General features: G+C 50.7%; 3 protein-coding genes across 3 annotated transcripts in view; all 3 read right to left on the bottom strand.

Moving 5' to 3' along the window:
- Positions 1-33,114: 33,114 nt before the first annotated feature.
- On the bottom strand, positions 33,115-36,012 carry LOC310889251 (uncharacterized protein). Its single transcript, XM_083816483.1, has 4 exons — positions 35,667-36,012; positions 35,375-35,512; positions 34,677-34,840; positions 33,115-34,104 (listed from the first exon to the last, which is right to left on the bottom strand). Exons 2-4 carry the CDS (start codon positions 35,486-35,488, stop codon positions 33,405-33,407), a joined length of 978 nt encoding a protein of 325 aa, XP_083672609.1. The 5' UTR covers positions 35,489-35,512; positions 35,667-36,012; the 3' UTR covers positions 33,115-33,404.
- A 16,170-nt stretch (positions 36,013-52,182) lies between these two features.
- On the bottom strand, positions 52,183-58,225 carry LOC310889659 (uncharacterized protein). The gene is made up of 6 exons (XM_083817470.1): positions 57,352-58,225; positions 57,060-57,197; positions 56,362-56,525; positions 55,377-55,788; positions 54,672-54,850; positions 52,183-54,321 (listed from the first exon to the last, which is right to left on the bottom strand). The coding sequence occupies exons 2-6, from the start codon at positions 57,171-57,173 to the stop codon at positions 54,213-54,215; spliced, it is 978 nt and encodes a 325-aa protein (XP_083673596.1). The 5' UTR covers positions 57,174-57,197; positions 57,352-58,225; the 3' UTR covers positions 52,183-54,212.
- A 10,551-nt stretch (positions 58,226-68,776) lies between these two features.
- LOC310888988 (uncharacterized protein) overlaps positions 68,777-69,998 on the bottom strand; it is a gene marked incomplete at its 3' end in the record, with an annotated part of 4,013 nt that continues 2,791 nt past the window's right edge. Inside the window, exons 4-6 of the mRNA XM_083815941.1 lie at positions 69,941-69,998; positions 69,236-69,414; positions 68,777-68,885 (exon numbers count right to left, since the gene is read on the bottom strand). The exon at positions 69,941-69,998 is cut by the window's right edge and continues 354 nt beyond it. Coding sequence (XP_083672067.1) covers positions 68,777-68,885; positions 69,236-69,414; positions 69,941-69,998 — 346 coding nt within the window. The remainder of the gene's footprint in view (positions 68,886-69,235; positions 69,415-69,940) is intronic.

Below are 69,998 nucleotides of genomic sequence, written 5' to 3'. Positions count from 1 at the left end.
CGGAAGAGCTGGCCAAGCCGCTTTCCATCATTTATCCGCAGTCCTGGCTATCAGGGGAGGTCCAGTCGACTGGTGGCTAGCAAACGTGATGCCCATCTACAAGAAGCACCGGAAGGTAGACCCGGGAAACTATAAGCCTGTTAGCTTGACCTCAGTGCCAGGGAAGCTCACGGAGTAGATTATCTTGAGGGTCATCATGCAGCACTTGCAGGGCAACCAAGTGATCAGGCCCAGTCAGCATGGGTTTATGAAAGGCAGGTCCTGCTTGACGAACCCGATCTCCCTCTATGACCAAGTGACGCGCTTGGTGGATGAGGGAAAGGCTGTGGATGTGGTCTACCTTGACTTCAGTAAGGCTTTTGATACTGTTTCCCACAGCATTCTCCTCAAGAAACTGGCTGCTTTTGGCTTGGACTGGCATACACTTTGTTGGGTTAGAAACTGGCTGGGTAGCCAGGCCCAAAGAGTTGTGGTGAATGGAGTTAAATCCCGTTGGAGGCCGGTCACTAGTGGAGTCCTCCAGAGCTCAGTACTGGGGCCAGTTTTCTTTAATATCTTTATTGATGATCTGGATGAGGGGATAGAGTGCACCCTCAGTAAGTTTGCAGATGATACCAAGTTAGTTGCGTGTGTTGATCTGCTCAAGGGTAGGAAGGCTCTGCAGGAGGATCTGGATAGGGTGGACCGATGGGCTGAGGCCAACTGTATGAAGTTCAACAAGGCCAAGTGCCGGGTCCTGCACCTGGGGCACAACAACCCCAAGCAGCGCTACAGGCTGGGAGATGAGTGGCTGGAAAGCTGCCTGGCAGAGAAGGACCTGGGAGTACTGCTTGATAGCCGGCTGAACATGAGCCTGCAGTGTGTTCAGGTGGCCAAGAAGGCCAACAGCATTCTGGCTTGTATAACAAACAGTGTGGCCAGCAGAGCTAGGGAAGTGATTGTCCCCCTGTACTCAGCTCTGGTGAGGCCGCACCTCGAGTACTGTGTTCAGTTTTGGGCCCCTTGCTACAAGAAGGACATTGAGGTGCTCGAGCGAGTCCGGAGAAGGGCAACGAAGCTGGTGAGGGGTCTGGAGAACAAGTCTTATGAGGAGCGGCTGAGGGAGCTGGGGTTGTTTAGCCTGGAGAAGAGGAGGCTCAGGGGGCGACCTTATCGCTCTCTATAGGTACCTTAAAGGAGGCTGTAGAGAGGTGGGGGTTGGTCTATTCTCCCACGTGCCTGGTGACAGGACGAGGGGGAATGGGCTCAAGTTGCACCAGGGGAGGTTTAGGTTGGATGTTAGGAAGAACTTCTTTACCGAAAGGGTTGTTAGGCATTGGAATGGGCTGCCCAGGGAAGTGGTTGAGTCACCATCCCTGGAGGTCTTTAAAAGACGTTTAGATGTAGAGCTTAGTGATATGGTTTAGTGGAGGACTTGTTAGTGTTAGGTCAGAGGTTGGACTAGGTGATCTTGGAGGTCTCTTCCAACCTAGATGATTCTGTGATTCTGTGATCAGCATCTGTTTAAATATATCTCCAATCCATGTAGGCATTTAATTCATGGAAGCATTTCTTCTTGTATGTCTCTGATATGTTTTTTTTTTTTTAAGATATTTTCTCTCCCAGGCTTCTGGAACTTGTCCACACTGTTTCCTCATTTTCCACCACTGGATTTACTCCTAGTGTGGCTACTGTCACATTGTGGTGTTGCTGCACCATGAGTAACCAGAAGTTCTCACTGCTGAACTGATTTCTGTAGCTATAAGTGGTACCCTGCATGGTGGTTTTCCAGAGTTCATTAATGAGATTAAATTTACAATTTTCTGGTAAACATGAGTAGTTTTTATTGCAAACACACTTTATCTCTGAACCTATCCTTCCCAGTTGTTATTCATACTTGCAATATTATGTAAGACAAAATGGATTTGGACTGCAATGAATGGACTGCAGCATTTGTCTTGTTTTTTTTGTTGTTTGTTTTTTTTGTTGTTGGTTGTTTGTTTGTTTTTTTTTTTTTTTTTTTTTTTCAGTTTGCCTTTAGACATTTCTCTGCTGTGTGCTTTTTAAACACTTGTGGGACAAAGAAACCCTCACATTCTCTCCCTTCCTCCTTTCCTCCCTCTCTCATTCCCTTCTTCCCCCTCTGTCTTAGAAAACATGCCTACATTAACTACAGTTAAGATATGAATGAATCCCCCAAGAGAGAAATGTATCTTTAAGAACGTAGCTAAAATTTGGAGATACAAGTTACAATGTTGGATGCATGGAGCTATGCCTGGTTCATGGTAATTTTCTTCAGTCACCTTACCATGGCCACTCCAGGTAGAAGACACAGAGATATATTTGTTTAAAAAAAAAAAAAAAAAAGCCAGTGATCCACAACTGATGAACTAAGAGAAACTTCTGAACCTATACTTAAAGAACCTCACAGGGGTGTGTTTTTGTCCCTGAAGCCCAGAAATGTGCTTTATGAGCTGATCATCTTTTCTGAAACCAGCATAATACAGACCATAGAAACTTTTCTAATATCTCCACTGAGCGCATAAGTTCTTTCGTCTATCCCTACAGGGGAAGAGAGAGGCACGGAGAGGACACGGAAAGCTCGCGTGGTTAATAGGTGGCTCAGAGGCTGGTGCCAGCACAGAAATTTTTGTTTTTTTCACCATGGGGAGCTTTACTTGGCACCTGGCCTGATGGCCCCAGACGGGTCCCTATCTCCAAGGGGAAAACGGATCCTAGGCCAGGAGCTGGCGGGGCTCATAGAGAGCGCTTTAAACTAAGTAAGAAGGGGGACGGGGCTCAAACAAGGCTTGTTGGAGCTGTGCCGGGGGAAACAATGGCTAGGCCGGGGAAGAAGGCGATGGCCCAGCTGAAGTGCATCTACACTAATGCACGCAGCATGGGTAACAAACAGGAGGAGCTGGAAGCCATCGTGCAGCAGGCAGGCTACGACTTGGTTGCCATCACGGAGACGTGGTGGGACCGCTCCCACGACTGGAGTGCTGCAATGCCTGGCTATCGGCTCTTCAGGAGGGACAGGCAGCACAGAAGGGGTGGTGGCGTGGCTCTCTACATTAGAGAATCTTTCGATGTTGTGGAACTCAGGCTGGGAATGATAAGGTTGAATCCCTGTGGGTTAGGATCCGCGGGAAGGCTGGCAAGGCTAGCTTCCTGGTCGGGGTCTGTTATAGACCGCCGAACCAGGATGAGGAGACGGATGAGGAGTTCTACAGGCAGCTGGCAGAAGTTGTGAAATCGTCGGCGCTTGTCCTCGTGGGGGACTTCAACTTCCCGGACATATCCTGGAAACACAACACGGCACAGAGAAAGCAGTCTAGGAGGTTTCTGGAGAGCGTGGGAGATAGCTTCCTGACGCAGCTAGTCAGCGAACCTACCAGGGGTGGTGCCCCGCTAGACCTTCTCTTCACAAACAGAGAAGGACTGGTGGTAGATGTGGTGGTCGGGATCTGTCTTGGGCAGAGTGACCACGAAATGGTAGAGTTCTCTATTCTTGGCGAGGCCAGGAAGGGGACCAGTAAAACTGCTGTATTGGACTTCCGGAGGGCTGACTTTGAGCTGCTCAGGACGCTGGTTGGCCGAGTCCCTTGGGAGGCCGTTCTGAAGGGCAGAGGAGTCCAGGAAGGCTGGGCACTCCTCAAGAAGGAAATCGTGATGGCACAGGAGCGGTCCGTCCCCACGTGTCCAAAGACGAGCCGGCGTGGAAGAAGACCGGCCTGGCTCAACAGAGAGTTGCGGCTTGTGCTTACCAGAAAAAAGAGGGTTTATAATCTTTGGAAAAAAGGGCGGGCCACTGAGGAGGACTACAAGGATGTAGCGAGGCTGTGCAGGGACAAAATTAGAAAGGCCAAAGCTCATCTGGAGCTCAACCTGGCTACTGCCGTTAAAGACAACAAAAAATCCTTTTACAAATATATCAACACGAAACGGAGGACTAAGGAGAATCTCCATCCTTTACTGGATGCGAGGGGAAACCTAGTTACTAAGGATGAGGAAAAGGCTGAGGTGCTTAATGCCGCCTTTGCCTCAGTCTTTAGCGGCAATACCGGTTGTTCTCTGGATACCCAGTGCCTTGAGCTGGTGGAAGGGGATGGGGAGCAGGATGTGGCCCTCGCTATCCATGAGGAAATGGTTGGCGACCTGCTACGGAACTTGGATGTGCGCAAGTCGATGGGGCCGGATGGGATGCACCCGAGGGTACTGAAAGAACTGGCGGAGGAGCTGGCTGAGCCGCTTTCCATCATTTATCGGCAGTCCTGGCTATCGGGGGAGGTCCCAGTTGACTGGCGGCTAGCCAATGTGACGCCCATCTATAAGAAGGGCTGCAGGGCAGACCCAGGGAACTATAGGCCTGTCAGTTTGACCTCAGTGCCAGGAAAGCTCATGGAGCAGATTATCTTGAGGGTCATCACGCGGCACTTGCAGGGCAAGCAGGCGATCAGGCCCAGTCAGCATGGGTTTATGAAAGGCAGGTCCTGCTTGACGAACCCGATCTCCCTCTATGACCAAGTGACGCGCTTGGTGGATGAGGGAAAGGCTGTGGATGTGGTTTACCTTGACCTCAGTAAGGCTTTTGACACAGTTCCCCACAACATTCTCCTCAAGAAACTGGCTGCTCGGGGCTTGGACTGGCGTACGCTTCGCTGGGTTAGAAACTGGCTGGATAGCCGGGCCCAGAGAGTTGTGGTGAATGGAGTCAAATCTGGTTGGAGGCCGGTCACTAGTGGTGTCCCCCAGGGCTCGGTACTGGGGCCAGCCCTCTTTAATATCTTTATTGATGATCTGGATGAGGGCGTCCAGTGCACCCTCAGTAAGTTTGCAGATGACACCAAGCTAAGTGCGTGTGTCGATCTGCTCGAGGGCAGGAAGGCTCTGCAGGAGGATCTGGATAGGCTGGAGCGATGGGCTGAGGTCAACTGTATGAAGTTCAACAAGGCCAAGTGCCGGGTCCTGCACCTGGGGCGCAACAACCCCAAGCAGAGCTACAGGCTGGGAGATGAGTGGCTGGAAAGCTGCCTGGCCGAGAAGGACCTGGGAGTATTGGTTGATAGTCGGCTGAATATGAGCCAGCAGTGTGCCCAGGTGGCCAAGAAGGCCAACAGCATCCTGGCCTGTATAAGAAGCAGTGTGGCCAGCAGGTCTAGGGAAGTGATTGTGCCCCTGTACTCGGCTCTGGTGAGGACGCACCTTGAGTACTGTGTTCAGTTTTGGGCCCCTCGCTACAGGAAGGACATGGACGTGCTCGAGCGAGTCCAGAGAAGGGCGACCAAGCTGGTGAGGGGTCTGGAGAACAAGTCTTATGAGGAGTGGCTGAGGGAGCTGGGCTTGTTCAGCCTGGAGAAGAGGAGGCTCAGGGGCGACCTTATCACTCTCTACAGTTACCTTAAAGGAGGCTGTAGAGAGGTGGGGGTTGGTCTGTTCTCCTACGTGCCTGGTGACAGGACGAGGGGGAATGGGCTCAAGTTGCGACAGGGGAGTTTTAGGTTGGATGTTAGGAAGTACTTCTTTACCGAAAGGGTTATTAAGCATTGGAACGGGCTGCCCAGGGAGGTGGTGGAGTCACCATCCCTGGAGGTCTTTAAAAGACGTTTAGATGTAGAGCTTAGCGATATGGTTTAGTGGAGTATGTAGTGTTAGGTCGAAGGTTGGACTCGATGATCTTGAGGTCTCTTCCAACCTAGAAATCTGTGATACTGTGATACTGTGTGATACTGTGATAAGTTGTCTTTAAGTCTCCCCAGCTTTTCTTTCGGAGTATGGCACAGTAACTGTGGGATCCAGAGCATCCATAGCATCCTTAGGTAAGTTTAGGACTTAGTCATTTGAATTAGGTACCTGCTTGGGTACTGTGCGTAGGCCTTTAAAAAGAGCCTTACTGATGTGGGGGATATTTATTTCAGCTAGTTCCATTCATTCATCACTATCATGATATGGCCTTAAGGGAAACAGATGACAATACACGTTGAGTACTTTGGGTTGTGATTGTCTCTCCATGTGGAGCAGAGAGCAATGAGGCAGTGCTGGCTGCAGTCAGGCCATATTTCACAGAAATAGCTCCCTTGGGTGATGTGAATCAGACATGGCCTTTTGCATAAGCCTTACCAAAACTGTTTTGGCTTTCTGAGCTCATTTTGATTCCAGGCTGTAAAATTTATAAGATTAGAAAAAGCTCCCTTATTTGGTTCCCACTGTTGAGCCAGTACAGTGATACCTTCAGTGGCCAGAACATCACTATGAGTCTCTTCTGTGCTTCAAGGCTGGCATCTTCGCCATCCAGAGCCATCCCAGTACTGGGTGAGAAAATTAATCTCCCACTGTAGGAGATCAGGTTCAAGACAAGCTAAGGAACCTGAAGGTGCACAAGTCCATGGGACCTGATAAGATGGATCCACAGGTCCCGAGGAAACTGGCAGATATAGTTGCTAAGCCACTGTCCATCATACTTGAGAAGTCGTGGCAGTCCAGTGAAGTTCCCACTGGCTGGAAGAGAGGAAACGTAACCACCATTTTCAAAAAGGGAAAAAAGGAAGACTGGGGGAACTACAGGCCAGTCAGTCTCACCTCTGTGCCTGGCAAGATCGTGGAGCAGATCCTCCTGGAAACTCTACTAAGGCACATGGAAGATAAGGAGGTGACTGGTGACAGCCAACATGTCTTCAGTGAGGGCAAATCATGCCTGGCAAATCTGGTGGCCTTCTACAATGGGGTTACAGTATTGGTGGATAGGGGACGAGCAACTAGTGTCATCTACCTGGTCTGGTGCAAAGCATTTGACACTGTCCCCCATTATATCTTTGTCTCTAAATTGGAGAGACATGGATTTGACAGATGGACCACTTGGTGGGTAAGGAATTGGCTAGATGGTCGCACTCAAAGAATTGTGGTCAACAGCTTCATATCCAGGTGGAGATCAGTAATGAGTGGTATTCCTCAGGGATTAGTATTGGGATTGGTGCTGTTCAACATCTTTGTTGGTGACATGGGCAGTGGGACTGAGTGCACAATCAGCAAGTTTGATGATGACACGAAGCTGTGTGGGACAGCAGACAGGCTGGAGGGAAGGGATGCCATCCAGAAGGACCCAGGCAGACCTGAGAGGTGAGTCTTTGTGAACCTCATGGAGTTCAACAAGTCCAAGTGCAAGGTCCTGCATCTGGGCTGGAGCAATCCCCAGCACAAATAAAGGCTGGGAGAAGAATGGATTGAGAGCAGCTCTGCGGAGAAGGACCTGGGGGCGCTGGTTGACATGAAGCTCGACGTGGTCAGCCATGTGCACTTGTAGCTCAGAAAGCCATCCGTATCCTGGGTTGCATCAAAAGCAGCGTGGCCATCAGGGCAAGGGAGGTGATTGTTCCCCTCTGCTCTGATCTCATGAGACCCTGCCAGGAGTGCTGCGTTCAGCTCTGGGGCCTCTACCCAGCACAGGAAGGCCATGGATGTATTAGAACAAGCCCAGAGGAGGTCCACAAGGATGATCAAACGGCTGGAGCACCTCTCCTATGAAGACAGGCTGAGAGATCTGGGATTGTTCAGCCTGGAGAAGAGAAGGCTCCAGGGAGATGTTACATGGCCTTCCAATACCTAAAGGGGCCTACAGGAAAGCTGGAGAGGCACTCTTTGTCAGGGAGTATAGTGACAGGACTAGGGGTAACGCCTTTAAATTAAAAGAGGGTAGAGTTAGGTTAGATATAAGGAAGAAATTCTTTACTCTGAGGGTGGTGAGTGGAAATCCATTTATGGAGTGGAATTTCCATCTATGGAAATTGTACATAGGCAGTAGGAAAAATTGATTCCCCCCTATTCAACAGTTTTAGGACTATGCCTGCTCCAGGTTTGGAATCACCCAGATATTGAGAATTTGGGATGAGCAAAATTAAGGTCTCCGAGGATGGTTACAGGGGTGTCACATATGACAGAATGAAAAATCTGGGTTTGTTTAGTTTAGAAAAAGAGAAATGTAAGGGGGAATCTTATAGGTATATTCAGCTCCTTGTCGATAGTCATGAACAAGATGGAGACAGAGTCTTTCTAGAAATGTTTAGCAAAGAGATGGGAGGCAGCAAAAACAAGCAGTAGCAGGGAAAATTCTGATTAGCTAAAGAAAACACCATTAGCCGTGAGGTGCTTTCACAGTGATGGCTAGCTAAACTTTACCACACCGGTCTCTCGCCCTCCCCCTACTCAAAGGAAAGTGAGGAGAAAATGTGACGAAAAAGGGTTGAGATCAGGACAGTTTAAAAAGGAATAAAGAAAGGAAAAAAAAAAAGAAAAAAAAAAGCAGTAACAAGAATAAACAAAGCAGGTGATGCACAATGCAACTGGTCACCACAAGCCAACTGATGCCCACCTTGTTGCTCAGCAACAGTGGCCTCTCCCGCCAACCCCCCCAGTGTTATTGTCCCACATGGCACCACATGCTATGGGACATCCCTTTGGCCAGTTGGGGTCAGCTGTCCTGGCTGTGTCCCCTCCCAGCTCCCTGTGCACCCCCAGATTCCTCGGATTCACCAGGAGGAAGTCACGCTTGATAAGCCTCTTAAAATTATGTGGTGAAAGGACTGGCTTGGAAGACAAGAAGAGGGCATTGGATATAGACAGGGGGACTAATGGCTGAAGTGCAAGCCTGCAGAAGGAGATTTGAGTACTGAGCTGCACAAATGCTCTGCTGCTACCACACTGCTATTAATATTCAGCAAGTGTGTAATTCAGAGCTTAACCCAGCCTCACAGAAGGAAGTGCAGTCCCAAATGTGTCCTCCTTACAACTAACAGCCTAAACACAAGTGCAACATCAGGGGAAATTCAGAGAAGATGGGACTGGTGTTGTGAAGGACAAGGCAAACTAGAATAAACACAGCATATGGTAAAATAAATACAATAAAATAAAGTACAATAAAATGAAATGAAATGAAATGAAATGAAATAAAATAAATAAAATAAAATAAAATAAAATAAAATAAAATAAAATAAAATAAAATAAAATAAAATAATAAAATAAATAAAATAAAACAGCCACACCCAGAGGTAACGGCCATCTGTGACAGAGCACTGGCACAGGGTGCCCAGAGAGGCTGTGGAGTCTCCCTCCGCGGAGATCCTCAAAAGCGGCCTGCACATGCTCCTAGGCAACCTGCTGTAGATGGCCCTGCTTGAGCAGGGCAGTGGGGTGCTGTTGGACCAGGAGACCTCCAGAGGTCCCGTCCAACCTCAACCATTCTCTGATCTATGATTCAGTGATTCTGTTAAGTTTGAAAACAAAGAATTCACTTGAACATCAAAAGCAGCATGAAGAAAACAGCCCTGCTCTGGAAGAACACTTTGAAGGAGCATATGCAACTAAGCTGGGCCTGACTGGCATGGAGGCTTACTGCAGCCTCCAACTTGTTACGACATGGTTTGCTCAGACTTTGGCAAAACCTCACCGCTTTTTTCCAACGGTCTTTCCCAACGGTGGTTATAACCTGCTCATGAAGAGCCCAGCCATGGTATCCACCAGGAAGAAAACCACGGCCTCCGCACCTCTTGCAGCCTCTCCAGCCACAGTCACCAATGTGGCTACCCAGACACCGGTCTTGGGGAAACATGCGGCCGTCCAGGTCTTGGGTGTGCCCGAATCGTCTGTTGGTGTCCGACGGCAGCAGCGGTGGGTATGCCTGTGGGAGGTGTGCCCAGGTGGAAGAATTGCTCAGCCTGGTGGCGGAGCTTCAGGAGGAGGTGAGTAGCTAAGGAGCGTCAGGGAGTCAGAGAGGGAAATTGACTGGTGGAAGCATACTCTACGCTCCCTGAGACAGACTCACGAGCCTGCCACAACACAAGTAAGGAAGGTTCCTCTAGCCCACCAGTCAGCCGCTACACAGAAGACAAATGTTGCCCCATGTGCTCCTGCCTGCGCCCAGCCCCACGAGGCTAACGCAGCACGCGGTTGTGTTTCCCTTACCTGCAGGGAGTGCGCACTGTGCGCACTCAGATAGAGGAAAGACGTCACAGAATACTGATGGCCCTCAAGCACAAACAGCTTGAGGCTGAAGTGTGGGGCCAATAATATGAAGGCATACTCTGAAGACTAAAGTGAGCCTGTGCGAGGCACCTGCCTTAGCAGAAGCCCACACGCAGGCAGAAATGCCAGGCCATGCCCTGGGCTCGGGGAGCAAGGGCTGCAGCCTTGGCAGCGGTAGCTGTTGGAGAGACCCCACTGGAGAGGGTAGCCCACTGCTGCGCAGCGCCATTTCCTGCAGGAGTGCACTGGAAGGGCCGCCTCAGGTCCTGGCAGCAGTCCTTTAGGAGACTCTCCTCTGGTTTTGCAGAGACCCTTCTGCCAAATGCTGAAGGGATTCCAAAGTACTTCCCACCCCATGAGAATGGAGTGTGACCAGACGCTGAAAGAGAGGATAAAGCAGAATGTCAAAGGCCAAAGCCCTGTGAGGCAGAAGGTACCAGACAGGTGGAAGAAGAGCCACAGCCACTGAGGAGAACACAGACAGCGTAAGGGTGTGCCAGCCCTGCTAAGGCCTGGGAACAGCCCTGGAGGCCCTGAGACCCAGAGCCATTGTCTTGGGTTCCCTGGGCTCTGAGTCCTCCCCTTCCTCATGAGACAGGAAGCAGCTGGGTGTGGTGCTACCCCCAGGGACCTCTGCACCCCCAGGCTGAGGCATGACACAGGTCCCGAGGGGAAGGCTGTGGGTGCAAAGGGCCAAGGGGCCGTGTCTGATGGTGTGCATCTGTGTGGGACATAGCAACACATCCCACAGCTAGGGGCCTGAGTGAGGCCTTGGGACACTTCTGTCCCTTCTTCCCCACACAAGTGGGGGAAGTGAGATGGTTTTGTGCCAGTGAGATGTTTCCCTCGGCTGCAGTGCATGTGGCCATGTCAAAAGGCACTGGAAACATCAAAGGGACAGCTGTTGTCCAGGTGGAGACGTGGTCTTCCTCCTGCAGAATCACCTTTTGCTCCTGGCGCTAAGGTGTGAGCTGCGAGCCCAGCTCTTAGAAACTGCCTCCAAGAGTACTCCCCTAAGCTAAGCCTGCTGTGTCTTTTTAGATTCGAGCCACCAGTTCACGAGAGGTCTGAGAAGGAATTGAAGAAGCTAAAACCTCCAGCCCTAGGTTCCTCTAGCCCACCAGTCAGCCGCTACACAGAAGACAAATGTTGCCCCATGTGCTCCTGCCTGCTCCCAGCCCCACGAGGCTAACGCAGCACGCGGTCGTGTTTCCCTTACCTGCAGGGAGTGCGCACTGTGCGCACTCAGATAGAGGAAAGACGTCACAGAATACTGATGGCCCTCAAGCACAAACAGCTTGAGGCTGAAGTGTGGGGCCAATAATATGAAGGCATACTCTGAAGACTAAAGTGAGCCTGTGCGAGGCACCTGCCTTAGCAGAAGCCCACACGCAGGCAGAAATGCCAGGCCATGCCCTGGGCTCGCGGAGCAAGTGCTGCAGCCTTGGCAGCAGTAGCTGTTGGAGAGACCCCACTGGAGAGGGTAGCCCGCTGAAGAAGCTAAAACCTGCAGCTTATCTACATCCTGAGACCCCTAAGCACCCGGCTTGTTCTCAGGACTCTCCAACAACGGTACGCCATAGGCATTTGCTAGCCCCATTTCACTTTGGGGGCTCCAGAGCAAGGCAGAAGCGGCAGCTGTTGCTGCCAATCGTCCCTGTGGTCCTGCCTGTGACCAGCCCCAGGCAGGTAATGTTGCCCTCGGTTGTGTTTCCCTTTCCTGCATGGAGTGTGATGTGTGCACGCTCAGATAGAAGAAAGACATGAACGAATACTGAGGGCCCACAAGCTCAAAAAGATTGAAGGTGAAGTGTGGGACCAATACGATTCAAACACATGGAGTAGGATCATGGAGCAAAGACAGGTATGGCATGCCTCTCCAGACTTATTTAGCTGTATGCTGGACATTTTTTCGAGAAGGATACTGTGAGAGACAGTATTGAAAGATTTGCTGATATCCAAAAAGATTATGTCAGCTGGCTTTTCTTGGTCAACCAGGTGGTTAACATTTTTCTTTTCAACCCATATTTGTCATGACCAATGACTGCATTGTTTTTCAACTGTTTCTCAGTATCTCCCAGAAAAATTGTCTCCATTATTTTACTGGGCACTGAAATGAGACTGACAGGCTTGTAATTATCAGGGTCTTCTTTGTTAACCTTCTTTACAATTGGGATACTTGGCAACTTGCAGTCAACTGGAACCTTTCCAGATTCCTAAGACAACTAAAAATTGTTTGAGAGATAGGTCTCATGATCATGTCCACAAGCTCTTTGAGTGCCGTGTTTTTAAAAATAAAAAATAAAAGTAAATATATATTGTAGTATTGAATATCTCCTTAACATGAACAGAAAACTACGTGATGATGAATATGATGTTGGTGACAACAATTAAGTAACATACATTGTATGAGTTATGGAACAGGAGCTGACACAAAAAACTGACATTTTTTTTCAGAATGAAATTTTGAATTGACTGAAAAGGAGTCCTCAAACATTTTATTCTCTTGAATATTGAATTTATTTTATTATAACTTAAAGACTCTTAATTTGATTCAAAGCCACACAATTTAATTCATTGCCAATTAAGATCAGAATGAAACAAATAGATTTCTGAAGTATGGAAGAGATGATCTAGACCCACTTTGTTCCTGGTATGCAGTATTATCTTTCTCTACACTTCTGCTCAAGCCTCCTACTCAGAATTCACATACTTTTAGTATTATTCACATGAGCTGTCCAATTTTCTTCATAGAATTATGGTTATCTGCACTCCCTGCCCACTGCAGGCAAAAGAATTTCTGTCTAGCCCAGTGTCGGTGGGTCAGGAAAAGGAATCAGGGTGCACAAATTGTACTACGTAGTACATAGTATGTACGTACCTGCATTAAAAATGAACTGCAGTGGTATCTATTTGCTGGGTGAATTCTGTTTAATCAGGAATCAATACTGGAACAGGCATGCACAGGGAGATCTCACTAAAGTGGTGGTGGGAAAATAAGGGGGAGCCGTGCTTGACTGTATATTCATGAAAGATCCTTTACTTACGCAAGGTATGCAGTTTAGCTGCTGCACTTCGCCCAGTCACTTCACGCTGCACTTTGTCTCCCTGGTGATATTTCCCTAAAGCGCCCCTGTGCACCAAGGTCTCCCTTAAGGTCCAGTTCCACATCCAGTGACCAACAATGGCAGGCTCTTGACTTCCCTTTGGTCAGCCCTCCAAAGTCTGGCCATCCAGTCTCCTGGAAATCCTCCTGTCTTGTGTAACCATGCTAGATGGGAAGGTCCCACTCCACACTGGAACAGAGATGTGGAGGAACCGACTTAAAATGTGTAGTTATTTTTTTTATTTAAAACTCAAGACATTTACTATTTGGACCTCAGGGAAGAACAGGGGTTATAAAGAGCTCAACACCATGATAATGCTTAGCAAGGGATGTGAAATGTTCACCCAGTAGCCAACAGACATGTCAGATTTGCATTTTCTGTAGGCATCCTAAAGCTAAATATTAAGCCAGCTCTAAGATGAGAAGACACATGTCCAAAAAGAGTCTACCATGTACCATCCTGAAGACTTCTATTCAAGACCTTAGAAAAGCTTATTTTGCTCAAATGGCAACACCATCGACTCCTCTTTTCTCTACTTGTAGTAACTTCAATAGTAGTAGTAGTAGCAGCAGCAGCAGTAAAAATAATGAAATAAAAAATACAAAAATAATTAACATAACGTAACGTAACGTAACGTAACGTAACGTAACATACAACTTAATATATATATTTTTAATTGCAGTTACCAGAGAAAAAGGAAACAGATTTTTTGGTAAGACCAGATAAACCTCTTCTCTCAGAAAAAATAGTCATCACTGAGACTATATGGTAGTAACAAGACCCTATATGAGGAATAAGAAGAAGTATTTAATAAAAGGAAGCAGGAGATGAGATAAATACAAGAAATACCTTTTTCATATAACTCACCCTAAAAGTAACCAGTTCAAAAAGATGGCATCTGGTCCCCTCAGAGGGTCAGGTGAGTAACAAGTCCAAGATACCAGATTTGCCTTCCAAAGAAAGCAGAGCCAGAACAAACACTTTGATCATCCTCTGGCAGTTTCAGTAATCTTGCTTGTCTGGACGCATCTTTCCTGGTCACTCACTCTGTTTAGGAGACTTTAAATATCTGTAACAGGCAAGTTACCTTACACATGTATATTTTCTTCTTTTCGGTTATTTGCTGTGCACTTGCTTGTAGAGCTTTCCAGATAAGATTCCACCCATTCTTTCTACAAAAATATCATTGCAGCTATTCTCCCATAATTTGAGGGGTCAGTAGCTCTCTTTTGTACTGTCTGTAGTTCATGAACTTCATTAATAGTGTCCCTTCTCATAAGTTTTCATGTATATTTATTTTGTTTTTTAATGACTTACTATGTTCCTGTTCTATTGCCAACTTCCTTAAACTAAATCAATTAAAATTATATTCGCTTTGCAAAGTGCTCAAATATTTGAAATCTGAATTCACTTCAGTGAACATCTCCCATTGTTTATATTTTATTTTAAACTTAGAGATAGAAAGACTGCCTATAAAGGAAAAAAAGTAAAAGCAAGACATTTAGGAACCTATAGAACATTCTCATCAGAATTACAGTTATTCAGTTTCAAAAAAAAGAACCCAAATCAACCTCTCAAAACACTATGACCAACCGGTAATTGTAATTCCGAGGACTTAGTGAAAGGAACTAAATGCTGATGCATTAGAATATAATTATGTTGCTATAAAATACTGAAAAGCTGCTGACACCCAATTAAAAACTTTAATGAACTTTTTTTTTTTTCATCTTGCTTCTGCTAACACTTTTTAATTTTTTCTCAACGCCTTCCTCCACCCAGTGACCATCCCATCCTCAGCATGCCACAATATCTAATTAACTGCAACAATCAAAGATAAAGAGTGGATGATTTCAGAAAACTCAGCTTATGTGTTAGAAAAGCTTTCTAAAACAACATTTTTTGCTACAGGCTCTATCAGGTCTTCCTGTTGAAAGCTCCTTCCTCCATTAATTCCCATTTCCCACGAACATGCCACAAACACTCATCTACATTTTCCTTAATGTAAGGTCTTGTCCTGACTATTAGTTGTCATGGTAAATGTGCTCTTTTATATGTTCTTGCTTAAGTTGATCTGAATTCTGCATATTCATTGGCTCTAATTTTCTTTTAGTTTTCTGGTTTCTTAGATATAAATACAATGCCACAACTTAATGCTTATGAAAACTGCCTTTTTGTCAAATTTCAGATGTTTTGTTGAAGATCAGCACCAAATATCTCATTTAAATTTTACTGCCTCAGATTCAAATGATGAGCTGATCTCTTATCATCTTTCAAATATGAAATCAATCACAAACCACTGTGTACTTCCATCTTTGTAGCCTCTCAATTAAAACTTATTTCACATTTTGAGTTTAAACAACAGTTCTCCAAATATTTTGATGATGCTGTTTAGAAGCTGACATCCTTTCTCTGCTTTAACTTATAGTTAATAAGTACAGGAAGTGCTTCCACTTGCTGCTTACTGTGATCTGGAAAGACACAAGTAGAAATGGTGTTTGACCTTCCTTCAAATGATCTCTGTGCTTCTAAGGACTTTCAGCCTAGACTCAGTGCTTTATCTATGTGCTAATTAGTCCATTGAGGACACTACTATTTTTCTTTTTTACCTTTCTACCACATGGTGCTTGGGAATCACTATCAGGCACTGGCTAATGCACATCAGCTTTATTTTTCTCTAACCCAACTGTCTTTGCGTTACACACCATGTCCCTACTTTGCTTCCCGTGAACCTCTCAAAATAAAATCCCCTCTGGACATATTCAGTGAAGTGTGTAGGTAGAGATGTAAGTCCTTTGATTACTCTAGACCTCAGCAGGTCTTGAGGGCTGAGGATGAGGGCTGAGGATGAACAGCCATAACCTATGATAAACTCAAAAAGGAGACACCAGGATCTTAGCAGAAACAGTCTCAGGTTCCTGAAGCAGCTGGAAAAGGGCAGAGACTTCCAGAGGGCAAGAGTGAGTGAGGCAGCTTTCACTGAGTTGTTAGGACCCATTAGGAAAACAATTTGAAAAATTATTGAGCAAAGTCTGACACGCCATCTGGTTCCATTCACAGAGGACTTTGCTAAATGGATACACATTTGTTTCCATGTTAGAGCGATGGGATATTGGAAGTGTTTCTTCTTTTTTTTTTTTTCATGTTCTCTGGAAACATAGAATTAGAAAAAGAGTTAAAAAAAATACAAAACATGTAATTTCCAACAAAGAACCAACCACAATTGTAAGAGTCTTGTTCCGCTTCCATCTTTTCCCTTTTCTTTTATCTGCAGTAATTTTTCCAGCTCGCAATTCAATTGGGCCAGGTGGGGAGTAAAAAACAGTGGTACACAGATGTTTTTCAGTAAATGCATGCCTTGTTTTTTAATCTGAAAATTAGTGTACAAGGGATAGATTAGTACAAAATCTCAAAAAACACAGGTAGTTCAATAGAAAAGCTGTAATTCCTTATGTCTCAAAAATATAACATACAGATTTAATACAATTTTATATTAACCCAAAGAAACCTGTTCAGTAGAAATTGAAATTAAATATATCTCTCAAGATAGAGACCTGTTGGCTATATCCAAAAGGAAATAACATAAAAATCTGACAGTAATATTCCAGTTGCATTTTATCAGGAAATAAGCAGTATTTCATGAACACGGTAAAGTAGTCATGAGACATGGGGCAAACAAACATTTGTGCAACAATGTAGATGCGCAAAAGGAAAACTGTACAGCTAGTGTAGGTTTTCAGTATTTAAATACTTCATCCACTTTGTTTTCTCAACTAGTAGGTTCCTTTCAATACCCTCCCCACAATTAGTTAATCTGATTCCACAGAAAGCAGTGGAATTGAATTGAACTCTATGGAGGGAGAACCTGTCGTTAGGTAACAACACAACACACGATTAAAAATGATTTTAAAATGATTTCTTTAGCTTATTCAGCCACCTACTTCTTCAACAGATTTTCTTTAATTGATCTAAGGCTCCTTTTTTCAAATCATGTTTGCCTTCCTCAAACTGGTTGATCAATAACTTTTGTTCTATTGAAATAAAATATTTTGACAAATTTACCATTTAAATTAAAACATGAAACTATGTGTGCAGACTTCAAATCTGAAAGGCGAAAATGAGCAGGTAGTTGAAACCTAATGCAGTGACAGCTTGTCTACACACTTGAACAAATTATTTATGCACACACACAAACATAAATATGTAAAGCAGATGACTGAAGCTTATCACAAAGAAAAATATTCATTGCCACTTTCCTTCTGTATATCATGAAAACATTCTAAGGCGTTACTACAACATAACTTTGATCTGGTGAATGAAACTCATGTCATATGCAACTAATAGTGAACACGGAAGTCCTGACAAATTAAATCCTACTTTGGGGCTCTGGAATTGATTTTTTTCTTCATAGCCTGCAAAGAAAGATTCATCACTTGAGAGAGCAGCAATAGTACCAGCAAAGTCAATAGCATGTGACAGAGAAGGTGTACTGAAGCAATGATTTAGCAAGTTCAGATTCTGAAATGAATTATTTGAATCAAAAAGGGCTTGAATGCCATTTGGACTTCATGGCTGTGTGGAAACACCAAGGAATGTAAAGAAATTCCTTTCTCAAAATAAGTGGGAGGGGAGTGTGTCCCTGGTCTCACTCTCCTCCTCAAACATAAGGACTGGAGCTATCAATATGGTCTGAGAACCAAGTACTGTTGGACAGCTGCCTTTTTACACTGGGCAGAGGGAGCACAGTAGGGCTGGCTCACCCTCAGTGTATACAAAGCATGAGTTTTCTCTGAGTTCTTGTGCATCAACACCCACAGAAATATCATCCAAACTGTAAATGACTGCAAAGGATCCTGTGAATTAAATGGTGCTTATTCAAGCATGGTCAGACCATTATTTACCTGTCTTACTGCTTTCATGGACATTCTTGGGATACGTAATGACCAGCATTGCAATAATCAAAATAGAAAGAGAAAAAGAAATGGCATCTGCCTTTTGATGATTTTAGATGATGGCATAATCTCCAGTCATGCTACCAAAACACTGGCAGTTCCCCTCCCAGCCTCATAGTTTCTGTACCTTAACACAAACAGACTAGATGCTGTTGGCAATCAGTATGTTGAAAGCAGTTAATACACATACACTGAGATACCAGAAGGCTGTTTCCCTACTCAGAGCAGCTGGAGATACATAGTCTGCCCTCTAGGCTTCCACATTAGTATCTATGTATTTTGTCAGAAAGTGCTGGAAGACCTAATTTAAACTGCATCTTGTTATTTTTACATGATCTATGGGAGGGAAAGTAGGTCAAAAAACTTTTGGGAGGAAATACCTGTAAGCGATACCAAACAAAAAGGTCTGACCCAGCTCTGTCCGGGATTGTCAGATTCATTTTCCTTGTGATCCAACTCTGTCAGATTGTCAGATTCATGTTACGTACTCCCTAGAAGAAAAGTATAATCCAACAGGTAGCACCACAGAACGTCTGCAGGATGCTCCCTAGGAAAACTCCTGACATCTAGTTCATCTGAAATATTACCAGATTTACTTGCTGTTAGTATCCTTCTCCCTTACATATAAATTAATGGTATAGAGTATTACAAAAAGAAAAATATCCATATAAATAAATGTACCTTGGTTCTTTCCCCTGGTGTTTTTCTAGCTCCGGTTAGTGAAATATTACTGTGATCTTTGTTAAACAGAAAATGACTCCTTAGTTTCTGTACCATATACAATTTCACATGTAACATAAGTTCTCCCAGTGTGCACTTTTTCTTACATGTGAGTGCCTATAAAATAGATACAGGCACAGTACTACCAACTGTGGATGCTCCTCCTGACGCAAACACAAGGAAGTCAAATCAAAGAGCAGTCTGCCAGCACACTTAGTTGCAGAATCCCGCAGAAGATGCAGCCTACAGGACAAAAATCAATTGAGTGTGCATTCAAATGTTTACAGTCAAACGTGCTAAAATAATTATCAGAACTGTGATTTTACTTACTGGAGACAGACACTGACTTCTACATGCATGCTAAGTACCTCCGTTGGCAGAAGGAAATGACTACTAAACACACTGAATGCATAGTCACTTGATATTCCTCACTCCAAAAAAAGGCCAATATGCCAATGGATGAATGGACAGCTAGACAGACAGAAAGAACTGACTGGATGAGAGGGACTTACAGGGTCTTTGTAACTGATTTGTACCTGCAGTACCTGCAGACTGGCAACTGGGGTGCAGTAGGGGATGGCAAGTTTCTTCCCTAGGTCACTCCAAGAGAAATAACTATATCAATCAACTATTAATATGTAATGGTTTCCCTGATTTCATATAATTCAGCTCCTAGTTACTTGGAGGCACATGTAGGAATATGGGGGCATTCATTTCCAATCATTTGCTTTCATCTACCTGTTACATAGCCTAGCACTATAACAAGATTCCCTTCATGAGCCCTAAAAGGGCTTAGAAGCTCCAATCTGGAGCTTCCTCCTTCCTTGATTTCAAACAAAAGTACCCTGCAATAGTGAGATTTGACATTTTGTATTTTAAGGGATGTGCTATTACGATTTTAATTTCAAACAGATATTGGACTTCTAACAACATGTTGTTAAACCAAGTAACGCCAAAGACTACATACATATAGTTATGCATGTCTTATCAAAGCTGTCCAACAGATAATATTCTTGGAACTAATTGTCTCTATCTGAAAAGCAGTCTAAATTAAATAATCCCAAGAAAGTGTGTCATGGTCTTCAGTTGGGATAGAGTTAATTTTCTTCGTAGAAGCTCATATGATTCTGTGTTTTGGATTTCTGATGAAAACAGTGCTGATAGCACACCCATGTTTTGGTTGTTGCAAAGCAGTCTTACACAGAACCAAGGATTTTCCAGCTTCTTGTGCTGCTCCACCAGCGAGGCAGCTGGGGGTGCACAAGGAGCTGGGAGGGGACACAGCCAGGACAGCTGACCCCAGCTGGCCAGAGGGATGTCCCATACCATGTGGCGTCATGCTCATCAATAAAAGCTGAGGTGAAGAAAGAGGAAGGGGTGGATGTTCAGCATGATGGCATTTGTCTTCCTAAGAAACCATTATGTGTGATGAGTCCAGTTTTCTTGGAAGTGGCTGAACACCTGCCTGCCAATGACAAGTAGCAAATGTGCTTTGCTTGCATGGACAGCTTTTGCTTTACAGTCTTTATCTCAACCCACAAGTTCTTGCACTTTTACCTTTCCGATTCTCTCCCCCATCCCACCTAGGGAGAGTGGGTAGGCGGCTGTGTGGTGCTCAGCTACCGGCCACAGTTAAACCACAAAAATAATAATTCTGAATTAATTCTCAGCAAAGGAATCCTTAACTGATACAATGTCCTATACAGATGTAGGTAAAACACTCAGCATAGATAGGACTAATTCAATAGAAACATTTGAACTCTTCATGTCTATTCAGTAGATTGTATCTACCATTAAATTTTAAGGCTGAAAAACATCAGTATACAAATCTAGTCTAACATCTTCTGCAAGATGAAATTTTGGATTATGTTTTATATGTTATGCACACAGTATTTCTGAATTGCTCTGGATTCTCCAGGAAGATATCTAATATTCATTGAGAAACAGAAGGGGATTACGGTATTTATTCTCCAATAGCACTTACTTGCTCAAAGCTGTAGTTTAAAATTAATAACGGAAAGGATTGTCTTTTCTTAGTCATGCAGCGTGGAATAAACAGTGTGGAAACAGCCATATACTTAGCCATGCACTGTAGGTCTTAACCATGCACTGTGTACAATAAAGCACTATGGTCTTAATCAGGGAGGTCTCAGGTAAAACTGTAAAATTGTCTGTTAGGTTAATCATGTGAAACTATCTGACTGAGAATACAAAATGTCACTGTTCTGAGCTACATAGCAAGTCTTTTGCATGGAAAATGTGATCTAGTAAACTAAACCTAAGGCCAATCCATGCATTGGAATATCCCCAGTGGAGGAAAAAGCTTGTCTCAAAGTGAGTATAAGCTTGTGTCCTGTAAACTATTAGGGGATTCCAGAGAAAGGAACTGCGTAATGACAGATATGAGACTTTTACTGTTACTGTGAAATAGTGACAATTAGGATGTGGAAAAAGCATACATCTCATGAGCAATTATTAGTAAGCTGTGAATGTGACACCTATTTCAGTTGCATTTTGGTTAGATGTTCTGCATGAACTGTCTGGTTTTTTTCTGGTTGTTTTCTCCGTTTTTTTTTTTTTTTTTTTTTTTTTGGGGGGGGTGTTGTTTGGTTGTTATTTGGTTGGTTTGGGTTTGGGTTTTTTGTTTGCTCCTTTGTTTCAGATCAAAACCACTGCAGAAATTTTTGGGAGATGCTCAGACATACCCTATCAGCTGACAGCATATCAGATTTTTGGCCTGATCAGTCGCTACGATCACCTCACTCACCTCCAGCAGGGATTTTCAGCCTAGCAGCTTTTCTGAGGAGAACAAGATACCAGGCACCTCGGATACTGAAGCACATGGGCAGTTTTGGGCCACTCATACATACATTCTTTTCTCAGATTTCCTTCCAAATACTTCACGATCGTATCAAGTTGTGCCATTTTGTAATCCCTACTTCTACTAGGGAGGGTTGGATCTGTCAGCCTGACAGCATGACTACCAGAGATCCATGTTCCAGGCAGGACCAAGGCAGGACCAAGACAGGACAGGCCCACAGAGCAAACCAAGACAGCATATATATATATATATATACATGGCCAGTCACTCTGATGAGCATGGACAGACACACTCAGCACTCAGAAATGTCCTGTTCCTCTCTCTGGGTGATCAGGATGGAGGTCTCCTGGTGGGAAAGATACCTATGTATCAGGCCAGCAAGGGGCCTGGGCAGGATGTCCCTCCTGCTGAGCCCATAATTTGGGTTACCAAATGCTAATGGGGCCCTGTGCTCTGCTGGGCATCTGGAAATGGGCCTGGGATGGGATGGTGGTCCCTGGGATGGGATGGCAACAGCCAGGGCTGGGTGTTACCTGGGAACTCTCATTTCCCCCCGTTGTCTCTCTGAGCTCCTTTGTGGGAGTGCAAATGAGCTTTTATCCCATTATCTAACACACTCACTAGGGGCCTGAGTGTTAAATGACATGAAGCCTTATAAAAAGCTGAACAGTTGGGCAGAGAGGGGGGAAAATACATCCTTTTTTCCTGTTATGAAACACAAAGTGTTTATACTTGAAGAGAAAGTTTAAAATAAAAAGTGACACTAAGCGCAGGTTTTAGTAGGTATGCTTCATTATTCTAAATTTTAAAGTCTTTGAAGCAGGAGGGATTTGGCACTGTAATTTTTCCCAGATTGAGTGGGGGAGAGGGGGAGGGGAAAGAGGGCAATCAAAAGAAAATGTTGCAATTGTACCAGCACGTTATATCTATTGTTTTCAGCTATGAGAATCTAAATACAACATAGAGAAGAATAGAAAGTAAAAAAAGAAGAGTTTGAGATATGCTTTAGAAATATACTAATTTAACAGAAAGAACTCAGAATGTACTTAGAAAAAAATGCAAAGAAACATCATAAAATATCTAGGTAAAAGTATTACCTATTGCAATATGCCAAGAGGTATTATTATTACCTGTTTAGATACTGAAAATATATCCATAGATACTTTGCCCTTCCTTGTAGCTTATCTCTCCCTATTTCTCTCCTCTCCCTTGCTCTTTGTTTTTCCAAAATAACAGTGAGAACATCACATTCAGGAATGAAGACATTTGAGTAACATTATGGAAAAGAGCAAAACTGCTGACGTTTACAAAAGAAGTAGAGTACATAGTAAAAGTATTTTCCATTAACTTCAGCAGGTTTTGGATTAGATTCACAGATAAAATTACTGCAATGGACTTAGAATAAAATTTGGAGGACAGATAGAAACAAGTGTTTATAACTGACTTCTGGAAAGAGAAAAGAAGAAAAAAATGGAAGTAAGACATAAGGACTTAACTTGAATAAAATATTGAATAAAAATTAGATAATCATTGGTAAATTAGTATCCCCTTCTTCAGAGAACCTGAGTAAACTAAATCTTATTCATGCAGTGAAGTCTCTGCTAGTGAACTGTGTTGTGCTGCAGGTACGAAGCTTTACCACAGAGCTTCATAAGAATCATAAAGATTACAGGGTGTCATTGTGATTTATATGGGATTTATAATCCCAGGACACACCTGACTGCATCACAAAACAAACAAACAAACAAAGATTTATCAAAAGCACAGTTCTAGATAGGACTTTGTCCCAAATACAGACTAAAAAAACCTTTATCCACAGTCAGTCCTCATTTCTGGTTAATACTTTGAATTACTGCAGTATAGAACAAGTAGTTATATTACATAGTAGTTATATCACAAAACGCATTGCCTCCCATCCCCCATCCCAAAATTAGTAGCAGTTGGTTGGTTTGAAAGACACCAACATTTTTAGGCAATTTGCTATATATATCAAAATGTACTAGGGAGACAACATGGTCTCCTTTGTTCCTAGTGTGAATATTGTATCATAATTTTCATCTTCCTAGACCCAAAACCTCGTACTGTGCCATTGTTATCAGTATCCTGGGAATATACAACAAAAGCATGAAAAGTCCAAATTACAGAGGTGCATTCTGAATATCTCAGCCTAGATATTCAAGGCTAGAACACAGGGAAATGGGAATTAGGCTTGAAAACCACTGAAGAAAAAGTAAGGATCATAACAACATGGAATCTCAAATAGAGATTCGTAGCAGAGGAAAAAAATGGAATGGAGAATACATTTTGTGTTGAGCTAAAGACAGGTAATACAACAGAGGAGGCACAGGACAGGAGAAAATATTACTGCAATACTGGTAACATCTGAAGTAAAATTAATCTCCTCAAGCTTTTGAAGCACCTGAATCATCAGATACATCCTCTAACATATGAATCAGAAGGATCTTGAACTTATAATGTACTTATACTTACATCATTGTTATGTACATTATTCAACTGTTTGGGTTTCAAACAATAAAGTTCCAAACAAACATCCAAATGCTAGGAATATGATGGCTACTTTTTTTCCCTTTGTGAGCACCAGAAGCAGTTTTCAGCAGTTGGGAACAGGGGTCACCAAAATAACTCACACCATGTACTTCTACCAGAGCTTGCTGTACTCTCACAAGCAGAACCAAACAATGCTACACTAGCAAGTATTTTCAAGTTGCTGGGATGAGAATTACTGGTCTGAAAACTGGAATTAACTTCTAATGTTTCATTCACCTTACATAGCACTTGGCTGTCTTGTTTGTTGGTTGTTTTTTTTTTTTGCTTTTTTGTTTGTTTTTGATAACATTCTGATGTGCTGATATGTGGCCTGCAATAGGTATTTGAAAGTCATTTTTCAACTTTCATCGAAAGAAAGGTTCCCCAGCCCAGGACATGACATAGAATCATCGTAGAATCATAGAATGGTTTGGGTTGGAAGAAAGCTTAAAGATCATCTAGTTCCAGACCCCCTGCCATGGACAGGGACACCTCCCACTAGACCAGGTTGCCCAAAGCTCCATCCAACCTGGCCTTAAACACTTCTAGGGATGGGGCATCCACAGCTTCTCTGGCAGCCTGTTCCAGTGCCGAGCCAATAAATGATGTTGTTTGCACCTCTGGGAGAGCATATTTAAGAAAGGGAAAAACAAAGCAAAACAAAACAAACAAACAAAAAAACTGCTGCAACACAGCAGCTGGGAGAGAGAGAGGAGTGAGAAACAGCCTTGCAGCCCCCAAGGTCAGTGAAGAAGGAGGGGGAAAGGTGCTCCAGGCACTAGAGCAGAAGTGCCCTGCAGCCTGTGATGAGGGCCATGGTGAAGCAGGCTGTCCCCTTGCAGTCCATGTCCACGGTGGAGCAGGGTTCCATGCTGCAACCTGTGGAGGAGACCATGGTGGAGCAGGTGGACCTGCACTGATGGAGGCTGCGGCCTGTGGAGGACCCCTGCTGGAGCAGATTCTGGGCCGGACCTGTAGCCCGTGGAGAGGAGCCCACGCAGGAGCAGGGGGTCTGGCAGGAGCTGCTGCCAGTGGGGGACCCAGGCTGGAGCACTTTGCTCCTGATGGATGGACCCCGTGGTATGGACCCATATCTGGAGCAGTTCTTGAATAGCTGCTGCCTGTGGGCAGCCCCCGCAGGCTCAGTTCGGGAAGGACGGCATCCCGTGGGAGGGACCCCACGTGGACCAGGGGCAGAGAGTGACCATGAAGGAGCGGTGGAGACAAAGTGCTATATACTGACCGCAGCCCCATTCCCCCATTCCTCTGCGCGGCTCAGGGGGAGGAGGTGGAAGATAGTGGAGCAGGGGGAAGGCATTTTTGGTTTCTTTGTTTCTCACTTCTCTAGATTGTTAGTAATAGGCAATAAATCTTGCTGTCTCCCTAATCTGAGTCTGTTTTGCCCGTTATGATAACTGTTGAGTGATGTTCCCATCCTTATCTCAACCTTTGAGCCCTTTGTGTCGTATTTTCTCCCCCTCCTCAGAGAGGAAGGAGGAGTGAGAGACCAGCCGTGGTAGAACTTGGCTGCCCACCTGAGTAAAACCACCACACTCACCACCCTCAAAGTAAAGAATTTCTTCCTTATATCTAACCTAAATCTACCCTCTTTTAATTTAAAGGCATTACCCCTAGTCCTGTCACTATACTCCCTGACAAAGAGTGCCTCTCCAGCTTTCCTGTAGGCCCATTTAGATATTGGAAGGCCGTGTAACGTCTCCCTGGAGCCTTCTCTTCTCCAGGCTGAACAACCCCAGATCTCTCGGTGTGTTTCATAGGAGAGTTGCTCTGGCCTTTTGATCATCCTTGTGGACCTCTTCTGGGCTTGTCTCACAGAGGTGAGACTGACTGGCCTGTAGTTCCCCCAGTCTTCCTTTTTTCCCTTTTTGAAAATGGTGGTTACGTTTCCTCTCTTCCAGCCAGTGGGAACTTCACTGGACTGCCACGACTTCTCAAGTATGATGGACAGTGGCTTAGCAACTGTATCTGCCAGTTTCCTCGGGACCTGTGGATCCATCTTATCAGGTCCCATGGACTTGTGCACCTTCAGGTTCCTTAGCTTGTCTTGAACCTGATCTCCTACAGTGGGAGATTAATTTTCTCACCCAGTACTGGGATGGCTCTGGATGGCGAAGATGCCAGCCTTGAAGCACAGAAGAGACTCATAGTGATGTTCTGGCCACTGAAGGTATCACTGTACTGGCTCAACAGTGGGAACCAAATAAGGGAGCTTTTTCTAATCTTATAAATTTTACAGCCTGGAATCAAAATGAGCTCAGAAAGCCAAAACAGTTTTGGTAAGGCTTATGCAAAAGGCCATGTCTGATTCACATCACCCAAGGGAGCTATTTCTGTGAAATATGGCCTGACTGCAGCCAGCACTGCCTCATTGCTCTCTGCTCCACATGGAGAGACAATCACAACCCAAAGTACTCAACGTGTATTGTCATCTGTTTCCCTTAAGGCCATATCATGATAGTGATGAATGAATGGAACCAGCTGAAATAAATATCCCCCACATCAGTAAGGCTCTTTTTAAAGGCCTACGCACAGTACCCAAGCAGGTACCTAATTCAAATGACTAAGTCCTAAACTTACCTAAGGATGCTATGGATGCTCTGGATCCCACAGTTACTGTGCCATACTCCGAAAGAAAAGCTGGGGAGACTTAAAGACAACTTATGCGCTCAATGGAGATATTAGAAAAGTTTCTATGGTCTGTATTATGCTGGTTTCAGAAAAGATGATCAGCTCATAAAGCACATTTCTGGGCTTCAGGGACAAAAACACACCCCTGTGAGGTTCTTTAAGTATAGGTTCAGAAGTTTCTCTTAGTTCATCAGTTGTGGATCACTGGCTTTTTTTTTTTTTTTTAAACAAATATATCTCTGTGTCTTCTACCTGGAGTGGCCATGGTAAGGTGACTGAAGAAAATTACCATGAACCAGGCATAGCTCCATGCATCCAACATTGTAACTTGTATCTCCAAATTTTAGCTACATTCTTAAAGATACATTTCTCTCTTGGGGGATTCATTCATATCTTAACTGTAGTTAATGTAGGCATGTTTTCTAAGACAGAGGGGGAAGAAGGGAATGAGAGAGGGAGGAAAGGAGGAAGGGAGAGAATGTGAGGGTTTCTTTGTCCCACAAGTGTTTAAAAAGCACACAGCAGAGAAATGTCTAAAGGCAAACTGAAAAAACAAAACAAAAAAAAAACACAAAAAACAAACAAACAACAGAAAAAAAACAGACAAATGCTGCAGTCCATTCATTGCAGTCCAAATCCATTTTGTCTTACATAATATTGCAAGTATGAATAACAACTGGGAAGGATAGGTTCAGAGATAAAGTGTGTTTGCAATAAAAACTACTCATGTTTACCAGAAAATTGTAAATTTAATCTCATTAATGAACTCTGGAAAACCACCATGCAGGGTACCACTTATAGCTACAGAAATCAGTTCAGCAGTGAGAACTTCTGGTTACTCATGGTGCAGCAACACCACAATGTGACAGTAGCCACACTAGGAGTAAATCCAGTGGTGGAAAATGAGGAAACAGTGTGGACAAGTTCCAGAAGCCTGGGAGAGAAAATATCTTAAAAAAAAAAAAACATATCAGAGACATACAAGAAGAAATGCTTCCATGAATTAAATGCCTACATGGATTGGAGATATATTTGAACAGATGCTGATCACAGAATCACAGAATCATCTAGGTTGGAAGAGACCTCCAAGATCACCTAGTCCAACCTCTGACCTAACACTAACAAGTCCTCCACTAAACCATATCACTAAGCTCTACATCTAAACGTCTTTTAAAGACCTCCAGGGATGGTGACTCAACCACTTCCCTGGGCAGCCCATTCCAATGCCTAACAACCCTTTCAGTAAAGAAGTTCTTCCTAACATCCAACCTAAACCTCCCCTGGTGCAACTTTAGCCCATTCCCCCTCGTCCTGTCACCAGGCACGTGGGAGAATAGACCACCCCCCACCTCGCTACCGCCTCCTTTAAGGTATCTATAGAGTGCGATAAGGTCGCCCCTGAGCCTCCTCTTTTCCAGACTAAACAACCCCAGCTCCCTCAGCCACTCCTCATAAGACTTGTTCTCCAGACCCCTCACCAGCTTCGTTGCCCTTCTCTGGACTCGCTCGAGCACCTCAATGTCCTTCTTGTAGCGAGGGGCCCAAAACTGAACACAGTACTCGAGGTGAGGCCTCACCAGAGCTGAGTACAGGGGGACAATCACCTCCCTAGACCTGCTGGCCACACTGTTTGTTATACAAGCCAGAATGCTGTTGGCCTTCTTGGCCACCTGAACACACTGCAGGCTCATGTTCAGCTGGCTATCAAGCAGTACTCCCAGGTCCTTCTCTGCCAGGCAGCTTTCCAACCACTCATCTCCCAGCCTGTAGCATTGCTTGGGGTTGTTGTGCCCCAGGTGCAGGACCCGGCACTTGGCCTTGTTGAACTTCATACAGTTGGCCTCAGCCCATTGGTCCACCCTATCCAGATCCTCCTGCAGAGCCTTCCTACCCTTGAGCAGATCGACACACGCAACTAACTTGGTATCATCTGCAAACTTACTGAGGGTGCACTCGATCCCCTCATCCAGATCATCAATAAAGATATTAAAGAAAACTGGCCCCAGTACTGAGCTCTGGAGGACTCCACTAGTGACTGGCCTCCAACGGGATTTAACTCCATTCACCACAACTCTTTGGGCCTGGCTACCCAGCCAGTTTCTAACCCAACAAAGTGTATGCCAGTCCAAGCCAAAAGCAGCCAGTTTCTTGAGGAGAATGCTGTGGGAAACGGTATCAAAAGCCTTACTGAAGTCAAGGTAGACCACATCCACAGCCTTTCCCTCATCCACCAAGCGCGTCACTTTCTCGTAGAAGGAGATCAGGTTTGTCAAGCAGGACCTGCCTTTCATAAACCCATGCTGACTGGGCCTGATCACTTGGTTGCCCTGCAAGTGCTGCATGATGACACTCAAGATAATCTGCTCCGTGAGCTTCCCTGGCACTGAGGTCAAGCTAACAGGCTTATAGTTTCCCGGGTCTACCTTCCGGTGCTTCTTGTAGATGGGCATCACGTTTGCTAGCCACCAGTCGACTGGACCTCTCCTGATAGCCAGGACTGCGGATAAATGATGGAAAGCGGCTTGGCCAGCTCTTCCGCCAGTTCTCTCAGTACCCTCAGGTGGATCCCATCTGGCCCCATCGACTTGTGTACATCTAAGTGCTGTAGCAGGTCACCAACCATTTCCTCATGGGTTGTGAGGGCCACATTCTGCTCTCCATCCCCTTCCACCAGCTCAGGGTACTGGATATCTAGAGAACAACTGGTCTTGCCGCTAAAGACTGAGGCAAAGAAGTCATTAAGCACCTCAGCCTTTTCCTCATCTATTGTAACTAAGCTTCCCCCTGCATCCAGTAAAGGATGGAGATTCTCCTTAGTTCTCCTTTTCGTGCTAATGTATTTATAAACACATTTTCTGTTGTCTTTAACAGCAGTAGCCAGATTGAGCTCCAGATGAGCTTTGGCCTTTCTAATTTTGTCCCTACACATCCTTATAACATCCTTATAATCCTACTGAGTGGCCCACCCTCTTTTCCAAAGATCATAAACCCTCTAAGCTCTAGCCACAACTCTCTGTGCAGCCAGGCCGGTCGTCTTCCATGTTGGCTCGTCTTTGGGCATGTGCGGACAGACCGCTCCTGAGCCATTAAGACTTCCTTCTTGAGGAGTGCCCAGCCTTCCTGGACTCCTCTGCCCTTCAGAACCACCTCCCAAGAGACTCTGCCAACCGGCGTCCTGAACAGCTCAAAGTCAGCCCTCCGGAAGTCCAAGACAGCAGGTTTACTGGTCCCCTTCCTGACTTCGCCAAGAATAGAGAACTCTACCATTTCTTGGTCACTCTGCCCAAGACAGATCCCGACCACCACATCTACCACCAGTCCATCACTGTTTGTGAACAGAAGGTCCAGTGGGACACCTCCCCTGGTAGGCTCACTAACCATCTGCGTCAGAAAGCTATCTTCCACGCTCTCCAGAAACCTCCTAGACTGCTTCCTCTGAGCTCTATTGCATTTCCAGGACATGTCTGGGAAGTTGAAGTCCCCCACGAGAATGAGCACTGACGATTTCACAACTTCTGCCAGCTGCCTGTAGAACTCCTCATCCGTCTCCTCATCCTGGTTCGGCGGTCTATAACAGACCCCCACCAGGATGCTTGCCTTGTTGGCCTTCCTGCTGATCCTAACCCATAGGGACTCAACCTTATCATTCCCAGTCTCAGTCTCAAGTTCCACAACATCAAAACACTCTCTAATATAGAGAGCCACACCACCACCCCTTCTGTGCTGCCTGTCTCTTCTGAAGAGCCTACAGCCAGTCATTGCAGCACTGCAGTCATGGGAGTGGTCCCACCACATTTCAGTGATGGCGACCAAGTCATAGCTGGCCTGCTGCACGATGGCTTCCAGGACCTCCTGTTTGTTGCCCATGCTGCGTGCATTAGTGTAGATGCACTTCAGTTGGACCATTGCCTGCTCCCCCAACCCGGACATTGTTCCCCCTGGCACACCTCTAACGAGCCTTATTTCATCCCTGTCCCCCTTCCCACCTAGTTTAAAGCCCCCTCAATGAGCCCTGCCAGCTCCTGCGCTAGTGTCTGTTTTCCCCTTAGAGACAGGTGGGACCCATCTGTAGTTAGCAGTCCGGGTGCTGAGTAAAGCGCCCTGTGGTCAGAAAACCCAAAATGTCTGTGTTGGCACCAGCCTCTGAGCCACCTGTTTATCAGGTGAGCTTTCCGGGTCCTCTCTGTACCCCTCCCTGCCATTGTAGGGATGGAGGTAAGCACGACCTGTACTCCCGCTCCATCTACTAATCGTCCCAGTCCCCTAAAGTCCCGTTTGATAGCCTTCAGGCTTCTCTCTTCAATATCATCTCTGCCAGCCTGGACTATCAAAAGAGGACAGTAGTCAGAGGGGTGAACCAGGTTGGGAAGCTTTCTGGCAATGTCCCTGACCCAGGCCCCAGGGAGGCAGCAGACTTCCCTACGGGTAGGGTCAGGTCAACAAATAGGGCCCTCTGTTCCCCTGAGAAGGGAGTCGCCTACAACAATCACCCTTCTGTCTTTCTTAGTGGAGGCAGTCCTGAGGCGTGGAGTCGACTTCCTCGCCCTAGGCATCCTCCTGCGTAGACTGTTCACCTCATTCTCACCCACCGGTCTCTCAAGCTCCAGGGCCTCAAACCTTTTGTAAGGTCACCTGGGAAGGCAGGGACAAAAGGGAGGGGGGTTGCCTGCGACGTCGAGCAGGGACCTGTTTCCATTCCTCCTCATCTCCGAGGTCCCCTACCTCTGCTCGGCAGGGCAGGGGGTCTACCACTGTTTGGGGTGTCTCACGCCGGTGCCTTTCCTTCAGGCCTGGCAGGGAGTTGCTATCTCCCACTCACACTCCTAGTATTGTTCTTCAGAGACATGACCCATGCACCATGAGAAGAGCTTTGAGCGTGTTGCCTGTGCCATCCACCTCCAGCACGCAGTCAGTAAAGAAGTTCATGGTGAACACTTTTCTTTGCAAGGTAAGAATGCCAATACCCCTGAAGAAGCATTCTACATCCTTTTTGTCCAGCAGGGCACCAGCAAAGAGAAGCAGGGTCTTCTGGATGCACTGCTCTACTCTTTGTCATCGGAAGTGGATGTCTGAGGCAATCAGCTCAAAGTCCAGCAAAGCAAGTAGTGTCTCAGCTAGAAAACAACCTTTTGTTTTTTTTGCTCATTCAACGTGGAAAAGCAGACCACTTCTATTGAAGGTCTTAAGTGATGACAGGGAGTGTAGAGAAAGCACCAAAGGAATCCCGCAAGAGAATCCAAGAATCTCCCCAAAGCAGGAGAATGGGTCTGTGGGCCCACTAATTGCAAAATGGATGTCAAGGAAGGTGTACCACAGACAGAAACCTGCTTGTCATTCCCGGCCATTGCTGCAAAGCAGCAAGTCCCTGGCGGCAGATGGTCCTCGTCAGCACTGGGAGAAGCCCTCTGCCACAGGGCCCAAGGTCCCCCTGCACGAGCTGCCCTCCACCGGGAGAGGTGGGAGGGACCATGGGAGCAATACTGGGAGTTGCAGGGCTTTTCCTCTCCTCTTTTGTGTAAAAAAAGGCCATGCAGGGAGCAGCACGGTCAGTCCAGCTGGCAGCAGGCACCAGCACTCTTTATTTGGCAGTTCATCCTTTGGAAGGCGCCCTTCACACCCCTTGCTAACAGCTCTCACACTGCAAAGGGGGCAGCGCCATGAGCAGAGGTGGGAGCTTCTGCTCGAGTGTCCCTGGTACTGGTGCTGGCGCCTGCCTCAGCTTTCGATGCTGGAGTTGATGGCTACGGCCTCTGCAGCTGGAAGCTGCAGGGCCGCTTGTGGTTTCCTGGCGTGGACGGCACGCCCTGGGCCTTCTCACGGTGGTCCAAGAGCCTTGTCTTCTCCCCTTTCCTGCAGGATCCAAAAGAAAGGCCATCAACTTGGGTGGGGAAGAAAGGACAGTAATGTCCCAAGGCCTCACTCAGGCCCCTAGCTGTGGGATGTGTTGCTACGTCCCATGCAGACGCCCACCATCAGACATGGCCCCCTTGGCCCTTTGCACCCACAGCCTTCCCCTCGGGACCTGTGTCATGGCTCGGTTGTGGGGTGCAGAGAGGCCCCCGGGCACGGCATCGCACCCAGCTCCTTCCCGTGTTACAAGGAAGCGGAGGACTCCAAGCGCTGGGAACCCCAGCACACTGCTCCAGGGCTCATGGCCTCCAGGGCTCTTCCCAGGCTCAGCGGGGCTGGCACACACTTACTCTGTCTCTGCTCTCCTGGGGAGCTGCGGATCTTCCTGCCCCCTCTCTGCTGCCTTCCGGCTCGTAGGGCTTTGGCCTTTCACATTCTGATTCAGCCTCTCCTTCAGCTTCTCATCGTACTCCTTTCTTAAGAGGAAGGACGGACGTCGGTCACACTCCAGCGAGTGGTGGAAGTTCTTCTGCAAAACGAGAAGAGAGTCTCCTAAAGAACTGCTGCAAGGAGCTGAGGCTGTCCCTCCCAGTGCACGCCTGTACTGAGCAGCAGGGGGCAATCCTCTCCAATGGGGTCTGCTACCAACAGCCAGCTCTTTCAAGGCTGCAGCCCTTGCTCCCTGAGCCCAGGGCAGGGCCCGCCTTTTCTGCCTGGGGGGGGGTGCTTCTGCCGAGTTAGGTGCCTCGTCCAAGCTCACTTTAGTCTTCAGGGCGCAGGTACTGAGGGCACTGATCCCTCACAGGGAGGTACAGTCCCTCGGCAGACCCGTGCCCATGCCCAGCTCGCTGCTGGCTTGGCCCTTTGCTCCTTGCAACAGCTCCTCCCGCACAGCAACGCGCAGGGGAGCGGACAAATAGCAGGCCCCTGCCTGGCCAGGTGGTGACCACAGCGCTGCTGTGCCGGAGACCTGCGCTGCTCCCCTCCCTCCCAAGGAGTGGGGAAATGCCTGCTTGGGGCTTTTTTTTTCCTGGGGGCTCTGAATGCATGCCATATCTGTCTTCGCTCAAAGATCAGCTTCCGCATGCTGGAATCGTATTTATCCCATGATTCCGCTTTAATTCTTTTGAGCCTGTGGGCCATTAGTATTTGTTCCCGTCTTTCCTCTCTCAGAGCACGCATATAGTACGCTCCCTGCAGGTAAGGGAAACACAACCGTGTGTAGCGTTTGTCTCTGGGGCTGGGCACAGGCAGGAGCACAGGGACGGTGGGCAGCAACAGCTGCCGTTTCTGCCCTGCCCTGGAGTCCCCAGGGGGAAACGGGGCTGGCAAATGTCTATGGCGTACCGTGGTTGCAGTTTTCTGAGCAGAAAAACCCAGGCGCTCAGGGGGCCTAGGCTGTAGACGAGCTAGAGGTGTTGGCTTCTTCAATTCCTTCTCAGACCTCTCGTGAATTGGTGGCTCGAATCTAAAAAGACACAGCAGGCTTAGCTTCTGGGAGTACTCTTGGAGGCCGTTTCTAAGAGCTGGGCTCGCAGCTCACACCTTAGCTCCAGCAGCACAAGGTGCTTGTGCAGGAGGAAGACCACGTCTCCACCAGGACAACAGCTGTCCCTTTGATGTTTCCAGTGCTTTTTGGCATGAGCACATGCACTACGGCTGAGGGGAACATCTCACTGGCACAAAACCATCTCACTTCCCCCACTTGTGTGGGGAAGAAGGGACAGAAGTGTCCCAAGGCCTCACTCAGGCCCCTAGCTGTGGGATGTGTTGCAATGTCCCACACAGACGCCCACCATCAGACACAGCCCCCTTGGCCCTTTGCACCCACAGCCTTCCCCTCGGGACCTGTGTCATGCCTTGGCCTTGTGGTGCAGAGAGGCCCCTGGGGGTGGCATCACACCCAGCTCCATCCGGTGTCACGAGGAAGGGGAGGACTCCGAGCCCAGGGAATCCTAGAACACTCTCACGGTCTCAGGGCCTCCAGGGCTGTTCCCAGGCTCAGCGGGGCTGGTGCACACTCACTCTCTCTGTGCTCACCTGGGGAGCTGTGGCTCTTCCTTCCACCCATCTGATGCTTTCTGATTTGCAGGGCTTTGGCCTTTGTCATTCTCTTTCATCCTCTCCTTCAGCTTCTTGTCGTACTCCTTTCTCAACAGGCAGGAAGGTCGTCGGCCACATTCCAGCTGGTGGTAGACGGGGTTCTGCAAAACCAGAAGAGAGTCTCCTAAAGAACTGCTGCACAGAGCTGAGGCTACCCTTTCCAGGGCACTCCTGCAGTAAATGGCGCTGAGCAGCAGCGGGCTACCCTCTCCAATGGGGTCTCTTTCCAACAGCCAGCGCTTTCAAGGCTGCAGCCCTTGCTCCCTGAGCCCAGGGCAGGGCCTGCCTTTTCTGCATGCGAGTGCGCTTCTGCTGAGTTAGGTGCCTCACACAGGCTCACTTTAGTCTTGAGAGCGCAGGTACTGTGGGCACTGATCCCTCGCAGGGATGTATGGTCCCTCGGCAGACCCGTGCCCATGCCCAGCTCGCTGCTGGCTTTGCCCTTTGCTTCTTGCAACAGCTACTTCCGCACGGCAACGCGCAGGGGAGCGGGCAGACAGCAGGCACCTGCCTGGCCAGGTGGTGACCAGAACACTGCTGTGCCAGAGACCTGCACTGCTCACCTCCCTCCCAAGGAGTGGGGAAATGCCTGCTGGGGGCATTTCTTTCATGGGGGCTCTGAATGCATGACATACCTTTTCTCGCTCCCTGCTCCTACTCCGTAGGATTGCATCGTATTCCCCCCAGATTTCATCCTCAACCTGTTTGCGCTCGTGGGCCATCAGTATTCTGTGCCGTCTTTCTTCCATCTGAGCACGCACAGAGCGCGCCCTCTGCAGGCAAGGGAAACACAACCGAGTGCAGGGTTAGTCTCCTGGGGCTGGGCACAGGCAGGAGCACAGGGACGGTGGGCAGCAACAGCTGCTGCTTCTGCCCTGCTCTGGAGTCTCCAAGGGCAAACGGGGCTGGCAAATGGCTATAGCGTACCGTTGTTGGAGGGTCCTGAGGTTTATCCGGGCGCTCAGGGGGTGTAGGCTGTGGATGAGCTGGAGGTGTTGGCTTCTTCAGCTCCTTCTCAGACCTCTTGTGAATTGGTGGCTCGAATCTAAAAAGACACAGCAGGCTGAGCTTCTGGGAGTACTCTTGGAGGCCGTTTCTAAGAGCTGGGCTCGCAGCTCACACCTTAGCTCCAGCAGCACAAGGTGCTTGTGCAGGAGGAAGACCACGTCTCCACCAGGACAACAGCTGTCCCTTTGATGTTTCCAGTGCCTTTTGGCATGAGCACATGCACTGCATCCAAGGGAAACATCTCACTGGCACAAAACCATCTCACTTCCCTCACTTGTGTGGGGAAGAAGGGACAGAAGTGTCCCAAGGCCTCACTCAGACCCTTAGCTGTGGGATGTGTTGCTTCATCCCACACGGACGGACACCGTCAGACACGGCCCCCTTGGCCCTTTGCACCCACAGCCTTCCCCTGGGACCTGTGTCATGGCTCGGCCTGGGGGTGCAGAGAGGCCCCTGGGCATGGCATCACACCCAGCTCCATCCGGTGTCACGAGGAAGGGGAGGACTCCGAGCGCTGGGATCCCCAGAACACTGCTCCAGGGCTCACGGCCTCCAGGGGGATTCCCAGGCCGCAGTTGTACCTGTGCACACTTACTCTCTCTGTGCTCTCCTCAGGGGCTGTGGGTCTTCGTGCCATCCCTCTGGTGCCTTCTGGCTCACAGGGCTTAGGCCTTCCTCATTCTCTTTCATCCTCTCCTTTACCTTCTCGTCGTACTCCATTCTGACACGGAAGGAAGGATGTTGGTCACACTCCAGCGGGTGGCGGAAGTTTTTCTGCAAAACCAGAAGAGAGTTTCATAAAGAACTGCTGCAAGGAGCTGAGGCTGCCCCTCCCAGTGCACTCCTGCAGCAAATGGCGCTGAGCAGCAGCGGGCTACCCTCTCCAATGGGGTCTGCTACCAACAGCCAGCGCTTTCAAGGCTACAGCCCTTGCTCCCTGAGCCCAGGGCACGGCCTGCCGTTTCTGCCTGGGGGTGTGCTTCTGCTGAGTTAGGTGCCTCGCACAGGCTCACTTTAGCCTTCAGAGCGCAGGTACTGCGGGCTCTGATCCCTTGCAGAAAGGTACTGTCTCCCGGCAGACCCGTGCCCATGCCCAGCTCACTGCTGGCTTGGCCCTTTGCTCCTTTCAGCGTGCAGGGGTGTGGGCAGACAGCAGGCCCCTTGAGTGGCCAGGTGGTGACTGTAACGCTGCCATGCCAGAGACCTGCACTGCTCCCCTCCCTCCCAAGGAGTGGGGAAATGCCTGCTGGGGGCATTTTTTTCCTGGGGGCTCTGAACGCATGCCATACCTGCCTGTGCTCCATCATCAGCCTCCGCAACGTTGAATCATATTGGTTCCACGTTGCAGCCTCAAGCTTTTTGAGCTTATGGTCTATCAGTATACGGTGCCGTCTTTCTTCTATTTTAGTACGTACAGAGCGTACTCCCTGCTGACAAGGGAAACACAACCATATGCAGGGTTAGTCTCCTGGGGCTGGGCACAGGCAGGAGCACAGGGACGGTGGGCAGCAACAGCTGCTGCTTCTGCCCTGCTCTGGAGTCTCCAAGGGCAAACGGGGCTGGCAAATAACTATGGCGTACCGGTCTTGAAGAGTCCTGAGCAAAAGCCCTGTGCTCAGGGGGCTTAGGCTGTGGATGAGCTGGAGGTTTTGGCTTCTTCAGCTCCTTCTCAGACCTCTCACGAGGTGGTGGCAATAATCTAGAAAGACACAGCAGGCTTAGCTTCTGGGAGTACACTTGGAGACTGTTTCTAAGAGCTGGGCTCGCAGCTCACACCTTAGCTCCAGCAGCACAAGATGCTTGTGCAGGAGGAAGACCATGTCTCCACCAGGACAACAGCTGTCCCTTTGATGTTTCCAGTGCTTTTTGGCATGAGCACATGCAATACGGCTGAGGGGAACATCTCACTGGCACAAAACCATCTCACTTCCCCCACTTGTGTGGGGAAGAAGGGACAGAAGTGTCCCAAGGCCTCACTCAGGCCCCTAGCTGTGGGATGTGTTGCAACGTCCCACACAGACGCCCACCATCAGACACTACCCCCTTGGCCCTTTGCACCCACAGCCTACCCCTCTGGACCTGTTTCAAGTCCCGGCCTGGGGGTGCGGAGAGGCCCCTGGGGGTGGCATCGCACCCTGCTCCTTTCCATGTCACGAGGAAGGGGAGGACGACAAGCCCTGGGAACCCCAGTACACGGCTCAGGGTCTCAGGTCCTCCAGGGCTCTTCCCAGGCCTCGGTTGGGCCTGTGCACACTTACTCTGTCTGTGCTGTCCTCGGGGGCTGTGGCTCTTCGTGCCATCCCTGTGGTGCCTTCTGGCTCGTATGTCTTTGGCCTTTATCATTCTGCTTCATCCTCTCTTTGAGCATCTGATCGTACTCCTTTCTCACGATGTGGGAAGGACGTCGCAAGCACTTGAGCAATTGGCAGAAGGGTCTCTGCAAAACCAGAAGAGAGTCTCCTAAAGAACTGCTGCAAGGAGCTGAGGCTGCCCCTCCCAGTGCACTCCTGCAGCAAATGGCGCTGAGCAGCAGTGGGCTACCCTCTCCAATGGGGTCTGCTACCAACAGCCAGTGCTTTCAAGGCTACAGCCCTTGCTCCCTGAGCCCAGGGCACGGCCTGCCGTTTCTGCCTGGGGGTGTGCTTCTGCTGAGTTAGGTGCCTCGCACAGGCTCAGTTTAGCCTTCAGAGCGCAGGTACTGCGGGCTCTGATCCCTTGCAGAGAGGTACAGTCTCCCGGCAGACCCGTGCCCATGCCCAGCTCACTGCTGGCTTGGCCCTTTGCTCCTTTCAGCGTGCAGGGGTGTGGGCAGACAGCAGGCCCCTTGAGTGGCCAGGTGGTGACTGTAACGCTGCCATGCCGGAGACCTGCACTGCTCCCCTCCCTCCCAAGGAGGAGGGCAAATGCCTGCTGGGGGCATTTTTTCCTGGAGGCTCTGAAAACACGCCATGCTCCATGCTCCTACTCCATATGCATACATAGTATTGGTCCCACATTTCAGCTTCAATCTTTTTGAGCCTGTGGCCCATCAGTATGCGTTCCTGTCTTTCTTCTATCTGAGTGCACACAGAGCACACTCCCTGCAGGCAAGGGAAACACAACCGCGTACAGCATTAGTCTCCTGGGGCTGGGTACATGCAGGAGCACAGGGATGGTGGGCAGCATCAGCTGCTGCTTCTGCCTTGCTCTGGAGACCCCAAAGTGGAACGGGGCTGGCAAATACCTATGGCGTACCATTGTCGGAGGGTCCAGAGGAAAAGCCGTGGATGGCCGTGGATGAGCTGGAGGTTTTGGCTTCTTCAGCTCTTCCCCAGACCTCTCATGAATTGGTGGCAGGAATCTAAAAAGACACAGCAGGCTTAGCTTATGGGAGTACTCTTGGAGGCAGTTTCTAAGAGCTGGGCTCGCAGCTCACACCTTAGCTCCAGCAGCAGAAAGTGCTTATGCAGGAGGAAGACCATGTCTCCACCAGGACAACGGCTGTCCCTTTGATGTTTCCAGTGCTTTTTGGCATGAGCACATGCACTGCAGCCTATGGAAACTTCTTACTGGCACAAAAGGCTCTTGCCTTTATGTCCCCCAACTCCACCACAACACTTCTCCAGCAGGCTCACCTGGCTTGGTCACCTTGCTTGTTTTTATCCTCCTTGGTTTTCTTCTCTGCCATCTTGGCTAGAGAAACCCTCCTCTGAGCCAGCACCACCGGGTCCAGCACACTCACTGCAAGAGAACACCACGATGTCACCTCTGTGTCTGTGCAGGGCAGCGGCAGCAGCAGAGCTGCTCAGCCGTGCCCACCCACACTCATTGCCGACCCTAGGAGCCACCATTCCTGGGGCATTTTGTCCCACACAGCTGCCTTCTCTCCCATGCCCCACACATCAACACTGGCTCTCCTGCCCTGCGAGGACGAGAGGAGAACATGCAACCCCCTGCCAGAAGCCCACTGGGACATTACCTCTTCGGCCACCCTTGCCCCAAGGCTGCGGATCTCTTTTGGGCTTGATGGAAATCGGATTGCAGTGCGGGTCCTGAAGTATAAGCCTGGAAACAGATAGACACCACTTGTCAAAAGAGGCACTGTGTTCCCTTGGTGTCCCCCACTAAGAAGCTGCTGGCAGGGTTCTTTGGGAGCTACTGCCGAGCCTTTGGAGGACACAATGGCCTGTGCGAGCTGAGGGGCCCCACAGCCTCCAGAAGCTTCTTCCCGCGCTTCCCTCGCCTTCCTGCCAGACCCAACACAAGTCCTCCTCGCTGTCCCCTCACACCCTCCCACCACTCTCAGGGACCCTCAACTGCAGACTGGCCGCTTCATCTGCACTGCCCAGAAGGACTGAGCAGGGGGTCAGCCTGGAAGCCCTCCCAGCAACGAGCTGGTCCTGCCTCACTTTGGCAGGAGAGAAGCACCATGAAGGGGCTGCACCCAAAGCACGAGCTGGGCACCAGCTCCCCTGGCCAGCCAGATGTTGCAGAAGAGATGGCACTCACGTTGGTAGTGTGATGAAACTATTTCCACTGATACGAGTATATTTATTTTTGCCGTCAGATGCAATCATATCCGTCATCTTGGAGTCCTGCAATGGGACAGACACACGTCAGCAGAAGCCCAGGATATGTGCTCCTTGCTCCCAAAGGTAGCAAACGTTCCCACTGCTCAGGGACATGGCTGCCTCTCCAAAATCCTCGCCCCACTTTCTCCTTTGGTGTCATTAGCCCCTCACACAAACAGGCCCAGATGCTACCGAGAGTTTGTATAGCTCCTCGAGCCTGTCTCACCCAATGGCGAGGCAGGCAAGGAGAAAGCAGTTTGAGAGAGCTTTGACAGCATTGCCAGAGCTGCCAGCAGCCCCGGAGACACGAACCACTCACCGTGAGAAGAGCTTCATACATGTTGTCTGTGTCATCCACCTCCAGCAGGAACTCAGTGTAGAAGTTCATGGTGACCACTTTTCTTCGCACAGTAAGAATCCCGATACCCTTGAAGAAGAATTCCACATCCTTTTTGTCCAGGAGGGCACCAGCGAAGAGAAGCAGGGTCTCATGGATGCACTGCTCTACTATTTGTGGTCGGAAGTGGATGTCTGAGGCAATCTGCTCAAAGTCCAGCGGAGCAAATGGTGTCTCGACTAGAAAACAACCATGAAGCAACAACGTCAGTCCCCACGCATTTCAGCAAACTCACACACTAAGTGTGGGCAGCGCCCAGCCCTCGTGCAATGCTGTGCCACGGGGAAGGCCCTTGCCAGCTTTGGCCACATCTCCAGAGCAGAGCAGATGGGGAACAGAAGGCCAAGGGAAGCTTTGCCACCTGCTACGAGCATCCAGCTAGAGGGTGGGACGAGCCGCAAAGAGGGGGCTGACTCCCAGGGGAGGGGCAGGTTCTGGGATGCTGTATGTGCACCCACACTCGGCCTGTCCATGTTGCAAGACACTTTGCTCTGCCATGGCACAGGGACGACTGCATGGAGCAAAAGGCAAGGGCTGCACAGGGAAAGCAAAGCAAAAAGCTTCTTACTAGAAATTTCGTTCTCGGCACACTTGAGCTTGTAAAATGTCATCATAAACCTGCAGGGCTTGAACACGGGTTTCTGAACAACCATAGCCTTGCCATCGGCACTAGTGGTGTCTGCTGGCACAACGGCAAAGGTTCCGATTCCAATATTCACCACCTGAAAACGCAAGCAAGAAGAGGGATCAATGGCAGTGCTGGACAGAGCTGCAAGGGTGCTGCGTGACTTGCGGGCCCTGAAGATGGTGCTGCGTGGCCCAGGTCCAAAGGGGCAAGATGGGCCAGGGGCAGGATGTAAGGCTCACCTGCTTCCGCAACAGCTGCCTTCTGATGTATTTGGATGTACTATCCCACACTTGGCAGATTTCTGGAAAGCAAAAGACAGATCCCAAGATGCGGTGAGTTGGCAATGCCCATGAAGTCTGAACCCCCATAGCCACAGAGGTGACAGTGGTGTGTGATCAAGCTCTGCCTTGCTCTCAGCCAGCACTCGCACTGCTGGGGCAAGCTGCTGCACAGCTCCTGGACCTTGCCCAGCTTGCAAGCCCGCACTGTGCCCAGGACAGGCCTGGGGAGGAAGGGGAGGCATCAGATGCACCTTGGGAAGCACATTTGATGCACTCAGGGCTCTCCTTGCAGATGCCAGGACCCTTCAGAAGACCTTCCCCCGGCAGTGGCAGCCCCAAGCTTTCCACAGCTCATGTCCATCTTTGCGACAACAGTGCTCCCACAAGGGCCCCCCAGGGCCTTACCTTTGCTGGTGAGCTCCTTAATTAATGAAAGTTCCTCAGGCTTCAAGGGGCTGAAGAGCAGGTAGTGCTTCATCTTTGCCCCTGCCTTACAGCAGCTGGGAAAGAGGTGCTCTTCCTGCTACAAAACTCCCTTGGCTCCTCCTCCTTCTCCTCCTCAACACTTCCCAACCAGCGTTCTCTCCCACAGGCTCCCCTCGCCTTCTGCTGCTGGCAGAGCAGCTCCTGTGGAGCAGAGCAGCGCTGGCGAGAGCAACTCCAACACCTCCCAGGCCTTGCTGGGAAGTGTGGCCGGGCACGGCGGGGACGGGGTTTTATAGCTGAGCCCCATGATGTCACCCACCGTGTCACAAAGGGGCCGACACCTCATAGGCCACGCACATCTCGCCTCAGCATGGGCGGGGGACCAGAGTGAGGCCCCTGAGGCGGCGGTGCTGACGCCTCTGCCTCCGTCTCTCACCTCAGCCGCCCTCCGCTTGGCAGAGAGAAACTTTGGGAAGCAGGCAAGGGAAGTGCAGCAAGGCCGAAGGAGCTTCGTGCACTCAGAACACGGCTGCAGAGCGCAAGGTAACTCTGTCAGAGGCCACAAGGAGAAGCCACCACTTTGCTTCGCGAGACAACACCGAGCCCCTCGTATACCCCAGTCGCACTGTGATGAACTTCATTCAGCATACGACGATCTACAAAGGAAGACCTCAACAGCACGTGGCACGGGAGCTGCTGCAAGGCCTTCCAACGGGAAGCACCTGGAACATGCATCCTCCCCCACACGCTCACAGTCCTAGAAGGCTTCACTAGGCAGGGCTCTCAACTTCCCAGCGCTCTGCTCAGCAAGCCCTACATCCCTCTACCCCATGAGCACAGCTGCAGAAGCAGTGAGTATGCTAAAGCCAGCCTCCTCAAGAAAGTCTTGTAGGCAGAAGGAAAGAGGAGACGGGTACCCCAGCAAAGAGCAAAGGTTCCATCAGCTCAATCCCCAACACAGGACCAGCAAGGACAATCGGAAGGGCTGGAGCTCCCTCCAAAAAAAGTAACAATGAGCCATCATTGAAAAGAGCATGGTGCAGTGGATGGCAGGTACCAGCAGACGAGGCATGGCCACAGAGCAGCCTATTCTGGCCTGGCTTAGTGCAAAACTCACAAGATGGAAGGGGCAGATGCTGAGAGATGAGAATCTCAGCCCTCTGTGTCCTGTGGTAGCTGGACTCTGTACTGTTAAAAATAAACTCCCAAGCACCTTGCTAAGTTCGAGGGTGGCTGATTTTTTTTTTTTCTGAGGGAGACGCTTGCCTCTGTCAGTGTGTAGGTTTCTGACTGGGGAGACAGAGTTCAAGGATGACAAGACCTGTTTGTCTCCTTAATCTGCTTTTAATCCAAGCAGCTTTTGAGAAAGACCTGAGAAATGGTTAGAGGGAAGACATGATGGGCGAGAGGAGGGGAGGGGGGACCTCACTAAGGCTGCATAAAGGTGAGATGTAGAGGCTACTTAAACAGGGAGCCTGTTACAGTTTTCTTCCTATTCCCAGTCACAGAAGAATAGAACATCTTTAGTTGGTGTGGGACCCACAAAGATCATCGAGGCCAGCTCCTGGTTCCACACGTGAGCACCCAAAAATCAAATCACGGAAGCCTTATTTTTAGGCATCAAGATTTGACCCAGCCTCTTCCTTCTCCCTTGTTACCATATGCTCCTGTTACTCCAGTGGTCCATTTTCTTCGCTATACTACTTCCACCTTTCCAGCATCCCCACCTTCATTGCACTTACAGTTGTGAGGAGGACACATTTTGGACTTCACTTCCTTCCGTGAGGCTGGTCTGAGCTCAGAACTTCACACAGGCTGAATGCAGGTATCACTGCAGCACCTGCTGAAAACTTGTTCAGCTCAGTGCTCAAAACAAGACCTATGGCCTGTTTTTCCAAGGTCTGAGCAAACCATGTCGTAACAAGTTGGAGGCTGCAATAAGCCTCCATGCCAGTCAGGCCCAGCTTAGTTGCATATGCTCCTTCAAAGTGTTCTTCCAGAGCAGGGCTGTTTTCTTCATGCTGCTTTTGATGTTCAAGTGAATTCTTTGTTTTCAAACTTAACAGAATCACTGAATCATAGATCAGAGAATGGTTGAGGTTGGACAGGACCTCTGGAGGTCTCCTGGTCCAACAGCACCCCACTGCCCTGCTCAAGCAGGGCCATCTACAGCAGGTTGCCTAGGAGCATGTGCAGGCCGCTTTTGAGGATCTCCGCGGAGGGAGACTCCACAGCCTCTCTGGGCACCCTGTGCCAGTGCTCTGTCACAGATGGCTGTTACCTCTGGGTGTGGCTGTTTTATTTTGTTTGTTTGTTTGTCTGTTTTCTGAGAGAAACACTTGCCAGTCTCTGCCTGTGTGCAGGTTTGTGACTGGGGAGACAGTGACCAAAGAGGACAAGATTTGTTCATCTCCTAAACCTGCTGATCCTATCAGCAAGCGTTAGTGGGAAATTGGGGTTGAAGGGGAGTCAGGACCTCACTATGACTGTTCCAAGGGAAGATGTAGGGTATGTAAATAAAGCACCTGTGCTGTTTTACTTTCTCTTTTCATTGAAGTCTTATTTTTACGTCTCAAGGGATGAACAACCTTTTCCTTCTTTTTTCTTACTGTATGCTGTGTTTATTCTAGTTTGCCTTGTCCTTCACAACACCAGTCCCATCTTCTCTGAATTTCCCCCGATGTTGCACTTGTGTTTAGGCTGTTAGTTGTAAGGAGGACACATTTGGGACTGCACTTCCTTCTGTGAGGCTGGGTTAAGCTCTGAATTACACACTTGTTGAATATTAATAGCAGTGTGGTAGCGGCAGAGCATTTGTACAGCTCAGTACTCAAACCTCTTTCTGCAGGGCTGCACTTCAGCCATTAGTCCCCCTGTCTATATCCAATGCCCTCTTCTTGTCTTCCAAGCTAGCCCTTTCATCACATAATTTTAAGAGGTTTATCAAGCATGAGTTCCTCCTGGTGAATCCGTGCTGACAACTGCTGATGATTTTCTTGTCCGTGTGCCTGAAAATGGTTTTCAGGATTAGCTGTCCCATCACTTTCCCAGGGACTGAGGTGAAGCTGACTCGCCTATAGTTCCCTCCTCCTTCTTCTCACCCTTCGTAAAGATAGGAGTGATGTTTTCTTTCCACCAGTCTTTGGGCACTTTTCCCAATCACTGTGACTGACCAAGGATTATCAAGGATGGCCATGACATCTGCCAGTTCCCTGAGTGTTTGTGGGTGCATCCAGTCAGGGCCTGTGGGCTTATATATGTCCAGTTTCCTTAAGTACTCTCTGACCTGATCCTCATCTATCAAGGGTTCATCCTCCATGTTCCAGCTTATCCCCTTGGTTTCTAGGACCTGGGATTACTAAAGGTCAGTCTTCCTAGTGAAGACTGAGAAAAAGTAGATCTTCAGTACTGTGGTGGTTTTACTCGGGTGGGCAGCCGAGTTCCACCACGGCCGCTCTCTCACTCCCCCTCCTCAAAGGGGAAGGGGGAGAAAATATGACACAAAGAGCTCAAGGTTTGAGATAAGGGTGATTTAATTAAAGGAAAAATAAAGAGGAAGAAAAAACAAACAAACAAAAAAAAGGCTGTGCGGAAGCACAGAGAGAGAAAAGCAGTTACTCTCTACTTCCCATCAATGAACGATGTTCGGCCACGTCCCAGGAAGCAGGGCCTCAATATGCATAGTGGTTGTTTGGGAGGACAGATGCTTCCACAACAAGAGCCCCCCCATCTCCTTCCCCTTCCCCACCTTTTATCGCAGACTGTGACATCATGTGGCATGGAATATCCGTTTGAGTGGTTTAGGTCAGCTGCCCTAGTGATGTCCCCACCAGCGAGGAGGCTGCTGGTGCACAGGGAGCAGGGAGGGGACATGGCCAGGACAGCTGACCCCAGCTGGCCAAAGGGATGTCTGTAGTGGGTTTACGTGGCAAGGTTTTGGTAGCTGGGGGCCATAGGGGTGGCTTCTGTGAGAAGGATCTAGAAGCTGCCCCATGGTTGGTAAGGGCCCCACTGCTGACCAGAGCCGAGCCAATAAGTGATGTTGTTTTGCGCTTCTGTGAGAGCATATTTAAGATGGAAAAAAAAAAAACGCTGCGCCGCACAGCAGCTGGGAGAGTGAGAGGAGTGAGGAACAGCCCTGCAGGCACCAAGGTCAGTGAAGAAGGAGGGGGAGAGGTGCTCCGGGCGCCAGAGCAGAAGTCCCCTGTGGCCTGTGGTGAGGACCATGGTGGAGCAGGCTGTCCCCCTGCAGCCCATGGAGTACCATGGTGGAGTAGGGTTCCACACTGCAGCCCCTGGAGGAGACCACGGTGGAGCAGGTGGACCTGCACCGACGGAGGCTGTGGCCTGTGGAGGACCCCTGCCAGAGCAGATTCCGGGCCGGACCTGTAGCCCATGGAGAGGAGACCATGCAGGAGCAGGTGACCTGGCAGCAGCTGCTGCCCGTGGGGGATCCAGTTTGGAGCAATTTGCTCCTGAGGGATGGACCCCGTGGTACGGACCTGTATCTGGAGAAGTTCTTGAAGAGCTGCTGCCTGTGGGCAGCCCACACCACATCAGTTCATCAAGGACAGCATCCTGTGGGAGGGACCCCACAGCACAGGGGACGAGAGTGACCGAGAGGGAGCGGCGGCGAAGAAGCGCTATAGACTGACCATAACCCCCATTCCCCCATTCCCCTGCACCACTTGGGTGGGGAGGTGGAAGAGGGTGGATGGGGGGGAAGGTGCTTTTGGTTTCTTTGTTTCTCGCTTCTCTAGCTTGTTAGTAGTAGGCAATAAATCTTACTGTCTCCCTATGCTGAGTCTGTTTTGCCCGTCACAATAACTACTGTGTGATCTCCTCGTCCTTATCTCAACCCTTGAGCCCTTTTCATTGTATTTTCTCCTCATTCCTCTTTGAGGAGGGGGAGTGAGAGAGCAGTTGTGGTGGAGCTCGGCCGCCCACCTGAGTAAAACCACCACAATCCTTTTTGGCACCCAACATGGGGCTTGAGGAATTTGAGATAAGGATGATAGTTGAGAGAAATAATGGGCAAAACATGGACTGGATGATTGTTACGAATGTAAAAGTTGTGACGAATTTAAGAAAGCAGTAATTGTGAAGGAATATGTTTCATGTTAGTGTGGTGAAGGGACGAGGGATGGTGTGTGTGTAAATTGTCCACCTCGTCGGTGTTGTGATGTTATGTTTATTTTGGTGTGGGGAATTCTTTTTCTTTTTTGATGTAAGTGAAGTTTGTGAGGATTGTGATAATTGTAAAGGGAGAATATATTGTGATTATTCTTAAATATGCTTTTCACAGAGGCGAGGGGTGGAATGTAGTGGGTTTACGTGGCAAGGTTTTGGTAGCAGGGGGACAGGACACCACAATGTCCCATAGCATGTGGTGTCTTGTGGGACAATAACTTGGGGCAGGGTGGGGAGGTTGGCAGGAGAGGTCATTTTTGCTGAGGGATAAGGTGGGCATCAGTCAGCTTGTGGTGACCAGTTGCATTGTGCATCACCTGCTTTGTTTATTCTTGTTATTGTTTTCTTAGATGAGACCCCCCCCACCTCCTTCCCTTTTCCCACCTTTTATTGCAGACTGTGACATCATATGGCATGGAATATCCCTTTGAGTGGTTTAGGTCAGCTGCCCTGGTGATGTCCCCTCCCCACCTCTTTCCCACCCCCAGCCTGCTAGGAGCCTCGCACAGGCTCACTTTAGTCTTCAGAGTATGCCTTCATATTATTGGCCCCACACTTCAGCCTCAAGCTGTTTGTGCTTGAGGGCCATCAGTATTCTGTGACGTCTTTCCTCTATCTGAGTGCGCACAGTGCGCACTCCCTGCAGGTAAGGGAAACACAACCGCGTGCTGCGTTAGCCTCGTGGGGCTGGGCGCAGGCAGGAGCACATGGGGCAACATTTGTCTTCTGTGTAGCGGCTGACTGGTGGGCTAGAGGAACCTTCCTTACTTGTGTTGTGGCAGGCTCGTGAGTCTGTCTCAGGGAGCGTAGAGTATGCTTCCACCAGTCAATTTCCCTCTCTGACTCCCTGACGCTCCTTAGCTACTCACCTCCTCCTGAAGCTCCGCCACCAGGCTGAGCAATTCTTCCACCTGGGCACACCTCCCACAGGCATACCCACCGCTGCTGCCGTCGGACACCAACAGACGATTTGGGCACACCCAAGACCTGGACGGCCGCATGTTTCCCCAAGACCGGTGTCTGGGTAGCCACATTGGTGACTGTGGCTGGAGAGGCTGCAAGAGGTGCGGAGGCCGTGGTTTTCTTCCTGGTGGATACCATGGCTGGGCTCTTCATGAGCAGGTTATAACCACCGTTGGGAAAGACCGTTGGAAAAAAGCGGTGAGGTTTTGCCAAAGTCTGAGCAAACCATGTCGTAACAAGTTGGAGGCTGCAGTAAGCCTCCATGCCAGTCAGGCCCAGCTTAGTTGCATATGCTCCTTCAAAGTGTTCTTCCAGAGCAGGGCTGTTTTCTTCATGCTGCTTTTGATGTTCAAGTGAATTCTTTGTTTTCAAACTTAACAGAATCACTGAATCATAGATCAGAGAATGGTTGAGGTTGGACGGGACCTCTGGAGGTCTCCTGGTCCAACAGCACCCCACTGCCCTGCTCAAGCAGGGCCATCTACAGCAGGTTGCCTAGGAGCATGTGCAGGCCGCTTTTGAGGATCTCCGCGGAGGGAGACTCCACAGCCTCTCTGGGCACCCTGTGCCAGTGCTCTGTCACAGATGGCCGTTACCTCTTGGTGTGGCTGTTTTATTTTATTTATTTTATTATTTTATTTTATTTTATTTTATTTTATTTTATTTTATTTTATTTTATTTTATTTTATTTTATTTTATTTTATTTTATTTTATTTTATTTATTTTATTTTATTTCATTTTATTATTTCATTTCATTTCATTTTATTGTACTTTATTTTATTGTATTTATTTTACCATATGCTGTGTTTATTCTAGTTTGCCTTGTCCTTCACAACACCAGTCCCATCTTCTCTGAATTTCCCCCGATGTTGCACTTGTGTTTAGGCTGTTAGTTGTAAGGAGGACACATTTGGGACTGCACTTCCTTCTGTGAGGCTGGGTTAAGCTCTGAATTACACACTTGTTGAATATTAATAGCAGTGTGGTAGCAGCAGAGCGTTTGTGCAGCTCAGTACTCAAATCTCCTTCTGCAGGGTTGCACTTCAGCCATTAGTCCCCCTGTCTATATCCAATGCCCTCTTCTTGTCTTCCAAGCCAGTCCTTTCACCACATAATTTTAAGAGGCCTATCAAGCGTGACTTCCTCCTGGTGAATCCGAGGAATCTGGGGGTGCACAGGGAGCTGGGAGGGGACACAGCCAGGACAGCTGACCCCAACTGGCCAAAGGGATGTCCCATAGCATGTGGTGCCATGTGGGACAATAACACTGGGGGGGTTGGCGGGAGAGGCCACTGTTGCTGAGCAACAAGGTGGGCATCAGTTGGCTTGTGGTGACCAGTTGCATTGTGCATCACCTGCTTCGTTTATTCTTGTTACTGCTTTTTTTTTTTTGCTTTTTTTTTTCCTTTCTTTATTCCTTTTTAAACTGTCCTGATCTCAACCCTTTTTCATCACATTTTCTCCTCACTTTCCTTTGAGTAGGGGGAGGGCGAGAGACCGGTGTGGTAAAGTTTAGCTAGCCATCACTGTGAAAGCACCTCACGGCTAACGGTGTTTTCTTTAGCTAATCAGAATTTTCCCTGCTACTGCTTGTTTTTGCTGCCTCCCATCTCTTTGCTAAACATTTCTAGAAAGACTCTGTCTCCATCTTGTTCATGACTATAGACAAGGAGCTGAATATACCTATAAGATTCCCCCTTACATTTCTCTTTTTCTAAACTAAACAAACCCTGATTTTTCATTCTGTCATATGTGACACCCCTGTAACCATCCTCGGAGACCTTAATTTTGCTCATCCCAAATTCTCAATATCTGGGTGATTCCAAACCTGGAGCAGGCATAGTCCTAAAACTGTTGAATAGGGGGGAATCAGTTTTTCCTACTGCCTATGTACAATTTCCATAGATGTGTATGCACACACTACATACATACAAATGCATATAGTATGTATGTGTATATATATATAGGTATATAGGTATAGTTTGTCTGCAACGGAGTCACAGTACAGAATTTGTAGCTAAGAAAAAGCGCGTCAAGAACTGGGGCTGATTTTAGAAGGGTGTATGTGTGCCTTAATGAACAGGAGTAGTATCCGATCATGTTAACTAAAAGAAGTAGGCAGAGGCAGTGAGATTTATTCCGATGGGATTGATAGCAAGTACAGGTATTTTAAAGACCTCTAGTTTAGGCAAGCAAAAGGAATCATAGAATGGCTTGGGTGGAAGGGCCCTCAAAGGTCACCTAGTTCCAGCCCCCTGCCACAGGCAGCGACGCCCCCCACTAGATCAGGTTGCTCAGGGCCTCATCTCAGTAGCTGAGGTCAGTTGCGTCGCAGCAGAGCAGCCGCAGCCGCAGCCGCAGCCGCAGGCCCAGCCGCAGGCCCAGCGCCCGACCAGGAGTTACAGGGGGATCTCGGGCCCCTGCTTCGCCAGGGGTGGCCCGGGCGGCCCGGGCGGCCCGCCACAGCAGCGCAACCAGGCCGCAGCCGCCAGCTCTCAGGAGAGAGGCTGAGGGGAGCGGGCGTCGCCAGGGCAGCGGTGACCGCGGTGACTGCGCGCACGGCCTCTGCCTCGAAACAGCCTCCGGGAGGGCGGGGACGCGTCGCTGCCCACTGCGAGCAGGGAGGGGCCAGCAGCGCGTGAGTACCGCCCACACCGACGGTCACTGGCTGAGAGGAGCGGCCCCGAGGCAGGCACATCCCGCAGCTCAGCGCAGCCGAGGGGGGGATCGCGACGCGCAGGGGGGTTCCTGCATCGAGGCATCCCCAGGGAGTGGAGGGAGTCGCCAGCACCCGCAGCCCTCAGAAGAGCAGCCGACGAGGCTCACACAAACCCAGCAGCGGTGGTGGCTAGTATAACTCTTCCAGGTTGGACCAACCAACCGTCTATATTAGAACCAGTGCCACCAAAAAAGCACGAAGGCTGTTAGCAATTGGAGATTGCTGTCTGAGAGGCACTGAAGCACCCATTTGCTGTCCAGACAATCTTGCCAGAGAAGTTTGCTGTCTGCCATGGGCCTGCATTTGTGATACCATGAAGAGGCTACCAGGCCTGTTGAAGCAAGAGGACTGGCAGCCATTCCTCCTGTTTTGTGTGTGGTCAAATGAGGCTGCAATGAGGAGACTCCAGAACATCAAAAGGGACTTTCTGTGCCCTGGAAAGGTGTTGAAGGGATCAGGAGCAGAGGAAGTGTTCTTCGACACATGAACCATTCACCGTGAGAAGAGCTTCAAGCATGTTGCCTGTGCCATCCACCTCCAGCACGCAGTCAGTAAAGAAGTTCACGGTGACCACTTTTCTTTGCACAGTAAGAATGCCGATACCCTTGAAGAAGAATTCCACATCCTTTTTCTCCAGCAGGGCACCAGCGAAGAGAAGCATGTTCTCGTGGATGCACTGCTCTACTCTTTGTCATCAGAAGTGGATGTCTGAGGCAATCTGCTCAAAGTCCAGTGGAGCAAGTAGTGTCTCAGCTAGAAAACAACCTTTTCTTTTTTTTGGACATTCAACCTGGAAAAGCAGCCTACTTCTATTGAAGGTCTTAAGTGATGACAGGGAGTGTGGAGAAAACCCCAAAGGAATCCCGCAAGAGAATCCAAGAATCTCCCCAAAGCAGGAGAATGGGTCTGTGGGCCCACAAATTATAGCAGAATCCTGCTTGTCATTCCCGGCCATTGCTGCAAAGCAGCAAGTCCCTGGTGGCAGACGGTCCTCATCAGCACTGGGAGAAGCCCTGTGCCGCAGGGCCCAAAGTCCCCCTGTGCGAGCTGCCCTCCACCGGGAGAGGTGGCTCGCAAACATGGGAGCAGTACTGGGAGTTGCAGGGCTTCTCCTCTCCTCTTTTGTGTAAAAAAAGGCCATGCACGGAGCAGCGTGGTCAGTCCAGCTGGCAGCAGGCACCAGCACTCTTTATTTGGCAGGTCACCCTTTGGAAGGCACTCTTCACACCCTTGATGACAGCTCTCACACTGCAAAGGGGGGTTCCTGCATCAAGGCCTGTCCAGAACTGTGGCTACACAGGTCTCTGGCTGCAGGGAGTGCGAGAGCCTGCTGCTGCCGTGGGAGAGCGGCAGGTATTCCATCTGCGTGAGGTGCGAACCGGTTGAAGATCTGCTCGGCACATTGGCAGAGCTGAAGGAGGAGGTTGAGAGACTGAAGGCTATCAGGGACTGTGAGCTGGAGATCGACTGGTGGAGTAGCTCCGTGGTGTGCCAGAGGGAGAGGCACCAGGGAGATACTCCACAGTTGGTGGTGGACCCCCTTCCCGGTCCCTGTTGGGCAGAGGAGGGGGACCTGAGGGATAGGGACGGTTGGGAGAGGGTCCCTGCTCCGCATCGTGGGCAGACACCCCCTCTGCCTACCTCGCGTCCCCAGGTCCCCCTAAAGAATAAGTTTGCAGCACTGTACATTAAAGGGGTGGTAAGTGGGGATGCGCAGGAAGGTTCCCCCAAGAGGTTACCAAGGACAAGGCAGTGGACTCCATGCATTCAGACTGCCTCTGCCAGGAAAGCAAGAAGGGTGGTTGTGGTGGGTGACTCCCTTCTCAGAGGAACAGAGGGCCCTATTTGCAGACCATACCTGAGCCGTAAGGAAGAGTGCTGCCTACTTGGGGCCCAGGTCAGGGACATAACTAGAAAACGCCCAGAGCTGGGTCACCCCACTGATTACTACCCATTACTCATAGTTCAGGCGGGCAGTGGTGAAATCGCTTAGAGAAGCCTGAGAACCATGAAAGGAGATTTCAGGGGTTTAGAGCGAATAGTTCAAGGAGCGGGAGCGCAAGTGGGGATTTCTTCTATACCTTCTGGAGAGGTGAAGGACATGGAGCGGGCTAGGAAAACACAGGTAATGAATAATTGGCTGAGAGGCTGGCATTGAGACAGGAACTTTGGGTTCTTTGACCATGGGGCAGTTTACTTGACCCCTGGTCTGTTGTCAGTGGATGGAACTCACCTGTCTCAAAGGGGGAAATGAATCTTAGCGCAGGAGCTAGCAGGACTCATTGAGAGCTTTAAACTAGCTATGATGGGGGAAGGGGATAAAACAGGGCTCACCAGAGGAGGGCCTAGAAGAACAGTGCTGAAGCTGGGAGTGAGGCAGATGTCTCAGAAGTGCATCTACACCAATGCACGCAGCATGGGTAACAAACAGGAGGAGCTGGAAGTGATTGTGTGGCAGGCTAACTATGACCTAGCTGCTATAACCGAAACATGGTGGGATCACTCCCAAGACTGGAGTACTGTGATGGACGGCTACAAGCTCTTCAGAAGGGATAGACAAGGAAGGAAGGGTGGTGGTGTGGCTCTTTATATTAAAGAGTGTCTTGGTGTTGAAGAGCTTGGGGTTGGGAATGATAAAGTTGAGTGTCTATGGATAAGGATCGGGGGAAGGCCTGCAGGAGTGACATTTTGGTGGGGGTCTGTTATAGACCGCCTAATCAGGATGAAGAGATGGATGAGACATTCTATGAGCAGTTTGCAGAAGTTGCAGTATCACCAGCAATCGTTCTCATGGGAGACTTCAATCCAAGAATCTCCCCAAAGCAGGAGAATGGGCCTGTGGGCCCACAAATTGTAAAACGGATGTCAAGGAAGGTGTACCACAGACAGAAACCTGCTTGTCATTGCCGGCCATTGCTGCAAAGCAGCAAGCCCCTGGCGGCAGATGGTCCTCGTCAGCACTGGGAGAAGCCCTCTGCCACAGGGCCCAAGGTCCCCCTGCACGAGCTGCCCTCCACCGGGAGAGGTGGGAGGGACCATGGGAGCTGTACAGGGAGTTGCAGGGCTTCTCCTCTCCTCTTTTGTGCAAAAAAAAGGCCATGCAGGGAGCAGTGTGGTTAGTCCAGATGGCAGCAGGCACCAGCACTCTTTATTGGTCAGGTCACCCTTTGGAAGGCGCTCTTCACACCCCTTGCTGGCAGCTCTCACACTGCAAAGGGGGCAGCACCATGAGCAGAGGTGGGAGCTTCTGCTCGAGTGTCCCTGGTACTGGTGCTGGTGCCTGCCTCAGCTTTCGATGTTGGAGTTGATGGCTACGGCCTCTGCAGCTGGAAGCTGCAGGGCCGCTTGTGGTTTCCTGGCGTGGACGGCACGCCCTGGGCCTTCTCACGGTGGTCCAAGAGCCTTGTCTTCTCCCCTTTCCTGCAGGATCCAAAAGAAAGGCCATCAACTTGGGTGGGGAAGAAAGGACAGTAATGTCCCAAGGCCTCACTCAGGCCCCTAGCTGTGGGATGTGTTGCTACGTCCCATGCAGACGCCCACCATCAGACACGGCCCCCTTGGCCCTTTGCACCCACAGCCTTCCCCTCGGGACCTGTGTCATGGCTCGGTTGTGGGGTGCAGAGAGGCCCCCGGGCATGGCATCGCACCCAGCCCCTTCCCGTGTTACAAGGAAGCGGAGGACTCCGAGCGCTGAGAACCCCAGCACACTGCTCCAGGGCTCATGGCCTCCAGGGCTCTTCCCAGGCTCAGCGGGGCTGGCACACACTTACTCTGTCTGTGCTCTCCTGGGGAGCTGCGGCTCTTCCTGCCCCCTCTCTGCTGCCTTCCGGCTCGTAGGGCTTTGGCCTTTCACATTGGGATTCAGCCTCTCCTTCAGCTTCTCATCGTACTCCTTTCTTAAGAGGAAGGACGGACGTCGGTCACAGTCCATAGTGTGGTGGAAGTTCTTCTGCAAAACGAGAAGAGAGTCTCCTAAAGAACTGCTGCAAGGAGCTGAGGCTGTCCCTCCCAGTGCATGCCTATACTGAGCAGCAGGGGGCAATCCTCTCCAATGGGGTCTGCTACCAACAGCCAGCTCTTTCAAGGCTGCAGCCCTTGCTCCCTGAGCCCAGGGCAGGGCCCGCCTTTTCTGTCTGGGGGGGGTGCTTCTGCCGCGTTAGGTGCCTCGTACAAGCTCACTTTAGTCTTCAGGGCGCAGGTACTGAGGGCACTGATCCCTCACAGGGAGGTACAGTCCCTCGGCAGACCCGTGCCCATGCCCAGCTCGCTGCTGGCTTGGCCCTTTGCTCCTTGCAACAGCTCCTCCCGCACAGCAACGCGCAGGGGAGCGGACAAATAGCAGGCCCCTGCCTGGCCAGGTGGTGACCACAGCGCTGCTGTGCCGGAGACCTGCGCTGCTCCCCTCCCTCCCAAGGAGTGGGGAAATGCCTGCTTGGGGCTTTTTTTTTCCTGGGGGCTCTGACTGCATGCCATACCTGTCTTCGCTCAAAGATCTGTTTCTGTATGCTGGAATCGTATTTATCCCATGATTCAGCTTTAATTCTTTTGAGCCTGTGGGCCATTAGTATTTGTTCCCGTCTTTCCTCTCTCAGAGCACGCATATAGTACGCTCCCTGCAGGTAAGGGAAACACAACCGTGTGTAGCGTTTGTCTCTGGGGCTGGGCACAGGCAGGAGCACAGGGACGGTGGGCAGCAACAGCTGCCGTTTCTGCCCTGCCCTGGAGTCCCCAGGGGGAAACGGGGCTGGCAAATGTCTATGGCGTACCGTGGTTGCAGTTTTCTGAGCAGAAAAACCCAGGCGCTCAGGGGGCCTAGGCTGTAGACGAGCTAGAGGTGTTGGCTTCTTCAATTCCTTCTCAGACCTCTCGTGAATTGGTGGCTCGAATCTAAAAAGACACAGCAGGCTTAGCTTCTGGGAGTACTCTTGGAGGCCGTTTCTAAGAGCTGGGCTCGCAGCTCACACCTTAGCTCCAGCAGCACAAGGTGCTTGTGCAGGAGGAAGACCACGTCTCCACCAGGACAACAGCTGTCCCTTTGATGTTTCCAGTGCTTTTTGGCATGAGCACATGCACTACGGCTGAGGGGAACATCTCACTGGCACAAAACCATCTCACTTCCCCCACTTGTGTGGGGAAGAAGGGACAGAAGTGTCCCAAGGCCTCACTCAGGCCCCTAGCTGTGGGATGTGTTGCAATGTCCCACACAGACGCCCACCATCAGACACGGCCCCCTTGGCCCTTTGCACCCACAGCCTTCCCCTCGGGACCTGTGCCATGCCTTGGCCTTGTGGTGCAGAGAGGCCCCTGGGGGGTGGCATCGCACCCAGCTCCTTGCCTTGTCACGAGGAAGGGGAGGACTCCGAGCCCAGGGAACCCTAGAACACTCTCACGGTCTCAGGGCCTCCAGGGCTGTTCCCAGGCTCAGCGGGGCTGGTGCACATTCACTCTCTCTGTGCTCACCTGGGGAGCTGTGGCTCTTCCTTCCACCCATCTGATGCTTTCTGATTTGCAGGGCTTTGGCCTTTGTCATTCTCTTTCATCCTCTCCTTCAGCTTCTTGTCGTACTCCTTTCTCAACAGGCAGGAAGGACGTCGGCCACATTCCAGCTGGTGGTAGACGGGGTTCTGCAAAACCAGAAGAGAGTCTCCTAAAGAACTGCTGCACAGAGCTGAGGCTACCCTTTCCAGGGCACTCCTGCAGTAAATGGCGCTGAGCAGCAGCGGGCTACCCTCTCCAATGGGGTCTCTTTCCAACAGCCAGCGCTTTCAAGGCTGCAGCCCTTGCTCCCTGAGCCCAGGGCAGGGCCTGCCTTTTCTGCATGCGAGTGCGCTTCTGCTGAGTTAGGTGCCTCACACAGGCTCACTTTAGTCTTGAGAGCGCAGGTACTGTGGGCACTGATCCCTCGCAGGGATGTATGGTCCCTCGGCAGACCCGTGCCCATGCCCAGCTCGCTGCTGGCTTTGCCCTTTGCTTCTTGCAACAGCTACTTCCGCACGGCAACGCGCAGGGGAGCGGGCAGACAGCAGGCACCTGCCTGGCCAGGTGGTGACCAGAACACTGCTGTGCCAGAGACCTGCACTGCTCACCTCCCTCCCAAGGAGTGGGGAAATGCCTGCTGGGGGCATTTCTTTCATGGGGGCTCTGAATGCATGACATACCTTTTCTCGCTCCCTGCTCCTACTCCGTAGGATTGCATCGTATTCCCCCCAGATTTCATCCTCAACCTGTTTGCGCTCGTGGGCCATCAGTATTCTGTGCCGTCTTTCTTCCATCTGAGCACGCACAGAGCGCGCCCTCTGCAGGCAAGGGAAACACAACCGAGTGCAGCGTTAGTCTCCTGGGGCTGGGCACAGGCAGGAGCACAGGGACGGTGGGCAGCAACAGCTGCTGCTTCTGCCCTGCTCTGGAGTCTCCAAGGGCAAACGGGGCTGGCAAATGGCTATAGCGTACCGTTGTTGGAGGGTCCTGAGGTTTATCCGGGCGCTCAGGGGGTGTAGGCTGTGGATGAGCTGGAGGTGTTGGCTTCTTCAGCTCCTTCTCAGACCTCTTGTGAATTGGTGGCTCGAATCTAAAAAGACACAGCAGGCTGAGCTTCTGGGAGTACTCTTGGAGGCCGTTTCTAAGAGCTGGGCTCGCAGCTCACACCTTAGCTCCAGCAGCACAAGGTGCTTGTGCAGGAGGAAGACCACGTCTCCACCAGGACAACAGCTGTCCCTTTGATGTTTCCAGTGCCTTTTGGCATGAGCACATGCACTGCATCCAAGGGAAACATCTCACTGGCACAAAACCATCTCACTTCCCTCACTTGTGTGGGGAAGAAGGGACAGAAGTGTCCCAAGGCCTCATTCAGGCCCTTAGCTGTGGGATCTGTTGCTTCATCCCACACGGACGGACACCGTCAGACATGGCCCCCTTGGCCCTTTGCACCCACAGCCTTCCCCTGGGACCTGTGTCATGCCTCGGCCTGGGGGTGCAGAGAGGCCCCTGGGCGTGGCATCACACCCAGCTCCATCCGGTGTCACGAGGAAGGGGAGGACTCCGAGCGCTGGGATCCCCAGAACACTGCTCCAGGGCTTATGGCCTCCAGGGGGATTCCCAGGCCGCAGTTGTACCTGTGCACACTTACTCTCTCTGTGCTCTCCTCAGGGGCTGTGGGTCTTCGTGCCATCCCTCTGGTGCCTTCTGGCTCACAGGGCTTAGGCCTTCCTCATTCTCTTTCATCCTCTCCTTTACCTTCTCATCGTACTCCATTCTGACACGGAAGGAAGGATGTTGGTCACACTCCAGCGGGTGGCGGAAGTTTTTCTGCAAAACCAGAAGAGAGTTTCCTAAAGAACTGCTGCAAGGAGCTGAGGCTGCCCCTCCCAGTGCACTCCTGCAGCAAATGGCACTGAGCAGCAGCCAGCTACCTTCTCCAGTGGGGTCTCCTATGAACAGCCAGCGCTTTCAAGGCTGCAGCCCTTGCTCCCGGAGCCCAGGGCAGGGACTGCCTTTTCTGCCTGGGGGTATGCTTCTGCTGAGTTAGGTGCCTCGCACAGGCTCACTTTAGTCTTCAGAGCGCAGGTACTGCGGGCTCTGATCCCTTGCAGAAAGGTACTGTCTCCCGGCAGACCTGTGCCCATGCCCAGCTCACTGCTGGCTTGGCCCTTTGCTCCTTTCAGCGTGCAGGGGTGTGGGCAGACAGCAGGCCCCTTGAGTGGCCAGGTGGTGACTGTAACGCTGCCATGCCGGAGACCTGCACTGCTCCCCTCCCTCCCAAGGAGTGGGGAAATGCCTGCTGGGGGCATTTTTTTCCTGGGGGCTCTGAATGCATGCCATACCTGCCTGTGCTCCATCATCAGCCTCTGCAACGTTGAATCATATTGGTTCCACGTTGCAGCCTCAAGCTTTTTGAGCTTATGGTCCATCAGTATACGGTGCCGTCTTTCTTCTATTTTAGTACGTACAGAGCGTACTCCCTGCTGACAAGGGAAACACAACCATATGCAGGGTTAGTCTCCTGGGGCTGGGCACAGGCAGGAGCACAGAGACGGTGGGCAGCAACAGCTGCTGCTTCTGCCCTGCTCTGGAGTCTCCAAGGGCAAACAGTGCTGGCAAATAACTATGGCGTACCGGTCTTGAAGAGTCCTGAGCAAAAGCCCTGTGCTCAGGGGGCTTAGGCTGTGGATGAGCTGGAGGTTTTGGCTTCTTCAGCTCCTCGTCAGACCTCTCATGAAGTGGTGGCAATAATCTAGAAAGACACAGCAGGCTTAGCTTCTGGGAGTACACTTGGAGACCGTTTCTAAGAGCTGGGCTTGCAGCTCACACCTTAGCTCCAGAAGCACAAGGTGCTTGTGCAGGGGGAAGACCACGTCTCCACCAGGACAACAGTTGTCCCTTTGATGTTTCCAGTGCTTTTTGGCATGAGCACATGCACTACGGCTGAGGGGAACATCTCACTGGCACAAAACCATCTCACTTCCCCCACTTGTGTGGGGGAGAAGGGACAGAAGTGTCCCAAGGCCTCACTCAGGCCCCTAGCTGTGGGATGTGTTGCAACGTCCCACACAGATGCCCACCATCAGACGCGACCCCCTTGGCCCTTTGCACCCACAGCCTTCCCCTCTGGACCTGTGTCAAGTCCCGGCCTGGGGGTGCGGAGAGGCCCCTGGGGGTGGCATCGCACCCTGCTCCTTTCCATGTCACGAGGAAGGGGAGGACGACAAGCCCTGGGAACCCCAGAACACGGCTCAGGGTCTCAGGGCCTCCAGGGCTCTTCCCAGGCCTCGGTTGGACCTGTGCACACTTACTCTGTCTGTGCTGTCCTCGGGGGCTGTGGCTCTTCGTGCCATCCCTGTGGTGCCTTCTGGCTCGTATGTCTTTGGCCTTTATCATTCTGCTTCATCCTCTCTTTGAGCATCTGATCGTACTCCTTTCTCACGATGTGGGAAGGACGTCGCAAGCACTTGAGCAATTGGCAGAAGGGTCTCTGCAAAACCAGAAGAGAGTCTCCTAAAGAACTGCTGCAAGGAGCTGAGGCTGCCCCTCCCAGTGCACTCCTGCAGCAAATGGCGCTGAGCAGCAGTGGGCTACCCTCTCCAACGGGGTCTGCTACCAACAGCCAGTGCTTTCAAGGCTACAGCCCTTGCTCCCGGAGCCCAGGGCACGGCCTGCCGTTTCTGCCTGGGGGTATGCTTCTGCTGAGTTAGGTGCCTCGCACAGGCTCACTTTAGTCTTCAGAGCGCAGGTACTGCGGGCTCTGATCCCTTGCAGAGAGGTACAGTCTCCCGGCAGACCCGTGCCCATGCCCAGCTCACTGCTGGCTTGGCCCTTTGCTCCTTTCAGCGTGCAGGGGTGTGGGCAGACAGCAGGCCCCTTGAGTGGCCAGGTGGTGACTGTAACGCTGCCATGCCGGAGACCTGCACTGCTCCCCTCCCTCCCAAGGAGGAGGGCAAATGCCTGCTGGGGGCATTTTTTCGTGGAGGCTCTGAAAACATGCCATGCTCCATGCTCCTACTCCATATGCATACATAGTATTGGTCCCACATTTCAGCTTCAATCTTTTTGAGCCTGTGGCCCATCAGTATGCGTTCCTGTCTTTCTTCTATCTGAGTGCACACAGAGCACACTCCCTGCAGGCAAGGGAAACACAACCGCGTACAGCATTAGTCTCCTGGGGCTGGGTACATGCAGGAGCACAGGGATGGTGGGCAGCATCAGCTGCTGCTTCTGCCTTGCTCTGGAGACCCCAAAGTGGAACGGGGCTGGCAAATACCTATGGCGTACCATTGTCGGAGGGTCCAGAGGAAAAGCCGTGGATGGCCGTGGATGAGCTGGAGGTTTTGGCTTCTTCAGCTCTTCCCCAGACCTCTCTTGAATTGGTGGCAGGAATCTAAAAAGACACAGCAGGCTTAGCTTATGGGAGTACTCTTGGAGGCAGTTTCTAAAAGCTGGGCTCGCAGCTCACACCTTAGCTCCAGCAGCACAAGGTGCTTGTGCAGGAGGAAGACCATGTCTCCACCAGGACAACAGCTGTCCCTTTGATGTTTCCAGTGCTTTTTGGCATGAGCACATGCACTGCAGCCGAGGGAAACTTCTTACTGGCACAAAAGGCTCTTGCCTTTATGTCCCCCAACTCCACCACAACACTTCTCCAGCAGGCTCACCTGGCTTGGTCACCTTGCTTGTTTTTATCCTCCTTGGTTTTCTTCTCTGCCGTCTTGGCTAGAGAAACCCTCCTCTGAGCCAGCACCACCGGGTCCAGCACACTCACTGCAAGAGAACACCACGATGTCACCTCTGTGTCTGTGCAGGGCAGCGGCAGCAGCAGAGCTGCTCAGCCGTGCCCACCCACACTCATTGCCGACCCTAGGAGCCACCATTCCTGGGGCATTTTGTCCCACACAGCTGCCTTCTCTCCCATGCCCCACACATCAACATTGGCTCTCCTGCCCTGCGAGGACGAGAGGAGAACATGCAACCCCCTGCCAGAAGCCCACTGGGACATTACCTCTTCGGCCACCCTTGCCCCAAGGCTGCGGATCTCTTTTGGGCTTGATGGAAATCGGATTGCAGTGCGGGTCCTGAAGTATAAGCCTGGAAACAGATAGACACCACTTGTCAAAAGAGGCACTGTGTTCCCTTGGTGTCCCCCACTAAGAAGCTGCTGGCAGGGTTCTTTGGGAGCTACTGCCGAGCCTTTGGAGGACACAATGGCCTGTGCGAGCTGAGGGGCCCCACAGCCTCCAGAAGCTTCTTCCCGCGCTTCCCTCGCCTTCCTGCCAGACCCAACACAAGTCCTCCTCGCTGTCCCCTCACACCCTCCCACCACTCTCAGGGACCCTCAACTGCAGACTGGCCGCTTCATCTGCACTGCCCAGAAGGACTGAGCAGGGGGTCAGCCTGGAAGCCCTCCCAGCAACGAGCTGGTCCTGCCTCACTTTGGCAGGAGAGAAGCACCATGAAGGGGCTGCACCCAAAGCACGAGCTGGGCACCAGCTCCCCTGGCCAGCCAGATGTTGCAGAAGAGATGGCACTCACGTTGGTAGTGTGATGAAACTATTTCCACTGATACGAGTATATTTATTTTTGCCGTCAGATGCAATCATATCCGTCATCTTGGAGTCCTGCAATGGGACAGACACACGTCAGCAGAAGCCGAGGATATGGGCTCCTTGCTCCCAAAGGTAGCAAACGTTCCCACTGCTCAGGGACATGGCTGCCTCTCCAAAATCCTCGCCCCACTTTCTCCTTTGGTGTCATTAGCCCCTCACACAAACAGGCCCAGATGCTACCGAGAGTTTGTATAGCTCCTCGAGCCTGTCTCACCCAATGGCGAGGCAGGCAAGGAGAAAGCAGTTTGAGAGAGCTTTGACAGCATTGCCAGAGCTGCCAGCAGCCCCGGAGACACGAACCACTCACCGTGAGAAGAGCTTCATACATGTTGTCTGTGTCATCCACCTCCAGCAGGAACTCAGTGTAGAAGTTCATGGTGACCACTTTTCTTCGCACAGTAAGAATGCCGATACCCTTGAAGAAGAATTCCACATCCTTTTTGTCCAGGAGGGCACCAGCGAAGAGAAGCAGGGTCTCATGGATGCACTGCTCTACTATTTGTGGTCGGAAGTGGATGTCTGAGGCAATCTGCTCAAAGTCCAGCGGAGCAAATGGTGTCTCGACTAGAAAACAACCATGAAGCAACAACGTCAGTCCCCACGCATTTCAGCAAACTCACACACTAAGTGTGGGCAGCGCCCAGCCCTCGTGCAATGCTGTGCCACGGGGAAGGCCCTTGCCAGCTTTGGCCACATCTCCAGAGCAGAGCAGATGGGGAACAGAAGGCCAAGGGAAGCTTTGCCACCTGCTACGAGCATCCAGCTAGAGGGTGGGACGAGCCGCAAAGAGGGGGCTGACTCCCAGGGGAGGGGCAGGTTCTGGGATGCTGTATGTGCACCCACACTCGGCCTGTCCATGTTGCAAGACACTTTGCTCTGCCATGGCACAGGGACGACTGCATGGAGCAAAAGGCAAGGGCTGCACAGGGAAAGCAAAGCAAAAAGCTTCTTACTAGAAATTTCGTTCTCGGCACACTTGAGCTTGTAAAATGTCATCATAAACCTGCAGGGCTTGAACACGGGTTTCTGAACAACCATAGCCTTGCCATCGGCACTAGTGGTGTCTGCTGGCACAACGGCAAAGGTTCCGATTCCAATATTCACCACCTGAAAACGCAAGCAAGAAGAGGGATCAATGGCAGTGCTGGACAGAGCTGCAAGGGTGCTGCGTGACTTGCGGGCCCTGAAGATGGTGCTGCGTGGCCCAGGTCCAAAGGGGCAAGATGGGCCAGGGGCAGGATGTAAGGCTCACCTGCTTCTGCAACAGCTGCCTTCTGATGTATTTGGATGTACTATCCCACACTTGGCAGATTTCTGGAAAGCAAAAGACAGATCCCAAGATGCGGTGAGTTGGCAATGCCCATGAAGTCTGAACCCCCATAGCCACAGAGGTGACAGTGGTGTGTGATCAAGCTCTGCCTTGCTCTCAGCCAGCACTCGCACTGCTGGGGCAAGCTGCTGCACAGCTCCTGGACCTTGCCCAGCTTGCAAGCCCGCACTGTGCCCAGGACAGGCCTGGGGAGGAAGGGGAGGCATCAGATGCACCTTGGGAAGCACATTTGATGCACTCAGGGCTCTCCTTGCAGACGCCAGGACCCTTCAGAAGACCTTCCCCCGGCAGTGGCAGCCCCAAGCTTTCCACAGCTCATGTCCATCTTTGCGACAACAGTGCTCCCACAAGGGCCCCCCAGGGCCTTACCTTTGCTGGTGAGCTCCTTAATTAATGAAAGTTCCTCAGGCTTCAAGGGGCTGAAGAGCAGGTAGTGCTTCATCTTTGCCCCTGCCTTACAGCAGCTGGGAAAGAGGTGCTCTTCCTGCTACAAAACTCCCTTGGCTCCTCCTCCTTCTCCTCCTCAACACTTCCCAACCAGCGTTCTCTCCCACAGGCTCCCCTCGCCTTCTGCTGCTGGCAGAGCAGCTCCTGTGGAGCAGAGCAGCGCTGGCGAGAGCAACTCCAACACCTCCCAGGCCTTGCTGGGAAGTGTGGCCGGGCACGGCGGGGACGGGGTTTTATAGCTGAGCCCCATGATGTCACCCACCGTGTCACAAAGGGGCCGACACCTCATAGGCCACGCACATCTCGCCTCAGCATGGGCGGGGGACCAGAGTGAGGCCCCTGAGGCGGCGGTGCTGACGCCTCTGCCTCCATCTCTCACCTCAGCCGCCCTCCGCTTGGCAGAGAGAAACTTTGGGAAGCAGGCAAGGGAAGTGCAGCAAGGCCGAAGGAGCTTCGTGCACTCAGAACACGGCTGCAGAGCGCAAGGTAACTCTGTCAGAGGCCACAAGGAGAAGCCACCACTTTGCTTCGCGAGACAACACCGAGCCCCTCGTATATCCCAGTCGCACTGTGATGAACTTCATTCAGCACACGACGATCTACAAAGGAAGACCTCAACAGCACGTGGCACGGGAGAGGCTGCAAGGCCTTCCAACGGGAAGCACCTGGAACATGCATCCTCCCCCACACGCTCACAGTCCTAGAAGGCTTCACTAGGCAGGGCTCTCAACTTCCCAGCGCTCTGCTCAGCAAGCCCTACATCCCTCTACCCCATGAGCACAGCTGCAGAAGCAGTGAGTATGCTAAAGCCAACCTCCTCAAGAAAGTCTTGTAGGCAGAAGGAAAGAGGAGACGGGTACCCCAGCAAAGAGCAAAGGTTCCATCAGCTCAATCCCCAACACAGGACAAATATATATAGTATGTATGTGTATATATATATAGGTATATAGGTATAGTTTGTCTGCAACGGAGTCACAGTACAGAATTTGTAGCTATGAAAAAGCACGTCAAGAACTGGGGCTGATTTTAGAAGGGTGTATGTGTGCCTTAATGAACAGGAGTAGTATCCGATCATGTTTACTAAAAGAAGTAGGCAGAGGCAGTGAGATTTATTCCGATGGGATTGATAGCAAGTACAGGTATTTTAAAGACCTCTAGTTTAGGCAAGCAAAAGGAATCATAGAATGGCTTGGGTGGAAGGGCCCTCAAAGGTCACCTAGTTCCAGCCCCCTGCCACAGGCAGCGACGCCCCCCACTAGATCAGGTTGCTCAGGGCCTCATCTCAGTAGTTGAGGTCAGTTGCGTCGCAGCAGAGCAGCCGCAGCCGCAGCCGCAGCCGCAGGCCCAGCCACAGGCCCAGCGCCCGACCAGGAGTTACAGGGGGATCTCGGGCCCCTGCTTCGCCAGGGGTGGCCCGGGCGGCCCGGGCGGCCCGCCACAGCAGCGCAACCAGGCCGCAGCCGCCAGCTCTCAGGAGAGAGGCTGAGGGGAGCGGGCGTCGCCAGGGCAGCGGTGACCGCGGTGACTGCGCGCACGGCCTCTGCCTCGAAACAGCCTCCGGGAGGGCGGGGACGCGTCGCTGCCCACTGCGAGCAGGGAGGGGCCAGCAGCGCGTGAGTACCGCCCACACCGACGGTCACTGGCTGAGAGGAGCGGCCCCGAGGCAGGCACATCCCGCAGCTCAGCGCAGCCGAGGGGGGGATCGCGACGCGCAGGGGGGTTCCTGCATCGAGGCATCCCCAGGGAGTGGAGGGAGTCGCCAGCACCCGCAGCCCTCAGAAGAGCAGCCGACGAGGCTCACACAAACCCAGCAGCGGTGGTGGCTAGTATAACTCTTCCAGGTTGGACCAACCAACCGTCTATATTAGAACCAGTGCCACCAAAAAAGCACGAAGGCTGTTAGCAATTGGAGATTGCTGTCTGAGAGGCACTGAAGCACCCATTTGCTGTCCAGACAATCTTGCCAGAGAAGTTTGCTGTCTGCCATGGGCCTGCATTTGTGATACCATGAAGAGGCTACCAGGCCTGTTGAAGCAAGAGGACTGGCAGCCATTCCTCCTGTTTTGTGTGTGGTCAAATGAGGCTGCAATGAGGAGACTCCAGAACATCAAAAGGGACTTTCTGTGCCCTGGAAAGGTGTTGAAGGGATCAGGAGCAGAGGAAGTGTTCTTCGACACATGAACCATTCACCGTGAGAAGAGCTTCAAGCATGTTGCCTGTGCCATCCACCTCCAGCACGCAGTCAGTAAAGAAGTTCACGGTGACCACTTTTCTTTGCACAGTAAGAATGCCGATACCCTTGAAGAAGAATTCCACATCCTTTTTCTCCAGCAGGGCACCAGCGAAGAGAAGCATGTTCTCGTGGATGCACTGCTCTACTCTTTGTCATCAGAAGTGGATGTCTGAGGCAATCTGCTCAAAGTCCAGTGGAGCAAGTAGTGTCTCAGCTAGAAAACAACCTTTTCTTTTTTTTGGACATTCAACCTGGAAAAGCAGCCTACTTCTATTGAAGGTCTTAAGTGATGACAGGGAGTGTGGAGAAAACCCCAAAGGAATCCCGCAAGAGAATCCAAGAATCTCCCCAAAGCAGGAGAATGGGTCTGTGGGCCCACAAATTATAGCAGAATCCTGCTTGTCATTCCCGGCCATTGCTGCAAAGCAGCAAGTCCCTGGTGGCAGACGGTCCTCATCAGCACTGGGAGAAGCCCTGTGCCGCAGGGCCCAAAGTCCCCCTGTGCGAGCTGCCCTCCACCGGGAGAGGTGGCTCGCAAACATGGGAGCAGTACTGGGAGTTGCAGGGCTTCTCCTCTCCTCTTTTGTGTAAAAAAAGGCCATGCACGGAGCAGCGTGGTCAGTCCAGCTGGCAGCAGGCACCAGCACTCTTTATTTGGCAGGTCACCCTTTGGAAGGCACTCTTCACACCCTTGATGACAGCTCTCACACTGCAAAGGGGGGTTCCTGCATCAAGGCCTGTCCAGAACTGTGGCTACACAGGTCTCTGGCTGCAGGGAGTGCGAGAGCCTGCTGCTGCCGTGGGAGAGCGGCAGGTATTCCATCTGCGTGAGGTGCGAACCGGTTGAAGATCTGCTCGGCACATTGGCAGAGCTGAAGGAGGAGGTTGAGAGACTGAAGGCTATCAGGGACTGTGAGCTGGAGATCGACTGGTGGAGTAGCTCCGTGGTGTGCCAGAGGGAGAGGCACCAGGGAGATACTCCACAGTTGGTGGTGGACCCCCTTCCCGGTCCCTGTTGGGCAGAGGAGGGGGACCTGAGGGATAGGGACGGTTGGGAGAGGGTCCCTGCTCCGCATCGTGGGCAGACACCCCCTCTGCCTACCTCGCGTCCCCAGGTCCCCCTAAAGAATAAGTTTGCAGCACTGTACATTAAAGGGGTGGTAAGTGGGGATGCGCAGGAAGGTTCCCCCAAGAGGTTACCAAGGACAAGGCAGTGGACTCCATGCATTCAGACTGCCTCTGCCAGGAAAGCAAGAAGGGTGGTTGTGGTGGGTGACTCCCTTCTCAGAGGAACAGAGGGCCCTATTTGCAGACCATACCTGAGCCGTAAGGAAGAGTGCTGCCTACTTGGGGCCCAGGTCAGGGACATAACTAGAAAACGCCCAGAGCTGGGTCACCCCACTGATTACTACCCATTACTCATAGTTCAGGCGGGCAGTGGTGAAATCGCTTAGAGAAGCCTGAGAACCATGAAAGGAGATTTCAGGGGTTTAGAGCGAATAGTTCAAGGAGCGGGAGCGCAAGTGGGGATTTCTTCTATACCTTCTGGAGAGGTGAAGGACATGGAGCGGGCTAGGAAAACACAGGTAATGAATAATTGGCTGAGAGGCTGGCATTGAGACAGGAACTTTGGGTTCTTTGACCATGGGGCAGTTTACTTGACCCCTGGTCTGTTGTCAGTGGATGGAACTCACCTGTCTCAAAGGGGGAAATGAATCTTAGCGCAGGAGCTAGCAGGACTCATTGAGAGCTTTAAACTAGCTATGATGGGGGAAGGGGATAAAACAGGGCTCACCAGAGGAGGGCCTAGAAGAACAGTGCTGAAGCTGGGAGTGAGGCAGATGTCTCAGAAGTGCATCTACACCAATGCACGCAGCATGGGTAACAAACAGGAGGAGCTGGAAGTGATTGTGTGGCAGGCTAACTATGACCTAGCTGCTATAACCGAAACATGGTGGGATCACTCCCAAGACTGGAGTACTGTGATGGACGGCTACAAGCTCTTCAGAAGGGATAGACAAGGAAGGAAGGGTGGTGGTGTGGCTCTTTATATTAAAGAGTGTCTTGGTGTTGAAGAGCTTGGGGTTGGGAATGATAAAGTTGAGTGTCTATGGATAAGGATCGGGGGAAGGCCTGCAGGAGTGACATTTTGGTGGGGGTCTGTTATAGACCGCCTAATCAGGATGAAGAGATGGATGAGACATTCTATGAGCAGTTTGCAGAAGTTGCAGTATCACCAGCAATCGTTCTCATGGGAGACTTCAATCCAAGAATCTCCCCAAAGCAGGAGAATGGGCCTGTGGGCCCACAAATTGTAAAACGGATGTCAAGGAAGGTGTACCACAGACAGAAACCTGCTTGTCATTGCCGGCCATTGCTGCAAAGCAGCAAGCCCCTGGCGGCAGATGGTCCTCGTCAGCACTGGGAGAAGCCCTCTGCCACAGGGCCCAAGGTCCCCCTGCACGAGCTGCCCTCCACCGGGAGAGGTGGGAGGGACCATGGGAGCTGTACAGGGAGTTGCAGGGCTTCTCCTCTCCTCTTTTGTGCAAAAAAAAGGCCATGCAGGGAGCAGTGTGGTTAGTCCAGATGGCAGCAGGCACCAGCACTCTTTATTGGTCAGGTCACCCTTTGGAAGGCGCTCTTCACACCCCTTGCTGACAGCTCTCACACTGCAAAGGGGGCAGCACCATGAGCAGAGGTGGGAGCTTCTGCTGGAGTGTCCCTGGTACTGGTGCTGGTGCCTGCCTCAGCTTTCGATGCTGGAGTTGATGGCTACGGCCTCTGCAGCTGGAAGCTGCAGGGCCGCTTGTGGTTTCCTGGCGTGGACGGCACACCCTGGGCCTTCTCACGGTGGTCCAAGAGCCTTGTCTTCTCCCCTTTCCTGCAGGATCCAAAAGAAAGGCCATCAACTTGGGTGGGGAAGAAAGGACAGTAATGTCCCAAGGCCTCACTCAGGCCCCTAGCTGTGGGATGTGTTGCTACGTCCCATGCAGACGCCCACCATCAGACACGGCCCCCTTGGCCCTTTGCACCCACAGCCTTCCCCTCGGGACCTGTGTCATGGCTCGGTTGTGGGGTGCAGAGAGGCCCCCGGGCATGGCATCGCACCCAGCCCCTTCCCGTGTTACAAGGAAGCGGAGGACTCCGAGCGCTGAGAACCCCAGCACACTGCTCCAGGGCTCATGGCCTCCAGGGCTCTTCCCAGGCTCAGCGGGGCTGGCACACACTTACTCTGTCTGTGCTCTCCTGGGGAGCTGCGGCTCTTCCTGCCCCCTCTCTGCTGCCTTCCGGCTCGTAGGGCTTTGGCCTTTCACATTGGGATTCAGCCTCTCCTTCAGCTTCTCATCGTACTCCTTTCTTAAGAGGAAGGACGGACGTCGGTCACAGTCCATAGTGTGGTGGAAGTTCTTCTGCAAAACGAGAAGAGAGTCTCCTAAAGAACTGCTGCAAGGAGCTGAGGCTGTCCCTCCCAGTGCATGCCTATACTGAGCAGCAGGGGGCAATCCTCTCCAATGGGGTCTGCTACCAACAGCCAGCTCTTTCAAGGCTGCAGCCCTTGCTCCCTGAGCCCAGGGCAGGGCCCGCCTTTTCTGTCTGGGGGGGGTGCTTCTGCCGCGTTAGGTGCCTCGTACAAGCTCACTTTAGTCTTCAGGGCGCAGGTACTGAGGGCACTGATCCCTCACAGGGAGGTACAGTCCCTCGGCAGACCCGTGCCCATGCCCAGCTCGCTGCTGGCTTGGCCCTTTGCTCCTTGCAACAGCTCCTCCCGCACAGCAACGCGCAGGGGAGTGGACAAATAGCAGGCCCCTGCCTGGCCAGGTGGTGACCACAGCGCTGCTGTGCCGGAGACCTGCGCTGCTCCCCTCCCTCCCAAGGAGTGGGGAAATGCCTGCTTGGGGCTTTTTTTTTCCTGGGGGCTCTGACTGCATGCCATACCTGTCTTCGCTCAAAGATCTGTTTCTGTATGCTGGAATCGTATTTATCCCATGATTCA

This window comes from Anser anser (assembly GCF_964211835.1).
Source record: "Anser anser genome assembly, chromosome: Z".
Lineage (NCBI taxonomy): Eukaryota > Metazoa > Chordata > Aves > Anseriformes > Anatidae > Anser > Anser anser.
Note: the sequence above shows the minus strand (reverse complement) of the source record. Positions and strands in the feature narration are given on the sequence as shown.

Coding starts and splice junctions, on each gene's coding strand:
- LOC310889251 (XM_083816483.1), bottom strand. CDS start 35,488: ATGGAAGAAAGACGGCACAGAATACTGATGGCCCACGAGCGCAAACAG. Junction 34,841..35,374: donor GGAGCAGGGAGCGAGAAAAG/GTATGTCATGCA, acceptor CTGGTTTTGCAG/AACCCCGTCTACCACCAGCT. Junction 34,105..34,676: donor GAAGAGCCACAGCTCCCCAG/GTGAGCACAGAG, acceptor GTGTCTTTTTAG/ATTCGAGCCACCAATTCACG.
- LOC310889659 (XM_083817470.1), bottom strand. CDS start 57,173: ATGGAAGAAAGACGGCACAGAATACTGATGGCCCACGAGCGCAAACAG. Junction 56,526..57,059: donor GGAGCAGGGAGCGAGAAAAG/GTATGTCATGCA, acceptor CTGGTTTTGCAG/AACCCCGTCTACCACCAGCT. Junction 54,851..55,376: donor AGATCTTTGAGCGAAGACAG/GTATGGCATGCA, acceptor CTCGTTTTGCAG/AAGAACTTCCACCACACTAT.